Below are 72,089 nucleotides of genomic sequence, written 5' to 3'. Positions count from 1 at the left end.
GGGACCACCATTGGAAAAAGGAGCTAGCGATGAAAAGTTAGCACTTAGTGTGACTGCAGGAAGTGACACAGTTGGTGTCTTGTTTGGAGCTGACACTTGAAAAGTTTCAGGAACTAGTGTAGCCGGAGGTGCTGAAGGTAAAATTGTTGTTGAAAGATTCAATGGAGGTGCAGAAGTAGATGTTATATTAGGGGAACTAGTGCCCACAGGGAGGAAAGCTGACGGGAATTCTGGAAAATTTGAAGGCCCGGTTGGTAAAGAGGGACTAAAATTGGGAAAATGCAACGGCTGCTGCATAGATGAATGCATCGGCTGCTGCACAGATGAATGCATCGGCTGCTGCACAGATGAATGCATTGGCTGCTGCACAGATGAAGGCATCGGCTGCTGCACAGATGAATGCATCGGCTGCTGAACAGATGAATTCATCGGCTGCTGCACAGATGAATGCATTGGCTGCTGTACAGATGAATGCATCGGCTGCTGCACAGATGAATGCATCGGCTGCTGCATAGATGAAGGCATCGGCTGCTGCATAGAAGAAGGCATTGGTTGCTGCATAGATGAAGGCATGGATAAGCCAGGTGGAGGTCGAAGCAAAGATTGCTGATGTAACTGAGGAAGCCCATTTGGGGCACCATAATATCCTTGCCAGTACATTGGCATAGCAAGCCCACCGCCATTTGCATTTGGAGCAGGTGAAGAAGCTCCCCATGACACTACATTTCCCCCAGGTTGATACAAAGGCCCTTGAAAATTTGACCCTGGGTGTCCAAGCTGTGTTGTAGGAGGACTAGCATCAGTCAAAGATCCACTTGCAGCAGGTAAACTTGTAGAGGGTGTGACTAAGCGAGGATACTGAGACTGCAAGGCAATTCCATAAATTAGGATATTAATATAATTAAATGCAAATTTTGTACTCAAAAGGGCATTCATCAACCTGAATAATAGCTGGATCGGTACTTGTTGGTGCAGTAGGCTGGACAGGTGGGGAAGATTTCACCTGTAAATCCTGCAGAAAGAATTATAAAAGATGTTTCAGTGTGACAAATCCGTATGATTGTGTCATATAATGACAATATCCATATATAAAAGCTGGATCCGCTTCCTTCTGCCTGTTATTATATATCTACTAATATTATATACGATTTGCAAGCAAGTACTAAACGTTCTACAAAAGGATTAAGATAAAATAAATGCCATAAAACCTGCAAATATGACCAAATATTACAATGCTACAAAGGATGAAGCAATCCCCAAAAAAGATATGTTAAAGAAATTAATGCCATTCTTTCCGAAGTGATCAGTAACTATTTTGAAAAGGTACTTGTATAAGTTCTGATCTGATACCTTGATGTCCGTCCCACGGAACAGTATATACTCATAGATCTTTTCACCGGGAGGAAGTTGTGGACCTTCCTTTTTCCTTCCTTCAGTTCCAAAAGAGATCACTGCAACACAAAAAGAGTCACTCTATTAAGCCATCTTGCGATCAAAAAAGCACAGTAACAAGTTGCATAGCAAAACAAAATTATGGAAATAATATAATTACAAAAAGTAGAGGTGTTCGTCGAATGGACTAGTTTTGATTTGACAGAAAAGTCGACGAATCAAACAGGTCATCAAAGAACTGAACCGATATTGATAGATTTGGTTCGAATTGATCGACTTTTCACCAAGCCCCATTCTTCGATAAAAACCTAACTTCATAGTTTCTATTGCCCAGTTAACAAAAACTAGCCTAGAAATCCTGACAGAAACAATAAATTGGCCTGAACGATTCCATATGAAGAACAACAAGCATAGATCTTCATCAAAAAATGAGTGTGATTTGGCATCGGATTGATAAATGAAAACTAGAAACCAAACTGAAGGCGCCGAATTTCATGCCAAGAAAACCAGACAGAATGATTTGGTTTCTAAGCATTAGGTCAGTTTTATTCAATTACAAAACCCTACTTACAACCTGGTTGTCACGTGCTCTAATCATGAATATAGTCTTTCAGCTAATAGGGAAAATGTGGTGTACATCTTATGACCCGGTTGCCACGTGCTCTAATCATGAATATATATTAAAGCTCTTTCCTTTTGTGTTCTAGAATATGCGCATGCCACGTTTTTATAGAAATAAGTACGATAATCCATATCCCTTCCCAAATTAATTATCCATGATGGAAAACAAATCTGTGTCGTTACTTGTTATCATTCTTTAATAATTAATTAAATCACTTCCATAATATCGTTATGTAACTTCCATAAAAAATAACTGTTTAGTTGAAAAAAATTGGACAATTACAGCAATTCTTTTGGACTAATCGGACACGACAAAAAGACATTTAAGATGGTGTGTAATGGAACACAAGGGGAACACTGTTATATTTTACAGTATTTACCCACGAGCGAAATTTGAGAGACTATTACCATGACTGAACCTGTAACAGCTAGGTCATGAAGCAGCAATCGTAAATGTTACAACAAGGATCATCATTCAAAATGAACAAACAAATCTTAACAGACACGCAACAATAAAATAATGACCCGCACTCAGAAACCATCGACCAGTAAGAATGGCACACAACAACGAAGGAATAAAAACTCAAAACCTAAGACACAAGCAAAGTATCGAAGTGCTTCCAAAGCACCTAAAACACTCCAAAGATTGCAGGTAACATACTTTAAGAACTCACAATCATATTCACATTCAAGACAACACATACGCAGGAAGACAAAACCTCATTGCTAGTGAAAAACCTACGAACCCTATACGCGTTTATAACATGAAATCCGAGAACAATCAAAAGTTTCCATCCAAACAACAATTCTTCACCACCACCACCACCTCTCCAGATAGACATATAAACAATCAACAAAATTCAAAAACATAGCAAAAAAACAATCTCATAAGTCATAACCAAATAAAACCCTAGTTAATTTAAATATTAGCCAATGAAAATCACATTGACATGCAACAATTCAGAAACAAACACATCAATCAGAAGCAAATATCATTCATCGATATTACAAATTAAAACAAAACTTCAAGCCAAATACAAACAGACCCATTTGAACTAATCAACATAAAATCCATAACAACAAGAAACCCAGATCAAATTCAATCCAAAATCAAAATAATAACAAAGAAAATCGAATAAAAAACAAGTTTTTATATTGATACGAAAGATCTAAGAAAAAGAAAAGATAGGGCATTGAAGAGAATACCGTTTCTGAGACCAATACTAGACTCATCGGTGTTGATGTTATAGAGAACACCTTCGTATCTGATCTCACTTTTTGACGTTAAACTAATCAAGCAACCAATGTAGGAATCGGCCGCGGAACTGGAACGAGATGCAGTGTCCGAAGCGGCCATCATAACCTATGAAGAATTGAAAACCATACACTGTGTGTGTGTATCTGAGTTTCAAAAACGTATAGAGACACACGTTAGGGTTCAAGCGGTTCTCAGAGAGAGAGAGAGAGAGAGAGAGAGAGAGAGAGAGAGACTCAGAGAGATGAGTGAGGAAGTGTCTGACTGTCTGAGGGAGTGAGGGATAAAATAAAAACAAAATAAATATTTATATACTATAGTAGTAATATAAATTTATTTTTTTTTTAGAAAATATAATTTAATTTGTGTATATCATAAATTATTTTGCAGATACACTCAATTATTAAATCAAATCACGTCACATATTAGTGGTTATCCAAAAAAACAACATACAAAGTATTTATCAATAAAAAGATATTTGTAAAAATATTTTAGGAAATAATATATATATACACACACTAAAAAATTCACTTATATATCTAAAGGAGTGGGAGTCAGTTGTGCTTTTGTGGCGGAGCTGTGGGAAGTGCTTGAACGGTTCGGTATGCAAGGAGATTGAGATTTACGGTTGTAGAGCTTAATATAGATTCTATAACAGGGGTCCAGCCGTCCAGGTAATCAAAATTGGAAGGTTAAGTAGCCCGGCTGGGCTTCCGTTGGTGAAATAAATGCGGTGGTATTTGGAGTTGGATTGGGAAATTATGATTGCTCATCCTTATAGATAATCAAACAAATGTGTGGATGCCTTGGCGAGTATTAAGTGTATTTTAAATCGTGAAATTATTTTTTATAATTCTTGTCTATCTCATATTAGGGATTTATTGTCAGCCGATGAATTGAAGATTACTACCCCTAAAATGATTTGTGTAATTTTTCTTTTTCGGGCTTAGGCCCTCATTATTATATTATCAACAAAAAAAATTACATTTTATATGATTTAAGTTGATATATGTGAAAAAAATGTTATACCAATATTTTTTACAAATGGGAGCAAAGAATGGATTAACATGTGTTTAGAGGAGCAATCCAACCGTTGGATTAGCCTCAACACGGATGGAGGGCGAAAATCTCAATAAATGCAGCGGAATGTTGTTAGATTGTTGTGTGACGAGAAAGGTTTATGGTTAGGAGGATTTGAAAAAAGAAAAAAAGGGGGTATTACAACAGCATATGTGGTTGAATTATGGGAACTATATGAAGGTTTATGCTTGGCTAAACATATAGGAATTTTGAAGCTTGATATTCCATTTAGTCCTATATTTAAGAAAGAGTTTAATTGATATACACTGATGGTGTAAAATAGTTTTACATGATCGTCCAATAAATAATCATCATTTTGTCATGTCATGTCAAGAAAGTGGGGTGATGTGGCGGAAAACATGATTGGTATTGGTTGAAAGTGTAAATTATTTTACACCGTCGGTGCATATCAACTAAATCCTTTAAGAAAGTTTTTATTTTTTATATTCATTATAGAAATTTCGTATCTAGACTATAATATTGTTTAAAGACATTAATTCTACAATCAACCTACAAACTAAAATTTTCTTATATATAGAATCGAAGAGAGTATTAAATTGGATTTCACGATACAAGGTTTGAAAGGAGATGCAATAGTACTTATGGCCGGAATAATGAAGATAATAAAGGCTCTCCTCCATTCATAATGGGAGGTAAACATATGCGTAAACTGTTAGTTTTGTGTAATCTCATAACTAGAATATTAGTTTGTTAGTTTGAATAAGTTGGTTACAACTAACTAAGCGAATTAGTTACAAACCAAGTTGGTTAGTTTGTCAGGTTATGCAATAGTGTGTGTGTGTGTGTGTGTGTTAATTTCTTAAAGAATCAAGATGAATATTCATGGTTTTGGAACCAATATTTTGGTTCTTGGTGGAAAGAACTATGATAGGTATCAATGGTGATGGAGGAAGATCAAAAAGTAAGTGATTACTTCTCAAAACTTCTTGCACTTGTAAATCAAATGCAAAACTGTGGAGAGAACATCACTGATGAAATGGTAGTAGAGAAAGTTTTAAGGTCTTTAACTCCAAGCTTTGACTATGTAGTGGTGGCCATAGAGTATTCAAAAGATACAGCCACTATGAAGATTGAGGAATTGCAAAGTGCTTAGTAGAGGTTCAGAAAGATTGAATCAACAAGCCCTACAGGCTCAAACCAACAAGAAAGATGATAGTAGCAAGAACTACAAAAAGAAAGGAAAAGATAAGGCAAAATGGTTCAAAGATCAAAATTCAAAGACTGATGACAAAGTTGAGTCTTCTAAAGGAGGAGGTTTTGTTAAAGGCAAAAACAAGAAGAATTTTTTTGATAAAAAAGCAAGGTGAAATGCCATAATTGTGAGAAACATGGACACTTTGCTGATGAGTGTTGGTACAAGAAGGACCAACAAGAAGCCAATGTAGTAGAAGAAAGTGATGCTAAGATTGATGATGGCTACTATAGGTGATGAAAGTGAGAAAACTGAAGAATTGTTTCTTGACTCAGGGTGCTCAAATCATATGACATCACATAGAGAATGGTTGACTAGCTTTGATGCAAGCAAGAAAACTAGCATTAAACTATCTGACAGTAGAAAACTTACAACAGAGGGCACATGCAACATAGTAATTAAAGGCAAAACTGGAAATAAAGTGATAATTGAAGATGTATTTTATGTTCCTAAGATGAATTACAATCTTATGAGTATAGGTCAATTGGTGGAGAAGGGTTTCTCACTGACTATTGAAGGCAATTCACTAAATTTGTTTGATGCAAAGAAGAATCTTGTGTTGAAGTCTACTTTGTCAAAGAACATGACATATAAATGCAACATTTCTAGTGAGAAATTGATGTGCTTATCTGCAACTAAAAGTGAACAAGTTGAAGAACTATGGCACAAAAGGTATGGACACTTGAACTATAGGAGCCTCAGTGATTTAAATTCTAAAGAATTGGTGAGATATGTGTAAAGAGTAAACACAGTAGAAAATCTTTTGTGTCTAAAATGCCTAAAAGAGCTAATGCAATGCTGCAAGTTATTCATAGTGATATTTGTGGTCCATTTGAAGTTGCTTCATTAGGTGGAAGCAAAGTGAAGCTTTAGAAGTGTGTGTGCGCATTGATGCTTCTTGCTGCGCCAACATAAACATCGTTTGTGATATGGAGTGGAAACTGTTTTCTTTACTTAACCACCTAGTCAAGTGGCTCAAGTTTTTTTTTTTTGATAATTTTATGGGAGTATCTAAATATTTAATTGTGATCGATTAAACTTTAGTGTGGACAATTATTTTGTTATCTAAATATGTGTCGGTATCACTCTACTTTTTGAATATATTAAAATTACAAACCCCGGACATCGCACTATATGTGCATTATCCGGAATTCGAACTTCAGACACTCACTTATTCACCTTTAAAGTGGAACTTTTAGTCATTAGACTACTCGACAAAAAAAAATTACAAACATCCACAAGTTATGTATATGAGTTGTTATTTTGGTCTTTAAATATTTTTTTAGATAATCAATTTGATCATCAAATATATTTTTTATTAAAAAGTTTATTTCATAAAATTATTAACAAAAGAGACGATATGAGTATGTTGACAATTTTAATAGATTTAAGGACTATGTCTAAAGTTTCTATTTGTTCTTTAACATATATTGCACTGTTTATTATTGAAAAAAATTATAATCCCGTTAGATAAATTCTTGATCCGTCCCTAAGGACAACTCCTCTATTAATTTATGGTTGCTAAAAAATTACATTATTATATACTATAGTGCCTTAAAAATAAAACCATTATTATATAATGTAGACCATAAAAAAATATTGAAAATTGCTTTTTCCCCCCCATTGTTTCCTCCAAGGCCCCTCAAAGTGACCATTTTGACCCTATAAATGCGTTTGGACTCTAGAATCCGAAATTTATTTGTTATGGTCCATACAATCCGAAATCAGTTTAAACAAGCAATTGGCTGGTTATGTCTGCCTTGTACGTGATGTTTTGCCCTGGAAAACCTGAGTTTGGACCGTACAATCCGAACGTCCTTATTTTTAACGGTTTTGGAGTATGGAAGCCGAAACTTGTTTGATATGGACCATAAAATCCGAAACCAGTTTAAACAAGCCATTGACTGACTATGCCTGACTTGTACATTGTTGATGATTTGCCCAGGAAAACTTGATTTTGGACTGTACAATCCGAAATGCTTTGATTTTTAAAATTTTGCATCATTTCGGATTCTACCAACCGGAAACGCTCATATTCGGTGTGTAGGATCCGAATAGAGTCTATATAGCCTATATTTCAGAAGTTGCACTTTCATAACCACTTGGACACTCAATTGGGAGCTTTGGAGCTAGGGTGATTTTTTTGGCGTATCAGAGACTTGAAAGCAACGTTTATTCACTCAAAGAGGGGCGCAATACTCAATCGGAGTCATACAAGCGGTAATAAGCACTTTAAACCGTTAATTTTTTCAATTTTCATGGTTTTATGATCGCAATCGCGTTTGGCTCATACAATCCGAACCCATTTCGGATCCCACATGCCAAACTGGACAGCTTTTTAAAATTTTGAAATTTATTGTGATAGGTAGGGTTTGTGATGGCCGAACCTCCGTTTGAAATGAAACCGAACATCGATGAACCCGACATTGCACAACCTAATGTAGTTGAACCCGCAAATATTTTGGTTAACACTGCCAATTATTTTTTTAAGTGTGAAAAGTATAAGGTCCGAGATGAGATGATCGAATGGTGCAAAAAAGAGGCTATAAAAGCTGGATTTACTATGGTGATTGTGAAATCAGATATGGGGCATATCCTTGCAACGGCCTACAACCGCGTTGTAGTTTTATTAACTAAACACGAGATTGGTTATTGTGAAACCTATTTTCCACTGCGCGGTCGTCCACCGTTGGATCCATCTGCACGCATTATGTGTGTTGGTATGGTTCCAAACCATTTTGTGTATGTTAAATTGAAGGTTGGGTGTCCACTGCCTCCAACTTGTAAGGAATGGAAAAATCATAGGGTGCCAGAGGCTGAGACTTGGGAGGATACATTTATGGACCGGATGGTTGAGTTTGACGAACTCATGAAGAATGAAAAAGGTGACATGAAGATGGAAACAAATGAAGATGATCCTGTAGTTGTGAGAGACAAATGAAGATGGAGCCAAATGAAGACAAACTCATTTTGCTTGAATTGTTTTTAAGTTTGAAGTTGTAATTTACGTTTTAGAGTTTGAAGTTGTGATTTATTTGATTATGTTTGAAGTTATCGTATGTAATGACAATGGTTATTTTTAACTTTTAATTTAGTGCAAAAGAGCAAATTCCGAACATGCATAATGTCGGCCTGTAAAACTGTAAAAAATTTCTGCAGAAAACTTGATTTTGGACTGTACACTCCAAACCTGTAATTTTAGTGACCATTTCGGTTCGCAGGATCCAAACTTGTGATTTTCGTGACCATTTCGGTTCGCAGGATCCAAACCTGTGATTTTCGTGACCATTTCGGTTCGCAGAATCCAAACATAATTGGTTTTGGATTGTAGACTCCAAACCAACGTATAAGCACAATTTTCGCTCCCCCCCCCCCCCCCCCAAAACGTGTTCCCATCTATAATTGGCTTGTTTCGGATCCCACGAACCACACATAATATATTTCGGATCCTAGGATCCATAGCTTCCTAAACCCCCCAAATTCAAGGTTATTTTGGGATTTTTGGGGGGTTTAAGAGGAACATGGGGGCGAAAAAAGCAATTTTCAAAAATATTAAACAAGCAAAATGGGTCATCGGGGCTGTTAAAGCCCATAGAAAGGTAGGATTTGGACAACAGAAAGATTAGCATGTTAATTGGGTTGAGAAACTCTCCATTTTATAAAATAAAAAAACTTTCTTTTAGTACCCCATAAGTATTCTTACGCGCCTTGCTAAATTTTTAAAATATCTTTGTTCGCTATTCAAGTAACGAACATATCCTTTTTATATATAAATATAGAATGTGTAAAAAATATTCAAATTCACTAACATTTTAAGATTTCGAGCCCCCTAGAGACCCCGGTCAAAATTTTGGAATTTTTTCCATTCATTACTTAAGTAGCGGACTATTCCAACATTTATAAGGAAACACACCATATTATTTTATTGTTAATACTAGCTTATGTGTTAATACAAGTCAGTTATGAAGTTTTGTTCTATCTTTTTGTTCTGGTGCAATCCACTAGTTAAGTAGCGGATTGTGTTTTTAATTTTTTTTTCCGATAGACACTCATACCACTACTTAAGTAGCGGAGTGACAAAATTAAAAACCAGTAGGACGTGCGAGAAACACATAAAACTCCAGAAGAAATTCTCCAAAATAAATGGAAGTTTCTATATATTTCTAAAGTTTGTGACATTAATTAGACATTTATATACTAAAATTTTAGTATTCTATTTATTTTAAGAAACAGGAAAAATCATAATTTCTGTCTATCAAAGAAAAATTTATGAAAATAAGTTGAAAAAAACTTATGAAAAATGTAATAAGCCATTTTTATAAATTCTCTCAAACAGCCTCACAAAAATTATATCGATAGATGAACTCAACAAATCAATTCTATATTTCTAAGTCAAATGATTTTTTTTTTGTTTGAATGGTCAAATTAATGTTGGAAGAAGATATAATTCTAAAACTTGCAAGGGACATAAAGAAATTGCTGTGTGAAATAGACTCCAAATGTGTGTGGCATATAGTTATAGGGTAAATTCTAATATGGACCACTTCATCAAGTGGTTCATGGTGGATCAGTCGTGAGTACTATTATAACGAATACGAATTTACAAAATTTATCGTTGGATTCAAAGTTTATATCATATAGATCATCCATGGAAAAATTTAGAAAAATTGAAAATAATTTGATATGTTATTGAGACACATCAAGATTAACGGTTTATTAAATAACGTAAATCTTGATGGGTCTCAATAACATATCAAGATGATAGTAGCAAGAACTACAAAAAGAAAGGAAAAGATAAGGCAAAGTGGTTCAAAGATCAAAATTCAAAGACTGATGACAAAGTTGAGTCTTCTAAAGGAGGAGGTTTTGTTAAATGCAAAAACAAGAAGAAATTTTTTGATAAAAGCAAGGTGAAATGCTATAATTGTGAGAAACATGGACACTTTGTTGATGAGTGTTGGTACAAGAAGGACCAACAAGAAGCCAATGTAGCAGAAGAAAGTGATGGTAAGATTGATGATGGCTACTATAGGTGATGAAAGTGAGAAAAGTGAAGAATTGTTTCTTGACTCAGGGTGCTCAAATCATATGACACCACACAGAGAATGGTTGACTAGCTTTGATGCAAGCAAGAAAACTAGCATTAAACTAGCTGACAGTAGAAAACTTGCAGCATAGGGCACATGCAACATAGTAATCAGAGGCAAAACTAGAAATAAAGTGATCATTGAAGATGTATTTTATGTTCCTAAGATGAATTGCAATCTTATGAGTATAGGTCAATTGGTGGAGAAGGGTTTCTCAGTGACTATTGAAGGCAATTCACTGAATTTGTTTGATGCAAAGAAGAATCTTGTGTTGAAGTCTACTTTGTCAAACAACAGGACATATAAATGCAACATTTCTAGTGAGAAATTGATGTGCTTATCTGCAACTAAAAGTGAACAAGTTGAAGAACTATGACACAAAAGGTATGGACACTTGAACTATAGGCAGGGGAGGAGCCCTTCATGGGCTGGACAGGGCCATGGCCCGCCCCAGAATTTTTAATTTTTTTTCATAGGTATACTATTTAGCGGCGGATATAAACCCACGCTAAATAGTCTGTGTAGTTTGTTATATTTTGTTTTGCGGGGGTTTCAAACCATAAAATCAAGTATTCTTTAACAGGTTTGCATTTTGCGGGGGTTTCAAACCCCCGCTATATTTACGTCCCAGAATTCAAATATACTTTTTAATTTATTTTTTTAAGCATCCCTTCTAATGTTTTATTGTTTAATAATTTATAGATGTCTTAAAATGTGTAATTTATTTTGTCGAATTATTCAAGTATATTTTTTTGGAGAAAAAAGTACTCAAATTTTTATTTAAAATAGAGTTTGTGCATAAAAATTCATGTTTGATAAATCTTTTGTTAAAAAAATTTAAATTTTTGTTAGAGAGATGCATATAATATTATAAACATAAATACAAAAACTAATTAAAAAGTATGAAGTTTACACATTTGACATAATATATTTTTAAAATTTATTTAATAAACATGTCAATGGTCCACCTTTTGACTATTTTTGAGATATCCATACTAGACAGACTTTCAATATGATATGTCTTTTTTTTAGTAATTTCTTTTGCATATTCGATTTATATTTGTAGCGGCCCGCCCCAATTTTTCGGGATAGCTCCGCCACTGACTATAGGAGCCTCAGTGATTTAAATTCTAAGGAATTGGTGTATGGTTTGCCTAAGTTCAATGCTAGAAAATCCATATGTGAGATATGTGTAAAGAGTAAACACAGTAGAAAATCTTTTGTGTCTGAAATGCCTAAAAGAGCTAATGCAATGCTGCAAGTTATTCATAGTGATATTTGTGGACCATTTGAAGTTGTTTCATTTGGTGGAAGCAAGTACCTCATCACATTTGTTGATGAATATAGCAGAATGATTTGGTTATACACTTTGAAGTTGAAAAATGAAGCTTTAGAAGTGTGTGTGTGTATTGATGCTTCTTGCTACGCCAACATAAACATCGATTGTGATATGGAGTGGAAACTGTTTTCTTTACTTAACCACCTAGTCAAGTGGCTCAATTTGTTTTTTATAATTTTTTGGGAGTATCTAAATATTTAATTGTAATCGATTAAACTTTAGTGTGGACAATTATTTTGTTATCTAAATATGTGGCGGTATCACTCTACTTTTTGAATATATTAAAATTACAAACCCTGGACAACACACTATATGTGCATGATCCGGGATTCGAACTCCAGACACTCGCTTATTCACCTTTAAAGTGGAACTTTTAGTCACCAAGCTAATTGACAAAAAAAAAATTACAAACATCCACAAGTTATGTATCTGAGTTGTTATTTTGGTCTTTATTAAAAAGTTTATTTCATAAAATTATTAACAAAAGGGACAATATGAGTATGTTTACAATTTTACTAGATTTTAGGACTATGTCTAAAGTTTTTATTTGTTCTTTAACATATATTGCACTGTTTATTATTGAAAAAAAATTATAATCCCGTTAGATAAATTCTTGATCCGTCCCTAAGGACAAGTCCTCTATTAATTTATGGTTGCTAAAAAATTACATTATTATATACTATAGTGCCTTAAAAATAAAACCATTATTATATAATGTAGACCATAAAAAAAATATTAAACAAGCAAAATGGGTCATCGGGGCTGTTAAAGCCCATAGAAAGGTAGGATTTGGACAACAGAAAGATTAGCATGTTCATTGGGTTGAGAAACTCTCCATTTTATAAAATAAAAAAACTTTCTTTTAATACCCCATAAGTATTTTTACGCGCCCAGCTAAATTTTTAAAATATCTTTGTTCGCTATTTAAGTAACGAACATAACCTTTTATATATAAATATAGAATGTGTAAAAAATATTCAAATTCACTAACATTTTAAGATTTCGAGCCCCCTAGAGACCCCGGTCAAAATTTTGGAATTTTTTCCATTCATTACTTAAGTAGCGGACTGTTCCAACGTTTATAAGGAAACACACCATCTTATTTTATTGTTAATACTAGCTTATGTGTTAATACAAGTCAGTTATGAAGTTTTGTTCTATCTTTTTGTTCTGGTGCAATCCGCTAGTTAAGTAGCGGATTGTGTTTTTAATTTTTTTTTTCGATAGACACTCATACCACTACTTAAGTAGCGGAGTGACAAAGTTAAAAACCAGTAGGACGTGCGAGAAACACATAAAACTCCAGAAGAAATTCTCCAAAATAAATGGAAGTGTCTATATATTTCTAAAGTTTGTGACATTAATTAGACATTTATATACTAAAATTTTAGTATTCTATTTATTTTAAGAAACAGGAAAAATCTTAATTTCTGTCTATCAAAGAAAAATTTATGAAAATAAGTTGAAAAAAACTTATGAAAAATGTAATAAGTCATTTTTATAAATTTTCTCAAACAGCCTCACAAAATTTATATCGATAGATGAACTCAAAAAATCAATTCTATATTTCTAAGTCAAATGATTTTTTTTTTTGTTTGAATGGTCAAATTAATGTTGGAAGAAGAAATAATTCTAATGAAGTTGGGCCTGCCTCGCGCGTGGAACTTGACAGAAATGTGGCATTTTTCATTAGAGTTTAATTGCTGTGCACCGTCAGTGTAACATTTTTTAACACATGCATCCAATAACACGTTGCCACATCATTTAATGAATGTGACACATCATGTGTTTTTAATTACCATACATGATGTGTCGGTATATTATTGGATGCATGTGCAAAATAACTTTACACCGACGGTGCATATAAATTAAATTCTTTTCATTATCTATAAATCTATAACAATAATAAAGGGAAAACATTGTTTTGGTGTAGCCTTTTTTTCTTCCAAATATACCCTTTTTCAGTTTTTTTTTTTTTAAAAAAAATTTAACTTCCCTTCAACTTACTATTTCATTGGTAGTTTTTTTTTTCATATCTCTTTCTCTCTATTATCTTTAACCCATTGTATATCTTCAACACAAACTTCAATATAACTGATACATTATCAATTATGTTTTTCTTCCTCTCTTTTTCATGTTTCTCTAATATCTATTTTGCTTCACGACAAAGGTATATGCGCTGCAATGTATAAGCAATTGGTATGTGCTCTTTTTTTTCCCCTTTCTTTTCATTGATAAATGGTAGATTTCCACTGCAATGCACTCACAATATAGGAAAAGAGACAAAATTTGAGAAGTGTCAATTTTTTAAGTGTATGATTGATTGGACCAAATTGAATATTTATGCGTCGATCAATTATGAACTAGCACAACATGATAATATTAAACCAAAGCAAATGGAAATCGAATATTTGTTTTCTTACTGTTTGTGAAAATGGAAATCAATTATATTGCACATTTTGTACTCTCATTTTGATTTTTCTTCACTGTTTCTTCATATGTTTCATTTTATTTTTCATTTGTGCAAATTCTTTCATGCACTTTGGTTTTTATTGTTCTTGCTTTTAATTTAATCATCTTCTTTTATTATTCCATGACACAGAGTAATCATAGAAAGGGTGAAAGGCACATAGCACATTGTTGATGGTGACTAACATTGTAGCGTGACTATGACTATGACTATGAATAAGTTCCATTCGTAATTATTTAATTGTCATGTTAGTTGAGTCTTCAATATTATGGTACATTTGATATTGAATCATATTCTTTTTTATATATTATTTGTAATCATTTAATATTTTGATAAAGGAATGATGTGAGCATGGTTCCATATAGATATGAGTGCTTTGTTTTGCACAAGAAAGAAAACGAGATATGTAATGAAAAAATTGGAGTTGAAAGTAGAATTTGTGGCATTATCTAAATTTTTCTATTATCCTGTTTCTTTGAGGGAATATTATATATATACTGAATTTACAATGGTATATATTGTTGAGAGATTTTTTTTGAGTTGAATGTTTACAATTTTACAATTATTTGCCGGTGTTTTATACTTTGTTATTAAAGGTGTCATTTTCTTCCATGCATCTTATCATGCATATGTACTTAATTTTGTTTGAAGGTTACATACAACATCTTTAACATTTGTCAATGAAATATGAATTTGCCTTTGTTCCCACCATAGGTTTGTGCAATGTTTTGTACAAAGAAAGGAAGTTGAGTGGTTTTCAAAAGAAAGGAGGTGTGTCCATAGTCCATAAACTTCCATCATCTTCATACCTTCTATTTTACTCAAAAGATCGCTATTTGATTAAAAGTCCTTTTAATTTTTTTCTCTCATGGTTCCAATCATATATATTATTATTTACAAATTTAGGTGCAATTTTTCTATTTTATGTGTAATTCTTTATATTTTTATTTTTTGCGTAATTCTTTTTATTTTTCTATTTTATGTGTAATTTTTTTATTTTTTATGTGCATACATAGATGTTAGTTTTTTATTTTTATTTTATGTGGAATTCTTTTTATTTTTCTATTTTATGTGTAATTCTTTACCTAAGGTGGACTAATGCACGTAAATTACAATTTTTATTTTGTCGGAAACTAAAAATACACAAATTAATATAAATAAAAATCAAATTTATAATAAACCACTATTTGCAATTTATATACGTTAACGAAATAGAAATTGTGGATCACACAAACGGGCACGGAACGTGCCCGTTTGGCCACTAGTCAGATTAATTAAAACTTGCAAGGGACATAAAGAAATTGCTGTGTGAAATAGACTCCAAATGTGTGTGGCATATAGTTATAGGATAAATTCTAATATGGACCACTTCATATTAACCTGTTTTCCTCCTTATGTACTTCTTGTACCTAAGGTGGTTTTATGAATATGCTATTTCAAAAAAAAAAAAAATGGACCACTTCATCAAGTGGTGGTCCATGGTGGATCAGTCGTGAGTAACATTATAACGAATACGAATTTTACAAAATCTACCGTTGGATTCAAAGTTTATATCATATAGATCATCCATAGAAAAATTTAGAAAAATTGAAAATCATTTGATATGTTATTGAGACACATCAAGATTAACGGTTTATTAAATAACGTAAATCTTGATGGGTCTCAATAACATATCAAATGATTTTCAAAAAAATTTTAAAAATTTATGCATGATCTATACGATATAAACTTTCAATCCAATAGTAAATTTCGTAAAATTCATATTTGGTAGATCATTTATTCACGGTGTACCACTTGTGAAGGTGGTCCACCATAGCCTAAGCCTAGTTTGCCTTTTCTTATTCCCATTGGCCTAGTCACCAAAATAAGTTAAGCTATTAAAATGTTAAAGTTTTCACTATTATTTAGCATTGATTAATCTTTGGTGAATTGTGAATTCTTCTTTTCTAATTGAATTTTTTTTCAGCTGCAAGAATTAAAACTCGAATTTATGACTATTTATTTAAGGAGTCTAATTTCTCTTTTAACACTAAATTGATGTTATAACATTTGTGTTATATGTATATAACAAATTAAATTATTTTGTTTTCAATTAGTAATAATTATTCATGTTGTCTAGGTCTTGCAGCTTCTGGAGAAATTTTCAAAATAATAATGCTAATTTTTTAGTTGGTTTTGTTGTCAACCTGCATATCACTACTACTTTTTAAGCCGAGCTCTATGGTTTGTTGAATGCAATTGAGACACCTTGTAAGTATGTGTTTGGTTTAGCGTTAGAAAGAATTGATTATGACAGAATTGAGTTTGATAGAATTGATTTTAGTTAAAAGTGAGTTGAACAGAATTGATTTATGTTTGGATACATTAATTTAAAAGTAATTCTCAACATTTCATGTTGTTTGGATGGTTTGAATCAAAATTGATTTTGGATGTATAATTACTAAAATGGGTTTTAGTTTATTTGTGTTAAACTAATTTAAATTTTTTTAAGAATTTTTTTCTTTCTAATTTTTTTTATAGAAAATTACATCATAATTTTTTTAAAAAATAAATACAAACATGTAAAGCAAAAATATAACGTCAATTCATAAAAACAAAATTCCTTTAATTTTTTACACTAAAGTATTGAATAAAAGTTATAATGCCATATGTACCAAAAAATTGAAAATAAATTGAATATATAGTGATAGGCAATAAAAGTCCATTAGAAGCCATCTGTATAAACCGACAAAGCTCATGCGGTCATGCCTATCCTCATTCCCCAACCTGAAGATAAGAGAACTTTAACATGAACAGTGAAAACGCAGCAGGAAGGTGAAGGGTAAAGCTGGAAATTATTATGTGACTTCCACAGAATTGATTTTAGTGGACGCAGAAGCTACACATTTCAGCTTCGACTGAAATTGATTCTAAAACGAAGAATCACGTTCCTAGCTTTGTGCCAAACATCCACCCAATAACTTAAAATCACGTTTGAAACTGTAAACGTGCGTTTGTGGATTCTCAACGCAGATCCAAACAAGCACTAAGAAGAGTTAGAGTAGGCTTTGGTTAGAGTGCGACTCTAAGTTGGTTATTTTGGCTTTCAGGAACTCTAGTATTATTCCTTGGCACCTAAGAAATAGATGGATGAATTTCACGAGGATTACTAAAGTCTAAAGCTATGCAATTTTACATTTCTCATATTTTTATAGAAGATAATTATTGTGCAGACAAGATTGTCTCTATCGGCTTGCAACAAAATGAGATGTTTTGGGTGGATTATGCCTCAATTTGCATCTTAGATTGTTTGAATTAGAAAAGATTAGGACACTGTTTGGTAAGTCCAATAAGCTAGCTTATAGCTTATTGAACTAGCTTATAAGTTTGTTTGAAAAAAATGTGAAGTGTTTGATAACGAGCTTCTCTAACTAGCTTATAGCGTTTTTTGAGATGCTATTTCAAGTAGCGTATGAGCTTATAGCTTTTTTCATTTTATTCCATATTTACCCTCATTAATTTTATTTATTTATTGTTTAAAAATTATAATAACTACCCACTAACACTTACCAAAAAAAAAAACTACTCACTAACCATGTATTTTTATGTCATTTTGTACTTACAACAGCTAAATTTGCCAAACACTTTAATTTTATTCTACTAGCTTTTCAACTATAAGCTACCAGCCATCAGCTATCAGCTATAAGCTAGCTTATCAGCTATCAGCTAGCTTATAGCTTATTTTTACCAAACAGAGCTTAGGTTTTTTTGAATTCAAATTTTGTTGATGTTGCTCTTTGTCAAGGGTCCTCGCTTGTTTATTATTGTTGTTGGTTGTTCTGCACTCTTTTTTCCTTATCAAACTTTATCCCTCTGAATTTTCTTGACAATGTTGTTAATGAGGCAGACACTAATTCTCTTGGTTTTTTGACTTGAGTTTTAGTCTAGTCCCCCCAAGTGCTTCGGAAATTTTTCTTTTTTAATAATATTTCGAGAGTGCTGCAAATGATAAGTGACAATCAAGGAGTGTAAACCTAATTGAGATGTCTTAGTCCGTCATATGACGCTCTTGCACTCTTTTTGGTTTAAAAATAAATTTTTTTCTATTATTTTTTATTTTGTCGGACTCTATTATCTTTTTTAATAGACAATATTTTTAGATTTAAAAATGAGGGACTAAATTTGTGAATCAGTGAAATAGTAACCAAAAATATATTTAAATCAAAAATCAAAAATCAAAAATTGAATTATTGAATTCTCACAAAACATTATTTGAAAAAATAAATCAAACCACACATTAATTGTGTGCAATTAAATACAAAGTACTGTGTTATGTCTTCAATGAACTGAAACAGTACCTCGACAACACTTAATATCCAGCAGAAATAATGGTCGTACCTAGCTCACAGTCTGTAGATCATATCATATCATATGAAAACCGATATTTATTTATTTTATTTATATAAAAGAAAAGGTAACCAACTTTGTACGGTGAGATCTTGTCAAACACCAGTCATTTCTCAACTTCTTTCGAATGCATGTAAGTGAAAGATTTAATTTTCTATCACAAAGTTTAACAATTTATTTATTATATAACAATAAAGAAAATTAAAAGCGTGCTGGAAAATCATCATAGTTGTTAGTCAATAATGGAGTACAGTAAGTGTTTATTAAAAAAAAAAGTTGGTCAGTGTAATTTGAAAATTTGAGTTAGTAAAGCTGGCATTTACAAATCTAAATTTTTAATTCGATTATGTGACTTGTCGTAAACTTTTGTAGTCTATTTTAGCATACCTTGTGCTGAGAAGGTTGTTTGTTAATATGTCTCATTTTAACTTCTTAATTTTTTTTTAATTCAATTGATTACGATGATATTGTTAGGTTAACAACTTCACTCTTATTCAAAGTTCAAACATATAATCTCATAGTTTTGTGTGAATTTTAGTGATACTTGTTACCGTCTATGTAAACATAAAATAAGTAGCCGAGCAAACTACACATATTTTATTTGTTTGGCATAACTTTGGTATTCTTTGCGCGCAACTGTAGTGATTAATCTCTCGAGTCTTGTGAGACTCAAATAAGCGACAAATTTTTCCTAGGAGTTGTAACTTGTAATGTTGTTGCATGCTCAAATCAGATATTGAACTTTAAATTTAGTTAAACTAGAGGAAACCCGCGTAGAGTTATTGAGTCACTGCACTTATTTTTAATCAATGAGAAAAAGAAAAGAAAAACATATTTGGACTAAGAAACAAAGCTAGTTATTGCATACTAAAAAAATGTACATTAATTGTACTTGGAGTACTTATAACCCATTTATGCTAATAATTTCTAGATTAAATTAAATAAGCAACATTTATAGGTGAGGTAAGTTAAGGAGGCTAAATATATCCGTTTGTATTTTACTGATTACTACACATTTAAGCTTATAATATAACTATTGTATATGTGACATTTGTTTGGCCTTTTGCATATCTTTGTGATCCTAAGTAGTATCTCATTACTAGGTAGCTTATCATCAATAGAAAAGGGTAGCCAAAGAAATTGTAGAGAAAAGAATAGAGTAGAAAAAGACTTATCAAGCTATGTTAGGCCCTCAATGAAAAGCACCAAAGCTATGTTCATTTTGGCTATAATTGCTTAGCCTTTTATGATTTCATTATCCTTCCCATCCACTTCAATTAATTGTGGTCCTATTCCTCCTAAATTTCCTACTAGTTCTTTTTCGTTTGGGATCTTCTCTTCTCTTTTCCTCAATAGATTGTACTTGTTGTAGTTTTTCTTTTAGTAGGGGATTCACTTCTCCTATATGGCTCAAATGCACTAATAATAAGATTTTTATAATGAAAAATATATACATGTAAAATAGTTTTGTAAAGAAAAATATTGATTATTCTTCATTAATATATAATTATAGTGATCATAATTTACAAAAAAAATACATGTGAATATGATTTTTGTTTATCGAAACACATTATAGATTTTTTAGTTAATAATTCAGTTGGTAGCTATTAAAAATATTATTTAAATCCCTAGATTTTTTTATTTTTTTGTGAGTCTAATCACTTGACAAAAACTCAAAATAATTCTTGTCCACTGCTAACTAATTCAATTTATGATCTTTCATGTAACCTAGATACGTATTCGGCAAAAAAAGTTAAAGTAAAATAAATAATTTTGATACTTTTGAGATACATATTCGCGAATATCCATCAAATACTCCTTAGTTTGTTTACAAAACATCTAAAGTTCTTCTTTGTAAGGGATTGAGTACATCATGTACTCCCTTATAATACAATTATCTTTAATTATAAAAAAAATAAAATAAAATATCAGTATCTAATGCAAATACATCTTTATTTGTCATTTCCTTTTAAGCGTTATTAAATTAATAAGACTAAAGATTAAATATGGTATATAAAATAATTAAAATAATAATATTTTAAGGTCTTATTAATATATGTCGAAAAAGTTGTTTGGAACATGCAACATGTTCCAAAACTTAGGGAATAAAATTTGAAGAAATTTTTTAGAGGAACAAAAAGTGAAAGTTGACATTTGTTAAATAAATTAATATGTTCTTCGTGTGCAACCGCATAAATTGATATCTATTTAAAGAGTTGATCTCTCGCAATGTATATTTTTTCATATACAATACCGGCTACAGATTGAACTTTGAACTCAATAATTTAAGAAACTCAAGTATCTATAATTTAAGAGAACCCTTGTTTCTTTTTTTGACTAAAAAATTACAAGGATAATCTGTTTAGAAAGTCTGAGTATAATCTAAAAAACACCACGAAGGACTGAGTAGAAAGTCTGTTAAGAAAAAAACGTCAAGGAAAAGAAAAACTTTTCAAAGGAGCAAACTTATTCAATGCGATCGCCTTAAGTAATGAATCAAATATAGTAAAATGTTTTGAATATATACACCGGATCGAATATAATATGTGAATCTGAATCGCCTTGTTTTATTATTGTTGCCTACAATATAATGTATCAAATTTAACATTTGATTATTTTTAGTGGGGATGGACTTTTAATTTATTTATTTATTTATTTATTTCTGGACAAATTTAGTGGGGACCTTTAATTAATACCGTATGCAATGCAATGTAACAGTGCTATAGACACAAGTTGTGTACACCGGCCAGTTTCCTTGAAAAATAAAAGTTGTGTACAATAGTACAACTCACACACGATTGCTGTTTCATGCCAAATGAATGGTGGAAGGAAACACTGTGGTAAGTTTGTGACAAAGAAATTTGTTCTTGGCCAAACGCCATTGTTTGGACCATTTTGGCATAACTAAATTCTACCCAAAATAATATGTTATATTATCTACATTTTTTTTATACTCAAACTAAGTTAAAGAAAATTTACTAAAATAAAGAAAAACATTGAAAAGAAAATTTGAGTTAAGAGACTAGAAAGTTTTGGTTACTAATTCTTTTGACTCTATATTATCAAACACGGAACATCATAAAATCTATGAATATTTTCTTAAGTATCTTTTTTACAGATATCATATATGTTGTCCAATACATGATAAATAACAACCCATTAATATTACCAGAAGTTCTGGTTCTGACAGTTTATGCGCCTTACAGGCAAAACATGACTTATTTCATTTACATAAGTCTTACTACATAATTTTTTTATAAAATATAAAAAAAAAATGTCTTCTTATTTGGAAATTTATAAGAAGTGGTTCTTCAAACATTTGGAGATGTAAAATCATATATAATCTCATTAACTTTAATGTTCTCCAAGATTTCATTCTCAATTGATAAAATTGCAATTGCCAAATCGTTCAGTTGATATATTCTTTCTTGAGGCCTGCATTATTATTTTTTATAACACTATTATAAAAATAGGTGAATATAAAAAAAAAAAAAAAAAATTGGCCCTTAAAATCTTGAGCCATAGGCAGTGACACTCCTAGCCTTAGCCCAAGGCTGACCTTTAATACTTTTGATCAATAATTTAATTTTGAATTTGTGATTTAAATTTTTATTTTAGTTTTAATTAAAGAAATGGTAAAAAAAACACACAATTAATATATCATTAAGTTTAAATTAAAAAAATCAATTTCAAATATTAATAAATTATACACAATATATTAAATCAACTTTATTCTCATATATTAAGTATGACTCTTGTCATTCATGCATGTCAATCACCAATAATACTATCAAGTGCATGCGCAACATCACCAATATTGCTTGTTAAAAATACATTTTCACACATTTATTATGAATTTATTTATTTTTTGAAATGTTAGTAGTTAGTTGTTAGTTTTGCAATAAGGAGAGTTGAATTCATGACCTCTTTATCTTGTCAATTTCTATGTTCCACACCTTAAAATCATTTTATTTATCATGTATTGAAGATGAATATTGAGATATGAGAATGTGTATATATGTGTGCAAGGACGGAGCCAACAATTAAATTTAAGGGGGACGGAATTTAAAAATATAATTTAGTAAAAAAAAAAATTAAGTTTTCAAAACATTACATATAGAAGCAATTGTAAGATAAATCTAAATTTAATATTGTGATTCTATATTTTTATGGGCCATTTTTTTAAGTCGGATTTTTAGCCACTCTATTTTCATATTTATTGTAATTTTGATTTAAATTCATGCTTTTTTGTCATAAAAATTGCCACTTTTTGCATAAAATAAAGTGAATTTTACTAGTCTTGAAAAAGATATTTTGCCAATAAATTCAATATTGTAACAATATTAGTCACTTTTTACGGTACAAAAAATACCATTTTTAGGAGGGAAACATTTATTGAGATCAAATTTACAAAGTATAAATAGAGCTTAATAAGTTGAATTATAGAATGATAGAACATTTTCACAAGTTTAATAAAATTGAAGGATAAAAAATGAAACTAAACTAATAATATAATGACATACTAGTATAAAAAATATATAAAAAAAAGTTAGGGGGACCGTGGCCTTTGCCTGTCCCCACTACTAGCTCCGTCCCTATATGTGTTATATATAAATATAAAGTGACTATAAATTTTAACCCTTATTTAATTTACGTGTCATGGTTAAATATATTTCTAGTTCTATAAAATTATTATCAATTTTTGTTTTTTTGTTCCCATATAAAAAAAATCACAGTTTTCATACAAAATTATTATGTAAGTAGTTTTAGGCCTAATTGTTAATTATAAGAAGTCACACATCGGATGTGAAATGACATGAGTATGTGTTTATAAAGTAGAGGTAATTATGGTATTACAAACCATATAGCCTTTAGATTAGCCAAATCAATTCACAGCTACCTTGCAAAAAAGAATATTCTCGAATGAAGAAAATGTATCGTGCAATGCCTTATGGTAGCGTGATGTGAATACATGATACAAATGAACCTGTTGTTCGCAACATGACTACCATTATTAGGACCAGACCTCGCAATCTGTTGTCTGCAACACCACCACCAGGGACGGATCCAGGAATCTATAAAATGGGGGGCCGAAATAATTAAATAATAAAAATTAAATAAATTATAATAGTACTTAGATATGCTTAATAAAAAATAAAAAATGCATTACATTGTTTAGCTAAATTGTACACGACATTGCTTTATATCATAAAATTCATCAAAAACTGAACCGTATTAATCAGTTTGAAATTCATTTTCTATCTTATTCCTCAACCTATTTTTCACAATCTTCATTTAGCAAGAAAATAATCTTTCACTTATAGCAAACAATCAGAATTAACTTAATTGAATTTGGACTTTTTGTGAAGAATTGAATTTAGAGTTTAGTGTATAATATATATTATACACTATTAAAGTTCAAATTTAATGTATTATACACTATATACATTGAATTTGGACTTTAATAGTGTATAGTATATATTATCAAAATATTTTAAAGTAAATTGTTACAATTACTATATTGTGGGTGCATGTTTTGCACCAAACAGTCGTTAGTAATCTTTTAACACATCTCTCAAATATCAATTTATGTAGTATGTATCAACAACAAGTATATTATGAAGGAAAAAATATGACAAGAGGGGGGCCTCAGTCCATACTTGCCCCCCCTTATGTCCGTCCCTGACCACCACCATCATTAAGATCATACCTCGCATTATGAGGCTGAACCCGAGCCATATCAATTTCTCAACCAAAAAAATAATAAAAGAAAATCAAAAGCATTCTTCTAATTTCTCCTTTTTCGATTTGTTTTCTTCATTTTTTCCCTCTTCCCTCTCTCTCTTGTTATTGAGAACAATGAAACCAATGGAAGAACATAAAAAACCTAGATAAATTCAACAAATAGTAGATTCGTGACATTCATGAAATTAATTAAACAATAAATACTATAAAAAACCTAGATAAATTCAATGAATAGTAGATTCATGAGATTCATGAAATTAATTAAACAATAAATACCACAATATTTGCGAAAATTGTACGCTAATGTTTTGGTTTTTGATTTGGGGAAGTGAATGGAAAAAACGGTGATAAATACTAAGAAGATAAAAAATGAAATAAAAAGTGAAGGAGACTATCCACTGGGCACCAAACTCAATAATGTTGGGTGTGGGGGCCGGGTGTGTGTTAAGAAGTCTCGCATTATATGTGAGACTTCTTAACAATTGAGTCGACACATATTCTTAAATATTTTTTTTACAAGTATGTTGCTTTTATCTCAAGGTCAAAAGTTTTAAAAATGAACCCAATAGTTCGACTTCTTTGCACTTAACACGACCAATTTTAAAAGTTTGTTGCAACTTGTAAGTATTCATTTTTCTTAATGTGTAGCATATTTTTCTCTTTGAATTTCTTGTTGATTGTTCTTTCTTCACTCCCTATTGTCATTGTAGCTCGGTTAGATATTGGGTGATCCTGTGCTACTTGAGAATGGTGTATGAATAATTTCTTTGCAGTTGCTTCTACATCTTGTTCTAAATATAGAAATGTAAATCATCATTAATTCATAAGTTTAAATTCTATAGATCTAAATGCAAATTAACTACCGGACACAAGTGATAGATACTTGAGCCCCTTAACTATTTGGTCATGAGTTCGATCCCTGATCGGTGCATATGGAGAAACATTTATTGGGAGAGGTCAACTCCTTAAATTAATCTCAGTTACCTCGAGGAGATTAGTCTTTGAAGTTGCGCGGAGGATATACTCCTATTTAGTTTTTAAAAAAAACAACACATTAACTTCAAGTGTGTTTCCCAAAACAAAAAACTTCAAGTGGAATATATATAGATAGGATATAGATTTGATGGAGAATTAACACATAACTATAGTAGATCCGTAGTGGAAATAAAAAATTTCAAATTTCTAAAAATCTATAAGGATCGAGATCACATAAAAGACAACCAACAAAACAAAATAAAGCAACAAGAGAATACTGTACCAAAATTTTAACGTAGAAAGATGTGAGAGTAAAAAATCATAGGTCATTCGGATCAAAAAAATAAATCAAGTATAATCAAATAAGGGTATAAGAAAGTGATGCACAAACTAGTACTAACAACTAATAAAACAACAAAGCAAACCAACTTACAAAACAAGAACAAGCTGAAAAATCTCCAAAAACCTAAAAAAATACTCAACCATCTGAAAGTATACCCTTTTTGATTATCTATATATATAGCCAAACACCAATTTTTTTTCCTCACCAAACACCTGAGTTAGTCCACACTAAAAACTACGTATCTGTTTGATAACACAAATAAAATACCTTATAATGTACTAGTATTAAATTAGTTTATAAGCTTTTACAAAAAAAATATTAATTTATAACCGTGATACAACAAAACATGTTGGGTAAGAAGTTTATTTTTCCAGTGGCTTACGACTTTTATCGATCGAGATGCTATTTCCATCATTTCTTTTTTTTTCGGTGAATGATGCTATTTCCATCATTAACCTTATCATTTTATACTTGTTACTTTACCCTTTTGTAAAACAACGTAACCATTCACAAGTAGTTTTGTTTCCAACAAAAAACCAATTGCAACTTGTTAGAATAAAATATTTTCTTTAAATCTTAAAGTCAATCATGTTAATTATCAAGAAATAATGTATAACCATAAGTAGAAGCGTACCTGAGTTTACCCGTTAATGGATTGAAGGTTACCGGACACCGGATATGTGATATTTCAACTGTAGAATTTCTTATGGGCTCATTGAATCTCCTCTGATGAAGATGAAGAAAAAAATCTGATGAGCCGCCGTTTTCACGTTATGTATACAATTGGGGACCATAACCTCTATAAACAACCTTAGAGTTATTTCGTAGTTTTCAATATTCTAATTTGGCCCCCCATCAAGTTAGATATTGACTTATGACATCTACACAGTAAATTTTAGCCATAAACTTATTAATTCGACCACTACAACTTTGGCTAATTACATAATGGCCCTAACAAATGTAATATTATTATTGTGACCCAAAAAATAAAAAATCCTAACACAACTATCCCACTATTACGTAATTGTAATCCATGTTCACTATAACCCTGCTTGATAAAAATAAGTTATAAGCTAGTTAATAATCGATTTTTTTTTTTGGTTCATTCATTATTCATCATAAACTGATTTTTCATGAACTACCATAATAAACTTAGCAACACCATATATATATATATAAAACTTATTTTTTTTAATAAACTATTTTGTATAAACATAAAAATAGTGAATTTATTTTTTTGGTATTTAAAAATAGTGAATTTAAACATACTCATGATCATGGAGTGGAATTGATATTCATATTGGTGTGGCTACAAATTTTGAGAACAAAAAATAGACCAAACGGGTTTTATTATTGGGGTACAAAGTATGGTCCAAAATTCTGAACCTAAACTTACAGTCTGTAAACATAGCAATGTGATTCACTTACTGCATTGTCCTTTCTTTTTCTCTTATAGCTTAAACGACGGTGCTGTCAAAAAAAACCACTATACCTAAAACACAAAGACAACGAGGCACAATAACGGATAAAAGCTTCATTTGTCTTGCATTGCATGGATAATGGTCCCCTCTTTCTACCATACTCAACCTAACCTAATTCACTCACCTCCATACACTTTTATTCAACTAATTCTTTTCATTTAACTTTAATCTTTGTATCCATTATTATTCTCTTCAACTACCTATTATATCACTTTAATAGTACCCTAAAGTTGTGACTAATGCTTCTAGATACATAATTCCAACTATATATTAATGATCACTTGGTACCACTTGTATAAATGATCTAGCAATCTAGGCTCTATATATTTCATATTTTTATACCTCATTATTTCTCTCAATTTTATTTTTTCAAGTATATCTAATTCACTTCAATAATGCTGCTACATATTGTTACTCATCTAAATAATTAATCTAGCAATATATAATAAAAATTTAGTTATTCCCTTTAATAGCCTTCTAAAGTTGTGACTTGTGAAGTTGTGAGTAATGCTACATACATAATTCCATCTATGTGTATGTATATGTATGGTTTCATTTTTAGAAAAGATAAAATTGATTAGATATAATTTTTTTTAACATGTTTGGTTTCTTTAGAGTTGATTAGATCGAACATACGACTTCTGATATACTACCCAAATCCCACATTATCAAATCAAACCTAATAACTTTTTTAGAGTTGATGCTATTTGAAGTTAAAAATTGCAGTTTCTAATTTTAGAATTAATTTGCACATTCAAATTTATTATTCAACACTCACTTTTATATGAATGTACCTAAATATATATTCAACTCAATTTTCATATAAATTCAATTATAGTAACACTCTTGCTCATACAGTATAAATCATCTAGCAACCTAGTAGTATCTAATAAAATTCAATTATTCCCTTCAACTGCCTAAAATACTTTAATAGCCTCCTAAAATAATGACTAATACTACTACATAATTTACTAGCTTATATAAATAAATCTAGTAATCTACTAGTATCTCTAATAAAAATCAATTATTTCCATCAACTACTATTTAATAGCCTCCTAAAGTTGTGACTAATGCTACTACATTATTCCAACTATACATTTTATTTTACTCCATAATTCCAACTATACATTAAACACTAGTTACTAATATTTCATATAGTAACAATAATCTCACTAATCTATAGTACAGTATTAGTAATAAAATTCAATAGTAAGACAAATACATATAGGGTGTGCAAATTGCATAGAATAGGTACAGAAAAAGGAAAGCCTATTTTTGCCATTCATATTATAGACCTCACAGAACTCTCTGATCATATATTAAATTAAAGCCATTGTTATTAATTATTATGACTTTATTATATCTTCGAGAACTGTGATAACAAGATTTTATGTTCTTCCTTTTTTTATTCTTATATTTACATATTTATATACATATATTCTTATATATATATAAATACAAGTTCATTCTTCCTTAGTTTTTTCCCTAAACACAAGGAAGAAAACACAGGTTATCAGGCTTTGTTGTTCAGCTTTTTTGTTTCCTTCATTCTCATTTTTTCCTATTTTTCCTGTTCAGTTAAGGCATATTTTCAGGATCTTGTTTTTTCTTTCTCTTTTCTTCTTCTCTGCTATTATATCTTAGCTTTTTCACTAAGAGAGAAATGTTCATATAATCTTGTTTTTGACTCATTTTTGACTCAAAAACAACATGATGAAGTGCATTAAAGCTATGATTAGTAGTTTCATTTTGGTTATGATTATTTTCTCTATGAATGAAAAATGCTATGGACAAGAAGAAGATTCTTATGGTGTTACTCCAATGGAGAAAACAGAGTTGAATGCTCTGTATTCTGCAATTCAAGGTTTTGTTGGTAATTCATGGAATGGCTCAGATCTCTATCCAGATCCTTGTGGTTGGACTCCTATTCAGGTACATTTATTTTTCACCCATATGTACCTTAATACTGTAAATAGTCTAATCAAAAACACCTTTATACTGTGCTACAATATCATGTTTTTTTTTTTGGGTGCCCGTCTCCTCGGGGAGGTCACTTGGTTGAGGAGTGAATTCTCAACCTCGAGAAACTCGGTTCAAGACCCGGCACCGAGAAAGAGAATATCATGTTTTTGGTAACAGTTCAAGTTTATGTTACCATTGTTTTTTATGAGTTTCTAAGTTAATTGTCTTTCTAGTAAGATATACTTTCCTCCTATCTTAATTATAAATTATAAACAAAAGTTTATTTTTCAAATTTATGGAACAATTAATCTATTTAATCTACAATATAGATAAAATACATCAATTATTCAATAAACATCAATAAATCTCGGAGTAGTAGTAGTTTTTTTTGGTAACTATTATTAGTATTATTTATTTACTTCATAAATGAGGCTTTGGACTTAATTTTGTGAATGAATTATGAGGTGAACTTTTCTTTACATTATGCTTAATTACAAATTAAAGTGGATTTTTTTTTTTTAGTAAATCAGCATTTTAGTCTTTGAAATTATACCGAGTTAACAATTTAGTCATTTTTCTAAATTTAGGATGACAATTATAAAAGTTTTATAGAGTTTTTTTTTTTTGACAAGAAAAGTCTTGTAGACTATTCAAGACAATAAGAATGATTTTATTGATTTTGATGGAAGCTAATAAGATTTTTTGCGGGAGATTGGAGAGACCGATTAATTGATGTTCTTTAATTTAACGGACTAATTTGTTATTTCGTAAATTAAAAAGGCTATACAGCTCGATTATTACACTTTCAAGAACCAAAATGTTGATTTACTAAAATAAAAAAAAATTAATTGCAAGTTTAATTGTAGTAGTACTGTTTAACTGTTGCATGTCAATTGTTTTACAGCAATTGTCTTATCCTTATCTCCCCTTTTCTAAAATTTTATTGGCTACACAGTAAATGATTACATGATGACATTTAAACCATGTAACAGAAATTTCAGAACTTATTCAATTCAATATCTGAAATTATAATTATTATTTTTCAGAACATAATGTTCAATTATTTATTTATTTATGTAATTTTCTTCTGCAGGGAGTTTCTTGTGATATATTCAATGGACTTTGGTATGTAACAGTAATCAACATTGGACCTATTCATGATAATTCACTAGTTTGTGTTAATGATAATTTGGAATTTAAGCCAGAATTATTTCAGCTTAAGCACCTTAAAGTTCTATCATTCTTCAACTGTTTTCAATCACCAAATAGTCTTCCGGTCTCAATTCCGACTGAAAATTGGGAGAATCTTGCTGAAAACGTAGAATCCATAGAGTTTAGATCAAATCCTGGTCTCATTGGTAACATTCCTTCAAGTTTTGGTTTACTCAAGAATCTTCAATCATTGGTATTACTAGAAAATGGTTTATCAGGTAAAATACCTCAAGAAATTGGAAATCTTGTGAAATTGAAGAGATTAGTTCTTTCTGGAAACAATTTTAGTGGCAATATTCCAGATGTTTTTGGAGGGTTAAGTGATTTGTTAATCCTTGATTTAAGCAGAAATTCATTATCTGGAAATTTGCCTATAACAATTGGAAGATTAAGTTCAGCATTGAAGATTGATTTAAGTCATAATTTTCTTGAAGGGAAGTTGCTTAATGAATTTGGTAATCTTAAGAATTTGACACTTATGGATTTAAGGAATAATAGATTATGTTGTGGATTGGTTTCATCTTTACAAGAAATGAATTCATTGGAAGAAATGGTTTTATCAAATAATCCATTAGGTGGTGATATAAGGAACTTAAATTGGAAAAATCTTCAAAATTTGGTGATTTTGGAACTCTCTAACATGAATTTGACAGGTGAAATTCCTGAGTCATTATCAGAATTAAAGAAATTGAGATTTTTGGGACTTAATGATAACAACCTTACAGGTAAGCTATTACCAAAGCTAGAATCACTTCCTTCTCTTAATGCACTTTACTTAAGTGGAAATAATTTCAAAGGAGAAATTCAATTTTCAAAAGGGTTTTTTGGGAAATTGGGAAGACGTTTTGGTGCTTGGAGTAATCCTAAACTTTGCTATCAAGTTGGAGTAATGTCAACAAAAAATGTTCCTTATGGAGTAAAGCCATGCCATGACCAAGAAGAGGTTCATTTGGTAAAATCAAATGCCAAAAATGAGATCATCAATGGTGATATCAACAATAATTCCAATTCCATAGTCTCTATGGGATTTTCTTGTTCTACTACTAGTGGAAATTTCTGGTGGGCTTTTATGATTTTGGGTTTAGTACATAGTTTTTTAATTTAGTAATGAAAAATTGTAAGTTGGGTTCTTAACCTTTAATTTAGGTGTTACATTACAACAAGTTGTATGTCTTTTTTTTTTATATATTTTATTCTAACATAATCTAATAGTCTTGTCAAATTGTTAATTGTCTAATTTTCTTTAATATTTGGTTTTTAGATTTTTTTTTCATTTTGTTCAAAAATTTTGTTTTTTTTTAAGAAACTAAAACATAATTAATGATATTTTATCATTTGTACTTTTACAAAAACTAAAATATTTAACCAATCGTTAGTTGGTTTAGTGGTGATTGATGCTGAACTTGATAAGGATGATCACGATTCGATTCTCCTCAACTGCGATCGAGAGAGACTGAAACTATTTGATATCAGAACTGACTCCCGAACTAGATAGACGGTGGACCAGATACTAATGGTGAAAACAAAAAACTTAAGTTATCAATATTTATTATTTATTAATCATATATAAAACTATAAAAGACCAAAAATTATGTACGGATGGAATAATGTTATTTCCAATTGCATGAAAGATTTTTCATTCTCAATTTTTCACATAGTACTATTGCCTTTGCTATGGTCAACAAGAAAGTTTGAGGGACCGTTTCTCTAATGGAATGTGTATGAGAGTAACGCCAAAGGCAATTACGTAATTTTTGCAGACAATTCTGCACTGGTAGCTGGTTGAAAATCATATACACATGGGACTATAATGTATAATCTGTGTAACTATTGTACTATAACAATATATGGTCTTAGTAGTGTTTTGTTTCCTATGCTTTTGTTCATGTTAATTGAGACACTATACTATTATATTACTACACCTTGTTTTAATTCATTTGTGTTTTGTATAAAATACAACAACATAATAATAGGCCAAAATTGAGTAGTTTTTTTGTGGTTAGAATTGAGCATCTTCAAGTACAATGTAATGGCAAGTTGAGCTTTCAATTGCATATAGACAAGAAGAATCATCTGCAACATTATCAATTTTTACCCTTACTGGATTTTATTTTATTGTTTGATATAGTAGGAAGGAATAGTATTAGTAGTACATTACACTTTATTTTTCTGTGAATATTTTAGTATTTTTTGCCATGTACAAAATGATAATTTTTTTAATATGGATCACCTGAAGCCAATCGATGTTCTAGTGTACGAGTAGTAGAAGGGAAATATGCATACGTGGACTTGATTGGAGTTTCTCCATTTGTGGGATTGACGACTCGAGATTTTACTGTTGGACAGATGATCCTCAAAGTTACTTCAAGTAAAATGGTCAAACATGAGAGGACATGTTCTGACAATCAACATGCATTTATACCTTGTACATTTGACACTTTTGATTTCCTAAACCAGATGCTATAAATATTTTAAAAAGAGTTCAAAGAGTCATAATTTTTTACTTCTAGCAAGGATTATACATGGTGGTTAGGATTTTTAAAATTTATGATAATTTTAATCAATGATCAATGGTTGACTATTTATGAAGATGGTCAACTCTAAAGAGTCACATGTAAAAAAAGTTACTATGAGGAAATAGAGAAATTGGAATGAGACTATATAGTATTTTTATGTTTTTACTTTGAATGCAAGACGGTTATGAATTTAATGTGAAAGTGAAATGTGGAGGATTAAGTATGTATGTATAGATAGAGTGTGTGGTACATAGAGTAGCTTTTAATGGACCTTAGGATTAAAGAAATGTATTATGAGTTTGGGTTTAAGTCTGGCATATGGCAGATCTGTGGTCTATTTGTTCAAACTTGGTTTTCAAAATTGTTTTCAAGGTATTAAACAATGTACAATAAGAGAGCAAAATTGAATGTTCCTCATCTTTATTTGTTGGAATTTCTTTATATTCTGTTTCCCTCAAGGAAACTTTGGTCTCAATCTTACCACGTTTGTGGTTGCACACTTGGACTTGGTTTGTCCTTTTTATTTGGTGGCTCTAGAATTTACTACAAAGGAAAGAGAATAGTGGCGAAGCTAGCTCAAAAAATGGAGACGGGTTGCTATAAATATAAATCGAATACAAAAAAAAATTACTAAAAAAAATAATCATATTGAGGGTGCATCTAACTTGAATATCTAAAAATAGTCAAAAGATGGACCATTACAATTTTTAATAAATACATTTTTAAAATATATTATGAAATATATTTTATGTCAATTCATGCGTAAACTTGATTCTTTTTAATTAGTTCTTGTATTTATGTTTATAGTATTATATGAATCTCTTTAAAAAAAAAATTAATGTTTTTTTAATAAAAGATTGATCAAACATGAATTTTTATACACTAAAACTCTATTTTAAATAAAAATTTGAGTACTTTATTACAAAATAAATTACACATTTTAAAAACATATATAAATTATCAAACAATAAAACATTTGAAGAGATCCTTCAAAAAGAAAATTAGAAAGGATATTTGATAATAGAGAATTTTATTTTCAGAACTATTAAAGGGAGGTCAATAACCCTTTAAATTAGAATGTCAACTTCCAAAATAGAGGGGGTTTATAATCCCCGCACACTGAATGCAGATTTTGGCTCAAAAAATGGGGTTAGAGACTCCCGTAAAACTGGAAGCAGACAGAATATTTAGCGGGGGTTTTAAACCGCAGCTAAATAGTATCAAAACCGCCGCTATACTACATGTATATGAAAAAAAAAAGTTGGGGCGGGTCATGGCCCTGCCCGAGGGCTCCGCCCGTGAAAGAGAATACATGGAATGAAGCAATAATAGGGAAATGGATTAGTTTTCCTCGAGATGTAATGTAATCTAAATTAGTCGTATCTTTAATCATGTTTGATAAAGTTAAAACACAAATTATACATTCTCCTCTACAAGATTTGATCAAAAGCAAACAAGATTTTACTACATTACAACCGTTGTTAGATTTTTATGTAATTAGTATACGGAAATTCCGACCGTTATTAGATTTTTATATTGTCTTTAACTCATTCATATAAAACTATTTTTTTAATACACATCTTCATACTCAACATTAATGAGTTTGTCTATGTCCATATAGAATTTCTATCCACATGGTGTATAAGTATAACTATGAAGCACATACATTTCTTAAGCGTGTCTGGTGTCAGACACATGTCGATGTCGGACACCGACATAACACCAATATTTATAATTATATTGAATTATGTCATTTTCTTAAATTATCATCTGTATTGACATATACTCATATTATGTCTGATATATATATCCGTAGTTCATAGTATTCTAACTTATAAGTATAAATCAACTCCAAATCCAAAAGACTGTTTTAATATGAGATATTAGTACATATATATAGTTAAAAAAATAGTAACACTTCCATCGAAGATTATTTTGTTTCTCAATAGCCACAACAACCAAACCACTGCCAACCAAACATTGTATGTATGGGGTATGTCTCATGTACTCACAAATGGTATGGACAAGGTTGCACGAGCAAAGTGACTATTTCACATTGTTGCAATATGAACTAACCTAACTCAACTCTATAAAATCAGAATTGAGTATTATTAACCTAACTCAACCCTGTAAAATCAGTTTGTAAGGTGATGATTGCTCTCACTTATAGAAATTGATAGCAGGCAGTCCAGCGGATCATGAAGGAGACTCTGATACCATTAGAGAATTGAGTATTGAGCTTAAGTCAACCATACAAAACCGACTTGTATGGTGAGATTACCCTTACTTATAGAAATTGATAGCACGCAGTCCAGCGGATCATGGAGGAGGCTCTGATACCATCAGAGAATTGAGTATTGAGCCTAAGTCAGCCATACAAAATCGGTTTGTAAGGTGATGATTGCCCTCACTTATAAACTGTTTTGTAGTCGAAAACTTCGACACATTCGAACAAACTTCATTAACTACAAAGAGCCGGTCGAACCCTTCGTCAGCTCAAGAACAACTATACAGGTGAGTTGGGCACCACACTTTAACCCAAAACCTTAAGGCGTTAGGTTTATGGATCATCTCACTTATAAAGTGTTCAACCTCTACTTTTGTAAACAATGTGAGACTTAAACTCACACTTACCACAACAATGTTATACTCCATCAAAATGAAATGCTCCAACGAAACCAGCCTCAAATATAATGAACACCAAACTCTATAGCCAAAACCTGAGTTTTCACATGATTGGAACAACAAATTGACTTTTACAATTTAATAAATATAATAGATCGTTTAATTTGTACAAACAACAAAAGAAATATGGCTTAACTACACATTTGGTCCCTTACGTTTATTTTAGGTTTCAATTTGGTCCCTTACGTTTAAAAAGTATCAATTTGGTCCCTTACGTTTATTTTAAGTTTCAAGTTAGTCCTTTCCGTTAGTTTTGTCACTAACACCGTTTGAATAGTACACGTGTCAGCGTGTCCAAGTGCCACGTGTCAGTCCACGTATGCAAATTGATGCCACATGTGACAAAATTGACGGAAAGGACCAACTTGAAACCTAAAATAAACGTAAGGGACCAAATTGAAACCTAAAATAAACGTAAGGGACCAAATGTATAGTTAAGCAAAAAAACTAATGAGTCGTATTCATGTTTAAAACTGTTAAGATTTGTTGTCTTTTATTGTATCATTGTTATGTTAGGTATATATGTAGGCATCCAAAGGCCATGAATTGGGTCCATGTGTTGGGTCATGCTCAAAGATGAGTAGTTATCAATTGTTGTTGCCAGAGCCAATATTAAATGCCACCATTCTCTTTGAGTTCATCATATGATCTTTTGTAAGTTTCTCAGTATGTAACAAACAGAAAGCAAAATGATATGTCACATGCTGCTTGCAGAATTACCTATCAAAATTAAGGACAAAGACATGTTATAGTTCAAGTTTGGTTACAAACATCAACATTTGGTTTTCTATGTAACATTTTTTTTTTCATGTAACAAACATTTCAGAAACGGTTTTTCATCTAACAAATTTGTGACAAAAACGTGTCACTCTTTATGTGAGTTTATTTATTTACATCTCTCAACTCTTTTTAAAGAAAAAAAAATATTATCTCTCACCTCTATTTAATTTTTTATTTTTATCAAGTAGTTTAGTGGTTAAAATTTCACATTTTAAAATGAATAAATGAAGTGTACAGAGTTCGAATCCCGACACATTTTTATTTTATATTACGTGGTTAAGATTTTACTTGCCAATAATGTGACTTGACGAGATTCATTTCTTCATGGAGATCTATATTATAACCAAGTGGTTATTCGAAGTCTTGGAAAAGAAAAAACAAGAAATAGTTTTTAAAATGCCTAGAGGCCAACCTTACCGGCCCCATTTTATAAGCGAGGTAAACGGGACGAGTCAACTTAAACCACTGAATTTAAAACATCAGTTCAAACTAAGACATTACACTTAAATGGTTATTGAACTTTTCTTAGGACGAATCGTCTGAGAAAACCCACGTTTGATTTCTAATTGAATCAGATACTATTTACCTAGCGGAATTATCCGACTCTTCTCTTAAAGAACAAATGGTTAATAAAAAAAAACCAATTCAGCCCATAAAAAATTATTAGAATATAAAACATGGGTCCCATTTCAGTTACAACATCCATTAAAGAAATTCCACTAAGCAACCTCCAACAGGAAAAAAGGTTAGCATAAATCCCATAAAGAAATATCTATATTCTATATATATATAAAGGATGATAAACTTTGAAACCCTAATTGTAAACCCTAATTCATTGGCCAATCAATGCTTAACACATTTGTCTCATGTCTAATTGTATCTTGCCAACATAGGTTTGTTTTCATCCAATTATATCTTGCCACTACTTGCTTCACAAAGTGCTTCACTAAGTCAACTATCACATGCAACCTTCCTTCTATTACTTGCTTCATGTGACATGTGTATAGAAGTGAAAAAACAAGTGGCATCATGCATGTATGCCTTCACAAAGTGCTTCACAAAGTCAACTATCATATGCAACCTTCCTTCTATTACTTGCTTCATGTGACATGTGTATAGAAATGAAAAAACAAGTGGCATCATGCATGTATGCCAATGAACAAGTGTTTTCCATAGATGAATCCATCAACCCTATATAAACCAACTCCTCCTAAAATTTCAAACCCACAATTTTCACTTTATCTCCTTCAACTCACACACTCCCTCTTCTTTTTTCATTGAATTCTACTTTTTCTCTCCTCTCTATTCATTCACCTTCTTTCTCTTATCTCTCTCACACCTCTCCATCTCTCCACCTCACTCACATTTCTAATCTCACTCTTACTCACACACACCACACACATCAATTTCTTCCCTCTTTACTAGCCTACATAACATTAACAATATAATTATGGTTATTATTGACACTCATACCTATATTCTTCTATATCTATTTATAAATACTTAAAACAAGCAACTAACATGAGAATTTCAAAATAAATGATTAGACTTTGCATCTACTATGTCAAGAATTAAGAGTATATCAACTCTAAGGACTATGATTATTATTGACAATCATACATAGATTTTTCTATATCTATTTCTAAATTCCTAAAACAATCAACTAACATGAGAATTTCGAAAGAAATGATTAGACTTTGCATCAACTATGTAGAGAATTAAGAGTATATCAACTCTAAGGACTATAATAGAAGTGTAGCAACAAATACATCCCAAAAAATGTAAGAATATTGATTTACTCATAGACCTCCATATTGATTTACTCATAGACCTCCAAATTTTGAGTTACAATACATGAAAGCATGGATAAAGAATAGAACAGAGAAAAACAACCACAGATTCATTCATTCATCACCATCTCCTCATACTATTTTTTTTTTCTTCTCAACACAAATTGATGAGATTAAAAACAATAAAAATTGTAAATCTGAAGATTTTTTACATTAAACAAATTCATTCACTTGGTCTATTAATTGAGACACAATCAAAGCAAAAAATGGATTTTTTTTTTTACACACACAGAAGAGAAATTACACAAAAAAAAAAAAACTAATTTAACAGTGCACCTTGCATCTGCCTCCACCAACACCCTTAACCTGAAATTCAAAATAGAAAAAGAATTAGAAGAGGGATAGATCTAAAAAGAAACAAAAAAAAGGAAGATAATTACCCTTTCTTTAACACTGTTTGTTGTGTTTTTTGCACCTTTATTGTTGATTTGTGTTTAAATCGCAAAAAATAAGGTTTCTACGTAAATTTTTGGGATTTTTTTGGGTGGTTATGATTCCGGCGCGGTGGTTTCGGTCGGAAGGTGGCGGCGGCTCGCCGGCGACTAGCCGGAATCTGAGAATCACGGCGGTCGGTCGCCGGAAAATGAAGAACATGAAGAACTCCGGTTGGAGTTCATTCTTGAGAGAAAGAAGAGAGCAGGAGAGAAGAGAAGAGAGAGAAATTTTTTTCCCAAATGATTTTTTTATGAAGGGTGGGGGTATTTGTACTCATGCAGATCCACTACACGCTCATGCATGATAATATCACCATCATCACCCCCGATCTTCCATCAAACGACCCAAATCTTTCACCCTTTGATCAAATCAGGAACGTCTGATTGATCAGACGGTCCTGATCAAATCCCCTGGTTTTTTGTTTGTGGGCGCACTTTCTGTTGTTGCCTGCTACCTGCACCCTGTTATTCCAGTTTGCACCCCCTTTACGTTTTAATTTAATTGGTTAAATTAATTCATTTAATTTGTTTATTTTGTGTATATATTTTTATTTAAAACCCAAAGATATGAAAATGCCAAAAAACATAAAAAATATAAAAATATCAATTTTCTTTTCTTTACATCAATTTGTATCAAATAATTTTTTTCGTTATGCTCTATGATTTGAACCCTTTAAGTAGTGCACATAAATTATAACTCTCTCTATGATTTGAGCCTAAAACTTATGAATCTCTTTGTACTTCTTGATCATATTATCAATGATTATATGAATGATTTTTAATTTCATCATCTTAACGTACTACTCATGGGAAAATTAAATTACTGATGCTCTTCGGCAAAAAATAAATTTTATACATGTCACGGGTCTTGAAAGCTCCACTATAAAATTTGGTGTGAAGCTTTGATTAATTTGTTTTATTATGGCGCTCCCCAATTAGCCTCCAATCAAATATTCAGAGCATCCTAACCTAATATGCTTTAACAAATGAGTGAAATGTGATAGTTAAAATTAGGAATTTATAGTGTAAAAAAAAAAAATTAGGAATTGAACTTTTGTCAAAAAAAATTGAAATAGGAATTGAACTCTCACACTTACAAGAATTTGTAAAATCATGCTATATTAATTCTCTCTTGATGAACCCATACCAATTACTCAAATATTGCTGATAAAAATTTATAATTCATGATATTGAAAATATTATAAAGCACACCATTCATAGTCATTTTATAATCACAATTACAAATTATTACTGATAAAAAAATTATAATTGACTGGAGATGATAATTTTTATCACTAACAAAAAACATTTAAATTACTATTACAAGTTTTTTTTAATAATACTATTACAAGTCATTACTGCTAAAAATTTATAATTTATCGAGGAGATGACAATTTTGATCGCTGATAAAACTTTGAAGATCACTATTACAAGTTATTGCTGATTAAAAATTATCATTCACGGGAAAATGACAATTTTGATACCTGATAAAAGTTTTAAAATAACTATTATAAATTAGAAGTAACTTATGCTTTAATAATAGGTTATGCCTTTTGAAGGTAATCGTTAAAGCTACGGGTTTAATAGAGATACTTGAAGTATATATGGGGTGGGGAGATTAAATATCATATCTCTAATCCTCTTGATTGTGGCGCACGATTGTTGCGACATGATACTATTTCAATTGCGACGTAAATGATGTCCCCCTTTGATAATTCCCGCATGTTCATGACTAACTTTTTCGGCTAATAGCATCCATGATTGGTATATAAATGATGTCCCCCTAAGAAATTTCCATATGCTTATGACTAATTACCTCGGCGCATAACAACCATGATTGGTATAGAAATCACGTTCCGGCGAACCCGTGCAACGCACGGGCAGCCGACTAGTTCAAATAATAATTGGTATAGTTAGCTTAAAACTAAGACATTTCTTTTTGGCATCCCCACAATGTTTAACATCTACTAAACTACGTTTCAAAAAAAAAAAATCTACTAAACTAAGCAAGCTCATGACTCATGGCCTTGGACAAATTGTGCCAAATTGTTTGGATTCGGCCCAACTAACTTGCTATTTGTATCCACCCTGACACTTTTTGCATCATCCATTCCAAAATAAGCCACACCAACTAATTTAAAAACCAAACCGAAGGTTAAACCATTGTGTGACTTAGGGTTATGGTTAACCGACGGCCAATTCTAACATGCACAAGTGCATCATGTCTTTCATGGTGCATAAGTTCACGAATTGTTATATCGAATACGAATTTTACAAAATTCACCATTGAATTGATAGTTTATATCATATTAATCATCCATGTCAAATTTTAAAGAAATTGAAAATAATATTGATAGTTTATACCAAACCGAAGGTTAAACCATTGTGCACTTGTAGCTTTGGATACTAAAAAAATATAGCTTTGGATAAAAAAATATAGATTACCTTCCATTGCCTCTCGACTGGTTTGTATGAACTTTGAAAATCAAGGTGTGCAAATGCACTCCCTCAATAAGGAGGAGGTAGCTTTGGCTACTAAAAAAATATAGATTTTTTTTTTACTCTATTAGTTTTTTTTTTTTACTCTATTAAAAAATATAGATTTTTTTTTTACTCTTTAACTATTACAAAAAATGTTTTGTTATTAGAAATAAAATTATCAAACCAAGATTTAATTGTTTGCGGTCGCCAAATTGGCCGCTAAATTAAGTTTGCGATTGATTTATAGACCAACTTATATTTGTTTGATAAGTATAAGAAGTCGGTCTCTTTTTTTTATGAAGAACGAGTAGGCTAAAACCCCGACAAACAGAACAAAAAAAAAAGAACTAAACATCAACGACACCCTATCAACTACATTGTTGGCTTCACGAAGCACATGCATATACTTAATTCTTTGAACTTTTAAAGACATGTCTTCAATATTAGTTAATCAAACGGTAGCAAGGATGAGTTTTGGAACAACCACCGTCAATAAGTCTTACCGGAAAACTTACTTATAAGGTGAAATTTTACTCATTTATAAATTTGTTTTTGTTATCTCTTATATAACGTGAGATTTTAGATCTCATAACAATAAGTTTCAACGATATCGAATCCGGCTCAAAATTTAAAACCTCTAACCGTAGCAATTTTAAAGCCCAAAATTCGGTTTCTCACTCTCTAATATAATAAAATATTTTCAGTCTTTAAATTGATCATGACTATTTTCTAGTAATTGGTTTTAAACATGCAAAAAAAATCTCAAAGTTACCCTATCCTTGTCAAATATTGCCCAACTTATTTTCAACCATATTAGTCACCAGCATCCAAAAGATAACCTTGTAAATAGAGAACGGAACAGGATTTCCTGCAGTAAATTTTTCACGCAGTTTCACGCTGTGTTAAATAAGGACCGTCCGATCTAATCTGAATGGTTCAGATTGATTTGGACTGATTTTGTATAGATTCAATATGAACCGACCGATCTGAAATGGACGGATGAGATCTAAAACAGCGTGTAACTTTGTGATTTACAACTGCAGAGAATCTTGATCCATAGAGAAGCATCCAAGACATAAGCGATTAATATATTTAAGACACGGAGTTAACACTATCGGACAAGAAAAAATGATTTAAAATTTGTATTAATAGCGTTTTCGTATATGGTATAGTATCATAGTAGCTACTGAGATTATTAGTTTGGACAAGTTAGTGGGTCCAAAAAATGCTTGTTTTCTTATCACACGCAAAAGATACATATCAAAATAATTATTTTTTTTACAATGTGCCGAGATTAAACCTAGGATCTATAACGTATTACCTAAATCTCTTATTACTAGACCAAACCCAGTGACTTGATTAATTAATTTACCAACTTTCGTTCTTGATTAATCCAAACCCAGTGACTTAAATAATTAGTTTTTATTTATATACAATAAATATGAAACCAATACCAACCATATTTTCGCTTTCCAAATAAACACCATGAAAATGATGTCATGAGTATATACTATATAAAAACAAAAATTGCACAATTAATCTTGAATAGAGCTGGCAACTGGACAAATGTAATTGTGAATTGGTTTCTCAACAATAATGCAATATGACTTAATACACTTATGTTGTTCTATGGTGATCTGCAAAAAATGTCCTTCATTGCATAAAAAATGTAGAAGTGACATTGGTTTCTCTACACACACTCTAGACCAGAAGGTGTAGACATTTTTTTATTATGCTATAACTATGAAGTTTTTAATGTTGTTTAGCGGCGACTAATCTCGAATATATCGGTATACAAATTTTATTTTTTTTTTGAATGTAAAGTATCTACTTCATTTCATTCATAATAATATCACGAATACAAAGGAGAAAAATTCTTATCTCTTTAGAAAGAATTAATAAATCGGCTTTAATTAATTTATTTATTTGTCAAAATAATAATAATAATTTTATCAATGAACTTGCTTTAATTAATTACTTGTTCTAACAAAAGTTGTCAAATGCGTAAAAAGAAAAATTGTCAAAATGGTATTGGCAAATATCTTTTTCTCCTCAAAATGGTCATCAAGATCTCAACATTATCTCATGTACGATGACTCAAATTATTGCATGAAAACCGATTAATCATAATCTCACTCTCATTTTTCTACAATGCTTGCCGTGCTTAAATTCTACACTTCTTGTACATTATCAAGGTTTCAGCAGTGTTTGTATATGTGTACAAAGAATAATGGAAGAAAACAACTTATTTTATTGCATTCTATTTGCTTTCACCTTTTTTAAAATAAATAAATTAGTACATCACTTTTTAAGACTCTCTCTATAGTATTTTTTTTAAACTCTCATTCGAGTTTGAGCTTATCCCCATATTATTCTATTTTTGATACACACGAAATATTTATGGAGTTTTTATGTTGGGTCATTTTTCTTTAGCATGGATTCACCCATGTGCTTCATTTTTATCTTAATTTATTTGTGGTATCCACATAGGTCTCATTTTTATTTCGTGTTTTCCATGATTTTGTGTTTGAGTGACATTGTATTGTCAACCATCTTGATGCGGTATTGTTTGACTTTTCTACGTTGTTGTTAGGTTCAGTTTGACGGATCATATTCGATTTATAACAGATTTAACCAATAACTTTAATGTTAACAGATCCGTCCAAAAGACATTGATATTTTGACCCCTTTAATTTTAAATGTTTTGGTTATTCTCAAATTCATTTCTTTGCATTTATCTTGTTTTAGGTGTATATACTACCTATTCCAACCTCAAGTCCGCATCTTTGAGAGATTGTCTGTTTTGGGATTAACCCATCACAATTTTGTCCTTTGTAGAAAAGGCGCATCCGTGGTTTGAAATGTGTGTGTTGTATATAAACTACGTACCCTTAACCTCAATTATTAAGCGATGTAGGACTATTTTGATATATCCAGAACACTACCAATTTTAACTTAATGAATATATTTTTGTAGTAAAAAAACTATGTTAACTTTACTATTTCTTTAAAAAGTTTTCTTAGGAAATTAAAGCCCACCAAGCTGCATATTTCATACACACCATGTGCTTAAGTTATTGTTCTAATTATAGACGCCATTAATTTCCCAAATCGGTTTATAAATAGAAGTAAAAGTGAAAACTATCCTTCACCATATAGTGACGGTGACAACCTTTATCGATTTGTTAGGCTCTCAAACATGTGCTCAACTTTCCAAATTTCAATGTTTCACAATCACACGCTTTGCTTTGGCAAGTTTTATTGTGAAAATCATTCTCATTGAACAATGAATAAGACATTTTTATATTCTCCTAAAGCTAATAAATTTGGTGTCCCAAGTCCAAGCATAGCCATCATTAAATACTTCTATTCAACCTAATAGTTAGTTGGTTTAGTGGTAATTGACATTGAACTTAATTGAGAGGATCACAGTTCAATCCCCGCAACTGCAATCGAAAGAGAGCTGAAATCACTTGATGTCAAACTGACCCCCAAACCAGATTAGTCGGTCCGGTGGCCGGATACTAGTAGTGAAAAAAATACTTCTACTCCAATAATATTAAATATTTTTTAAATTGAATTTTAATTTTAATTTTCAAACGTTGACATTGAAATTTCAATAGTCTCTTTTGCGTGTACCTCAATTTTCTTCTTTAAATTTCAATGGCCTTACATTTATTCATTATTTTCCATGCAAAAAATCACATATGATATGAAACCAACATCTTCCTTAGTTTCTTAGTTTCTTCAAATTGAGAAATTTTCCTCAAAAAGAAAAAAGAAAAGTAAAAACTCCAACATCTCCCTTAAACCTTTTCCTACATATAACAATCAAACATATCCTTATTCTTTCCCTATGGCCAATTCTCAATATTCTAAATCAATGCATCTTTCAACTAAACCATTTTCTCTTACTCTTCTCTTTGTTTACTTGCTTTTTGTTGGTTCTTGCACTTCTACCAGACTAGGAATTACAACTATGACGCTGAAGATGAATAATAACACGGAACATCTAAGGCGAAAGCACCCTGATTTGGTTTTCAACTTCTTCCCGAAAGGAAGGCGGGTACCGCCTTCAGGTCCTTCGATGCGGCATAACTCAGAGGTGGATTCAACACCTCATAATTGAGTTGAATAATGTATGATCTTTTTGCATTTTTAATTTAGGTTCTTCATATATTTTTCACCCTTTTCATCAATTTTTTGGGTTTTCAATGTATGCAATTTGATGATACCAACGTCTAAGGAGATTTAGATCCTTTAAATCTCCAAAAAGGGTCTGAATTTTTTTGGCTCTATGATTACTTCTATTTTATATATTGTACATAAAATCATATATTAATTAATAAGATATTTATTGCATTTTTCTTTATGAGAGAGTTCTATTAGTATCTTATTATCTATGATTAGTTTGTCTAGTTGTTGATTTTTTGCATTTTGAATTTGATTATGATCAATTAATCCAAATGGTTTCTCTACAATCTCAATTTGTTTACTATTTCGTTAATCATACTCTACCACTAGTGATTGTGAGGTCATTTGCAACCCTTCATAAAAGGTGATAGGGTGTCTTTACTTTGATGTTGAGTCCGGATCTTTCTTTAATAAAGATCTACTTATCGAAAAAGAAAAAGAAAACTCTACCACTAGTATATCACAAACATCAAATGTCAATTTTTCATTCAAATTGAGCATGCCCCTCACTTATTTTTCCACTCTTATGTCTATTGTGATGTAACATTGACTTGTAGGTGAGTTTACACAAATAAAAAAGTAATTTTTTGGATCATATCTTAGAATTATAGCATAAAAAGGCAATAATAGAGTGCTCAATCACAATCACAAAGTCTTCTAAGTAGTTACCTCACTTTGTGATTTGAGAATCTTTCATTCAATGAAAGCTTTTTGTTTTCTTCAAAACTATGTATGTTGTTGTCACACTTGGAATTAGTCCAATGAGACAAGCTATGGCTATGGCTGAAATCTTAATGTTGGGTCCATATTAAATAAAATAAATAAATTTATTTTGAGGCTGCTTCTTGCATATTCATTATTGCCAACTTGCTTGGAATTATATATCAATTTCAATGATGTAAATCCCTCAAAGTAGGGGAATTATTAGAATAAGTTATTGAAATTGTATGTCAATGTAAATCCCTCAAAGCAAGGGAATTATTAGATTAAAGTTCATACTCTTAACAGTAGCACAAAGTTTATTCTAAAAAATAATCAAATTTCAAACTTGTCACCGTGACTACTATATATGCTAAGGGAAACTTAGGTCCCTACTAGCTGCATTTATTAATGAAAAATAAGTTGAATTAAATATTGCATGGAATATTTCTTCCTAAACCTCTAAATACAGTAATTTTTTTAAAGAAGTGGTTAATATGCCTTTCATTACAAAAGATTTGTTACTTTCTTACAATTAAAAGTACAAATTTGGATTATCTAGATTGTAGGTTTTCTGCCTTTATGCATTCAACCACAACGGTGACTGTTGCATTGAAATTAAAATGCAGATTTTTTACATTTGTTTGATCTCGATCCAACAACTACATCAGCCGAGTGCTTGAATTTGGAAACTTATCCAACGGGAATTAGGGAATCCAAATTCCTCCTTAACCATGCCAAAACGAAAATAATTAAATTATATAGAGTTGATAAAGTGATTTGTGTTTAGATTCATTTTGTGAGTGTTAAAAATGATTTTATCTGTATTAGAATGATTTTATCCTCAACCAAGATAAAAAAAAAAGTCCATGAACATAACTCAGTTGACAGGGACTAAGGGACATCACATATATTATGCAGGAGTTAAGACTTGAATCTCGACCTACTTATTTACCTTTAAGGTGAAATTTCTAAGTACTAGATAAAAAAATGTTTACATCAAAATCCAAATGGACTTAACTTTAACCAAATTCATTGACCGTTTTAAAAAAAAAAATTAAAAATTCATTTAACACGTACAGAGACAACGCAGGTTTTCCATTTTGGCTTATTTTATCTTCTTTGCAACAGTTGGGGTGGGTGGGGTAGCTCAGTTGGCACTTGCTGACTGAGCGGGTGTAGGCTGTTGGTCAGGGGTTCGATCCTTGGCAGCAGCAATTGTAGTATTTTCTTTGTAAATAAGTTGGTGGTACTTATAAACCATCAACTTTTAAAAAAAAAAAAAAAAAAAAAAAAAAAAAAAAAAAAAAATCTTCTTTGCAACAGAAGTCATTAAATTTGATGAAATAAAAATAAAAAGGACACAATCTATTTTCAGGCAAATATACCCTTGACTTCATTAGGTGTAGCCGTGTAGCACAATGGTATATTATAGCATATCTTAAGCTAAAAGATAATGTTTGCAAAATTTGTGCTATGACTTTAAGTGCATATAGACAGCATGCAAATATTGCAAAACAATGTATCATTCGTCAATGCTTGACAATATACGTTTTCAACTACTCAGGTCACTGTTTAAGACCTATTTGTACGGTCATCATTGAAAAGTTTGATTAATATATAATAACATTATATTTTAGCAACAAAAGAAAAACATTATATTTTACGATTACCAATTACTGTAATTTTAGCAAAAATTATTTTTTAGATTTTCAAGAAAATAACAATGTTTATATAATTTTGTTAAATTAACCGTCAATTCAAATATTCATTAAAAACAATAAGATTGATCGTGAAAGATCAAACTCTCTTAATTTTGTTAAAATTATTATGATACAAAGCTATTAAGTTTGATGCAGTAGTAAGAGATTTGATTAGTATGTTAGACATCATAAGTTCTAACTTCATCTTCATTGTAGATTAATTTTTTTGCTATGATACAATTAAATAAAAGTCAACTATGTCATGCATATATTATCAAAATTATTGGACATAACCAGGTTAAAAGAATTGTTGTTGTTTTTATCTTAGACATGTGAAAATGAAGATTCGTTATTTAGCATGTTATGTGTTTGGTTTTGCGGTGAACAAAATTGATTTTGACAGAATTGAGTTTGACATAATTGATTTTAATAGAATTGAGTTTGATAGAATTGATTTATGTTTGGATATATTCATACAAAAGTGAGTTGAACAAATAATTTGAGTGTAAAAATCAATTCTAGAATGAGAAGCTACAATTTCTAGCTTCAAGTAGAATCCATTCTGGAGGCAGAATCAATTCTACTTTTGAGGAACCAAACAAGTCAGAATCCATTCTACATGTCCAGAATCAATTCTGGCTACTCCAGAATTGAAACCAAACATACACTACGACTTTTTGTGGGATTAGGTGGCTATAAATTATTTCAAAAGATCATTGTTAAAGTGGTCCAACAAAGAGTTGCCATAACATATATAAGAGTGCTTTTTTGTTCTGAATAAATATATCAAGTCTTAATTTTAGAAGTATTTCTATGACAAAGATGAGATAAATTTAGATAGTTTCCAAAAAGAGTTAAAGGAAAGAAAGGAGAAAATCTCAAATCCTGTTAAGACTAGTAGTTTAAAGATAACCAGATGAGATTTACTTTTGTCATTCTATCTCTTTTTTCGCGCATTTTATAAAATTACCAAAATACTTTTGTCCGCTATTTAAGTAGTGAATTTTACGTTTAAAATCTTGAAAACTTCATGTTAGAAGGGTGTTTTTCTGAAAATTCTTATTTTTATAACGGACATAAAAAACTACTTAAGTAGCAGACATTATAAAAACGAGAATTTTTCATGTTAGGGGGGGTGTTTTTTCCCTCAAATTTCACATTTTATAACATCCGCTACTTAAATAGAAAACATTATAAATCTCAAATTTTCATGTATGTATTTTTCCACAAATTTCTCATTTCTATAACGTCTGCTATTTAAGTAGAGAAAGGATAAAAATAAAAACTCGTAGAGCGGGCGAGAAAAGATTGTAAAAGAAAATCTCTACATAGATAGGTGCTTCAAGTGGGGTAATATTGTAAATTGGACCATACCATTTTAAACACAAATGATCCTTTTGGGCTCCCTAAGACATTGGGCCCAGCCTGCTCTTATGGTCACTGCAGCTCTCCTATCCTCTTTAAAAGAATTTCTTACGGCGCCTTATGGATTTTTCACGAGTCTTTCTTGTTTTTATTTTTATGATTTCGCTACTTAAGTAACAGATGTTATAAAAATGAGAAATTTAACAAAAACACATTCTAACATGAAATTTTCAAGATTTTAGACCATCCGCTATTTAAGTAGCGGGCGGTGCAAAATCTTTAAAAAAAAATTATATGTAGGGGGATCAGCTAGCTAAGTAGTGAACTCAATTCGCTACTTCAGTAACGGAAAGTGTATTTTAATAATTTCATGACTGGAACTTTGTAAAGAAGATTTCTGAGATTGATTACATGGAGCATTAGCATATGATAGTTCTGTAGTTCATCAGTAGGCAAGGTTATTTGATCTAGAAGAGCATTAGTATTTTTTTTTTTATCTTTATTTCACAATTTTTTTTATTATATCATCCATCAGATATCTAACAAAGTGTGCATATAATTGAGAGACTAATGAGGAAGGTATAAAAGTGTAAGAAAATTTATGATAAATTAATTCTAATTTATTGTTCAAACCAAAACTAGAAAGGGAATGAATTTTCTCCACAGCAGCAAGAATCCCTCATGTTTCCTCATGTGGAACAATAACTTTTTTTAATGGCAAAGTTATATTATACAAATTAAGGTAAATGCTAAATAGTGCCCCCGAGACACTCTTTAAGCTCTTAAATAGTAAGTTTTTTTATAGAATTTTTATTAGAATGCGTAAAGTCAACACATTGAAAATTGTAGTGTTTAACTTTTTGAATAATTTTTTTTTTTAAAAATAGAATGCTTAAAGAGTGCCCCAGAGACACTCATCAGCAACACCCTTATTCATATGAACGATGGATAACATTATGTAATATACTCACAGGGGCTACAAACAAGTATAGTACCAAAGATAAAATACTCAAATCATATGATATTATTCATATAAAATTATGTCGCTGAAAATACAAAAGTAGCAACTTCAAAAAGTAGGAAATAAAATAAAAGTTTCCTACTAAAACCCAAATGACTAATCTACTACTACTATTAGTCAAAAAATGAGTAATGGCTACTACTAATTAACCCAGATTAAGCCTATAAACTAGAAACCCCATTAAAAAAAGGAGTACCAAATTCCTAATAATTTGTTTCTCAAAAAAAAAAAAAAAGAGTAACAAATACTTTTTATTCAAAAAAAAAAACTTAATAATTTTTATAGGTATTTATTATTTCCAAATTCCCACCTCCTTGAGCCCATCCTGAGTAGCAACACCCCTAAACATCCCATTACAATTATAACCATAAGCCACTTCACCCTTGCTAGACACGGCAATAAGACCAGCCTGCCCTTCATCAAGACGATGTTTGATAACGAAATCCACGGCCTCTTGAAGGCCAAAACCTTTGTACTCCATAACTGCTGCCACCTCACGCGCAAGAGTGCCACTAATGATAGCTTCCCCTTCTCCGGTGCAAGAAACTCCACACACTTCACATGCATATGTTCCCGCGCCTATGATTAATTGGCGAGTCACCAATTCGACCACTCATTTTGTTCATTAGTCCCCCGGTTGATGTGGCAGCAGCACACCTTCCTTCACTGTCTACCACCACACATCCAACAGTCTCCGGAGCATAAGCGCTCATTGGTAGACCATTCACTTTCAATGGACTCTTTTCATTTTCAGCCGTTGGAATTCGATAATCAAACTGCGCACCTCCATCCATCAAACACATTCGTTAATTAAAATAACTTAATCAGTATTTAAATTACAATAATAAAAAACACTTAAAATTGTGTTGTATCGATGTAAAAATCGTACCATGATCGTATTTGATTCCTTTGCAAGTTTCAGCATACCAACATTATCAGGAGTGATGAAGTATTCATTTTCCTCAATCTCCACACCCTAGCAAACACAACCATTAATCTTCATGTTGAGTGTTAAACATATTAGCCATTCATGTTTAATTAAAATAATGTGCACATGATAGTGTTTAATTTATGTGATTATGCTACTGTTTGAACTTTTTCATTATATTACATAACTTTGTAAAATAGTTAGCAGACTCTAACGTCAATTTGAGTCATACGAGACTTGAGGAATTAATCTTGCATTTACACATAAAATATACCCGGTTTTATTTTTATTTTTTTACAATTTATGCATTTATACATCTAATTGTTAACATGATATATTGTGAAAGAAAAAAGATATATGGAAATTACAAATAGGAACCTGTTCCCTGGCGAATTCTTCTGTGCCAGAGAAGCCAAGGTACGAATGAGGGGACTTTTCCATGACAAGACGAGCAAGTGAGATCGGATTTTTCACGGTGCTAACACCAGATACAACACCACATCTTCTCTTGGTACCATCCATGATGCTAGCCTCCATTTCAACTGTTCCTTTTGCTGTCAAAGCAGATCCACGCCCAGAATTGAACAGAGGATTTGTTTCTAGTTCTCTCACCTGTCAAAAAGGACACCCCAAAATCATCAAATACATTCGATTAATAAATTTTTATCTTACGAACTAATTTTGTAAAAATGGTTAGGTTCAATTTAAAAGATAGGTTACACTCAATATAAAACCCTAATATATAAGACCGTCCACCAATTATACTCAGGCGCAGTCTCGTGAGGGACAGGTTCCAATGAGTGACACGGACACATACCTTACATATCGATTTCTGTAAGGATGACTCAAACTCAATATAAAAACCCTTATTTTTAGCCATGCATGTAAAATTATTTTGATCAATTTTAAAAAGGCTAACACCGATAAATTTAGGTGGATACTTCGTGTATATATAACATGATTATAAAAAAAAAAAATCTACGATTGTATATAAGTTCGGTAAATGAGAGAGATGAAAGGAAAACGTACAACAAGTTCAACAACATCAACGGCGGAACTATTGGAACGGAGAGCAGATATGCCAACATTGAGACAATGAGTAAGAAGTTGTTTTGCTTCTTCCTGGCGCTGTGGTGGGAGATTAGGATCCACACCGGCTCCGCCATGCACAGCAATAGCCCAACCAATTACCATATTGTCTCTGCTTTAAGTTTTCTTTTGGTGTCTTTGTTTGTAAAAGAGTGAGTGTGATGAGACCACAAAGAACTTGGTCGGTGCTTTGATAGATAGTTTTGGACTTGAAAATGGAATGTAATCATTATTATTCAAATAATAAAATGCCATATCCAAAAGATTTTATTATTTTTTTGTTTATTGAAGATTTTATTTTTGGAAAAAGTTTTTAGAAAATAAATCAAATCGGATTATCAATATTTTTATTACAATAATTGCATAGTTATTTATTGCAATAATAATTATTCCCTCAAAATTTATTTTTTAGGTTTATTAAAAAATTAATGTATTTAGTAAAAAAAAGTTAATGTATTTGGTCTATATTATAGACCAAATACATCAGTTTTTTTTTTTATTTTTTTTTATGATAAATACATCAGTTTTTTAATGAAACTATAACGTGAATTGGAGGGAGTATTAATTATAATTAGGATTTTTCTAAATTAGGATATTATCACGTTTTTTTTTGTTACATATTATAATACAGAGTATTGTTTTAAGAAATTTTTTTCTTAATTTACTTTCGTCTTTTATTTCAATTTTTGTATACCTTTTAGCTTTATTTCGTTAGCAAACTTTTTAAGACTGTCAAAAAGAATCCACACTTTTTTATAGACATGATCGTAAATCTTTTGTTTCATATTTTCTAATTTGATGTCGCTTAATAACGCTTTAACAATCATTTTTTTTATAAAATTATCGTTGGATTGAAAGTTTATAAAAAATCGTTCGATATGTTATTGAGAGATATCAATGAGATGTGAGACATATCTCCCTCCCTCCCAAATTGAGTGACACAGTTGACTGTTGTGCATTATTCATACATATTGTTTTGACTATATTTTTCTACTAATAAACAAAAATAAATATTAGCATATAAGATTTTGTTAGATTCGTTTCGACGAGCATTTTCAAAATATCAAATTTTTACAATTTTAACTATTATACAATTACAAATATTAATCATCAAAGTTATCCATCGGCATGCGTGAAATAGTCAACTGTGTCACTCAGTTTGGGACAGAGGAGTACTTTGAAAGAGTTGAGAGTTACAACCTTCTCTATGCAGGCTGACAAGTGCCCCTACCCAACGAGTTTAATTCGTGATTCTACCAACACTTTTGGGATCTTTGTGGACAAAGAAATCTTTGTTTCCCGGTGTACTTTGCTTAATATAGGTGTATTTCCTCCTAATATCAATTCAACTAATATTACTCTAATTCCGAAATTTGATACGCAAACGTCGATGAAAGATTGGAGACCTATTGCACTGTGTAATGTTTTATATAAAATTGTGGCAGAAATACTCCTCGCTAACAGGCTTAAGAGAGTTCTAGGGAAGTGTATTTCGAAGAATCAGTCAGCCTTTGTCCCTCAGCGATCCATCCTATATAATGCTATGGCAGCAATTGAGTCTCCAATTTTTTGAAATCTAAATATTTTCCAAATGAAGACTTTCTAGAGTCACAAATTGGTCATAATCCAAGTTATGTATGACGTAACATTTAGAGCTCTACGTGATTAAAGGCGGGCATAATGATAGAGGTGTTAATTGTCCTAATGAATGTGAACTCTGTGATTCAAGTGCTGAGGATAGCACTTATTTTTTTTCTTGTAACAATAGTATACACTGTTGGCAAAAAATTGGATTGTGGAACTCTTGTGCAGGTTGTGAATGTTAATAGGCCCATGGCAGAAAGTGTCTTTACATTGCTGCAAGTCCTTAGCAGAGATCAACAAGCAACTTTTGCTTGTATGTAATGCGGATGTCTCATTCTCAAGAGACCGAAAAAAGATGGGCATTGGTGTTTGTATTCGAGACTAAGAAATTGAACTCAATTAGTTAACGAGATCCTTTAAAAAGATTGTTCGGACAATCTGAATTCGACTCATAATAAACAGATTTTTTAATCATATTTTACTTACCTCGCGGCCGAACTCTAGATTACTGAATTCATTTTCTTAAAAACAAGAAGTTTTTTTTGTTGTTTTCACTACCGGTATCCGACCAATTGGACCGACTAATCTGGTTCGGAGGTCAATTCTAACATCAATAGTTTCAGCTCCTCCCGATCACAGTTGTAGGAAATCGAACAATAATACTCTCTATTAAATTCATCGTCAATCATCATTAGTCCGACCAATGACCGGTTAAAAACAAAAAAAACTCTAGATACTAAACTATGGATTGTTTACCTGATAAAAATATTGTAAAAAAAGAGCAACCACTAAAATTAAGTACAGTATCTAGATGGATCACCCAGAAATGGAATATCCATAGAATCAAAGTTACTATTTGGAATCACATGAGGAGTGTGATAGATAGTTACGAGGTCATAAATAATCGTTGGACTAAACACTACCTATACAACACAGAGTGATGATTCACATACAGAAAAAACCACTACTTTTCCTGAAAATGATACAAACTACACTATCCACGTGTTACTTTTTTACTTGATAATAACACCACTCTCTCTTTCTCCTCCGAAAAATATCATCATCGTTTCATTCATTCATTCTCAGTGTGTTGTTGTTTGTTTGTGTTCTTGCTTGGTTGTTCAGTGTTGTTCTTTTGTTCACACAATGACAGACACTACAGATGATATTGCTGAAGAAATCTCCTTTCAAAGCTTTGATGATGATTGCAGATTACTTGGTAATCTTCTCAATGACATTCTTCATCGTGAAGTTGGTACCACCTTTGTTGACAAACTTGAAAGAATTCGAGTCCTTGCTCAGGTTTTTTTTTTTAAGAAAAAGATTCAATTTTTTCTCTTTTTATTCATACCCCACTTGTTTTCTTTTCATGGGGTTTTCTTATTTTGCTTCTACTTTTATGGGTTTTTTTTTCCCTTTTTGAAAAATTGTTACTTTTTTGTTTTGGCAGAGTGCTTGTAATATGAGGCAAGCTGGGATTGTGAACATGGCTGAGTTACTTGAGAAGCAATTGGCTTCAGAGTTGTCAAAGATGACACTTCAAGAAGCTTTTACTCTTGCTCGTGCTTTCAGTCATTATCTTACTATGATGGGTATAGCTGAAACTCACCATAGGTAATAATCCATCACTTTAGGGTCTAGGGACTGTTTGGATGGACTTGTTTGAGCTTATGTACTACCATATGTTTTGTGACACTCTTTGGGAGAACTTATGAAAACAACATATGACAATTTTCATAAGTTTTTTTTCAACTTATTTACATAAGTTGTCTAATATAAGCCTATAAAAATAGTATTTAGCATATATAGGGTGCATTTGATCTGCTAAGACATAAGAGTCTGGACATGACAACTTCAGCTATACTGTGTTTAATTTTAAAACTGTTCCTGAGTTTTAAAAACTCAAATTCTTGTCGCTCACTAAACCACGAGACAACTTTTTATCCTTTGTGCAAATTGTCTAAAATACCAAAATAAAATTTGTTCAATACATTAAACTTTGTCCTATGTTGTTTTGTTATGTAATTGTCTGTCCAGTACTTGGATTTTTCAGATCAAACAGACTCATAGAAACAATTTGACTTTATTGTATATTTTTCTATAAGAATAGCTTATGTGAGCTTATACATAAGCGCTTTTCGTGATAAGTGCTTGTGCTATAAGCTGTTTATCCAAACAGGATTCATTTAACTCTCTTAATATAAGTTGAATTATTAGGGTACTCCCTTACATAAATTGTGTTTTTGCAGGGTTCGTAAAGGAGGGAATATGGCACAAATTTCTAAATCTTGTGATGATGTATTTAACCAGCTTGTGCAGGGTGGAGTTTCCCCTGATGATCTTTACAACACCGTGTGCAAGCAGGTTCATCTTTTGTTCTTTTCATGTCTATCTGCTTAGACTGAGATGTATTGTAGAAAGTGATCTTCTATTATCACTATAATGCTTCCTGGATTTTTGGAAATTGTAGAATGCTAAGTTTTGAATCCTTAGTTGATGATTTTATTGTTAGTTTGGAATGTAATGTCTATAATATATTGCTGGTGTTTCAGTTAGTAATGCAGTTCTATACTTGTTTGTTTTACATTTTGAATTTGAAATTTTAATTTCTGTTGCTTCAGGAGGTTGAGATTGTTCTTACAGCTCATCCCACACAAATTAACCGCCGTACGCTACAGTACAAACATATTCGGATTGCTGTGAGTTTTATACTTCATTTGGCTATTAGAAAACTTCCAATGGATTGAAGTTTTCAATTTCAAATATCATATGTATTTGCCTAACTACTTTCTCTCCTGACCATGTAGCATCTTCTGGATTATAATGATCGACCTGATCTTAGCCCTGAAGATAGAGAAATGCTGATTGAAGATCTGGTACTTCTGCTGTCCTGTATTTTCACTCGAGGACTATCTGTTTAACTATAAGTGAAAATATTTCTTATATTCTCATGCATCATATTAATTTGGTAGGTGAGAGAGATAACTTCAATATGGCAGACAGATGAGCTTAGGCGCCAAAAGCCCACTCCAGTTGATGAAGCTAGAGCTGGTAAGTTGCTTGAGTATCAAGTATTATGTATCTCAGCTCTTGTAAGAAAATAATAACAATTTGGCGTACAAGATTAAGAACTGTTTGTTTTGTTTTTACTTCTCACAGGTTTGAATATAGTGGAGCAGTCACTCTGGAAAGCTGTTCCTCATTATTTGCGTCGAGTCAGCAATGCTTTAAAGAAGGTCTGTCATCATGAGGAATTGGTCAATTGGTTGTATTTTATTTCTTTAAAAGATTTTTTATACAATCTATCATCCCTTGCAGCATACAGGAAAGCCACTTCCACTGACTTGCACTCCCATAAAGTTTGGAACTTGGATGGGAGGTGATAGAGATGGAAATCCAAATGTGACGGCAAAGGTAAGCTTTTTTAACATCCATCCAAGTGCACACTGTCTGTATTTACCAAGTGCATAATTTGTTTTTGGATTAAATTTTTTTTCTTTTTGTTCCTCAGGTTACAAAAGATGTTTCACTTCTATCTAGATGGATGGCAATTGATCTCTATATTCGCGAAGTGGATAGCCTTAGATTTGAACTATCTATGAATCGGTGCAGTGATACGTTGTCAAGACTAGCACATGAAATCCTAGAAGGTTTGTCTGTTGAATTTTATTTTTGTCGAGATCCCTCCTAATTGCCAATCGACTTAGCAGTCACCTTTGTTTTCTATCATATGACTACCAAACGCTGCTCGTCTTAAGTAACATAGACTCCTTGTGCACGTGCAGATTTGATTGCTTCAATATTAGTCAGTTGAATCTTGTTACTTTGAGTTGTTAGATATCATATGAGCGGCAACCATAAATGTTCGCTTCAGAGCCTAACTTTGAGTTGTTAACTATAGTATTTGGTGATGCCATGGGATCTGTTATATTATCAAAATTTTGTCCGATACTCCTATTATCTCCACTTCTAAGAGTTGATGTTCACTTCTTCCTTTACAGAAGTTAAAGATGAGAATCCTCGCGAGAGTTGGAATCAATCAATGAATAGAAGTCAGTCACTTCCAACACAACTTCCAGCTAGAGCTCATTTACCCTCTTTTGCTGGTACATCTAAAAGTCTTAATTATTTGAGCGTAACATATGATTTCAATATTTTGTTATGCATAGGGAATGAGGGGATATTTAATTCATTATATTCTTTGATGTAGCAAATGGTGAATCTCAGCATCCTAGACTAGACATTCCGGGACCTGATCACAAGGTAGATCAATTTCGCGATTGTGGCAGTTCTGAATTTTCCTAGCATGCTAGATAACTTTTTTTTTTAATTGATAGGATGGTGGAACTTCGAGTTCAACTACAGTCGGAAATGGCAATCCAACTTCTCCTTCTTTCAACTCCAGTCAACCATTTTCTCAGAGGAAATTGTTGACAGAAACTCAGACAGGAAAGTCCAGTTTTCAGAAGCTTTTAGAGCCACAGCTCCCTCAACTTCCTGGAATTGCTCCTTATAGAGTTGTCCTGGGAAATGTTAAGGACAAGGTATCGCTTCAGATTTATTCCGGTGATGAGTACTTATAATGCATGTCATTGGTTTCTTTAGCATTTTTGGCTGCACACCCTTGCACATTATATTGACTGAAATAACAGACTGCATAATTTTCTGATTGAGCCTAGATGTGAAAACATATATAAATAAGTAAAGGGAAATGATTTTTACTACGAATGAGTGTAACAATGAAAAACTAAAAAAAAAAATTAAAAAATTATGGAATTTTTTAGTGACAGCTGTGGGATTTGAACCCACGCCCTTTCGGACCAGAGCCTAAATCTGGCGCCTTAGACCACTCGGCCAAACTGTCTTGATATTATCACTTATTATATTAATTATATGTATCATTAGAGTATCGATTGAATACAGAATCACATACTTTCTATTTTAAGATAGCAACTAGCAATTTTAGATTAACATAATCATTCTAATAAATGCATTTTTTTATGTTCAGCTTGAGAGAAGCCGTAGACGGTTAGAACTTCTTCTTGAGGATGTTGCATGTGATTATCATCCTTTGGATTATTATGAAACAGCTGACCAGCTTTTGGAACCTCTACTTCTTTGTTATGAATCTCTGGTACTCTTTCGCGTTTCCCTCTTATTCCTGAAGGGTTTGTCGACACTCCACAATTTCTATTTAACTCTCCATATCTTCAGCAATCATGTGGTTCTGGGGTGCTAGCTGATGGTCGACTTGCTGATCTCATTCGTAGAGTTGCTACCTTTGGAATGGTTTTAATGAAGCTTGACTTGCGCCAGGTTCGAATTATATATCATGTTCATGTTTATCATTGTTTGTGTAATTGGCTATGTCCTGAAACTTGTCGTTTTACAGGAATCAGGGAGACATGCTGAAACGCTTGATGCGATTACAATGTATTTGGATATGGGTACTTACAGTGAATGGGATGAAGAAAAGAAACTGGATTTCTTAACAAGAGAGCTCAAAGGGAAGAGGCCCCTAGTTCCTGTTAATATGGAGGTGAGACACTCGAGGTTTTACTATACTTAACTCAACACATGTTTAACAAGCTGGTAGCTTTATATCTTGTGCGATGGGAAAGCTTTTTGATGTTCAGTTATATTGTAGCCTGAGTGAATGAATCAATTTCTGTTGTTGCTTATGCTTTTCATTCCTTTCTTAATTGTCTCGTGACATTGAGACGACTGACTGCTTGCTAGATAAAAATCAACTGTATTTTTTTGAACTAGTGGTGATCCAACGTAATCAAGATCTCAACTACTTATGATAATTTCAATGATTCTTGCTATTTCTGATTGGTATCGTATCTTGAATTTTTTAGGTTGCTTCTGATGTTAAAGAAGTCTTGGATACATTCAAAATTGCTGCTGAACTAGGGAGTGATTCCCTTGGAGCCTATGTGATCTCTATGGCCTCAAGTGTAAGACTAATTGCTACCATTCTTAACTTATGAGTACAATTTGTTTTATATCAATTATTGATTCCAGTTATGGTATTGAAACTGTGTTTTGACAACCCTCAAGTCCTTCTCTATAATCTGTCAAGAGTGTTTGGATAGAATTTATTGTCTAATTATTATTGGTATTGAAAACATAGTATTACCTTAAAGAATTGGTGTTGGTATTCACACTGATAATATGAACTGTTGCTTGATTATCAGGCAAGTGATGTCCTTGCAGTAGAGCTTTTTCAGAAGGATGCACGACTTGCTGCTATTGGAGAGTTGGGAAGAGCATGTCCTGGTGGAACGTGAGTAGAAAACCTCAAGTGGAAGTTGTCAATGTTTCTATTAGATAAAACAATTACCTGTCTATTATGTACTGTAAATATTTGAATCTTTTGATATGCTCACAATAGGTTGCGGGTTGTCCCTCTATTTGAAACCGTGAAGGACTTGAGAGGAGCTGGTGCAGTTATCCGGAAACTTTTATCAATAGACTGGTACCGCGAACACATCATTAAGAATCACAATGGTCATCAAGAGGTGCATTTAATGAGAGATTCATTTGATTTTATGTTATGTTATGGCTGTTATGTGAAATTCATATACTATTATAAATTTGTATATGCAGGTTATGGTTGGATATTCTGATTCTGGTAAAGATGCTGGCCGCTTCACTGCTGCTTGGGAACTTTACAAAGCTCAGGAGGATGTTGTAGCTGCTTGCAATGATTACGGTATTAAAGTTACACTGTTTCATGGCCGTGGAGGCAGTATTGGCCGAGGTGGTGGCCCTACATATCTGGCTATTCAGTCTCAACCACCCGGGTCTGTGATGGTAGGTTATACATTTAACTTTGTTATTATTTTTTTCAATATATTTTTTCTTCTTGAAACTAATTGTATGAGGTGATGGTGGTTGTATGGTTTCAACTTCAAGGACTTGATTCCTTGGATCGTAAGGAAGTAACATTTGGACTGGTAGTGTAGTGATTTATGTAGTCCTCAAGTATCTAAATATAACATTTGAAAACACAAATTTATTTTTCCGATGGTGCATCGCAGGGAACACTTCGGTCTACCGAGCAGGGAGAAATGGTAGAGGCCAAGTTTGGGTTACCACAAATAGCTGTTCGACAACTTGAAATATACACAACCGCAGTACTACTTGCAACTCTTCGTCCACCACTCCCACCTCGAGATGAAAATTGGCGTAATCTCATGGAAGAAATCTCAGAGATAAGTTGCCAGTGTTACCGCAACGTAGTCTACGAAAATCCAGAATTCCTTACCTACTTCGCCGAAGCCACGCCTGAAGCAGAACTCGGCTTCCTCAACATAGGTAGCCGTCCTGCAAGGAGGAAGAACACGAGAGGAATTGGACACCTACGTGCTATTCCCTGGGTGTTTGCATGGACTCAAACTAGATTTGTTCTTCCAGCTTGGCTCGGAGTCGGAGCAGGTTTGAAAGGTGCCTGTGAGAAAGGTCACAGTGAAGAACTAAAAGCAATGTACAAAGAATGGCCTTTCTTTCAAAGCACAATAGACCTTATTGAGATGGTTTTAGGGAAAGCAGACACTACTATAGCAAAGTACTATGATGAAGCCCTTGTGTCAGAGGAGAGGCAAGAACTCGGCCGCGAGCTAAGGAACGAGCTCTTGACAGCTGAAAAGTTTGTGCTGGTGATTAGTGGCCATGAGAAACTTCAGCAGAATAATAGGAGCTTGAGGAGGTTGGTTGAGAACAGACTTCCATTTCTCAATCCAATGAACCTGTTACAAGTGGAGATTCTCAAGAGGTTAAGGCGCGATGATGACAACCTTAAACTCAGAGATGCTTTGCTTATCACTGTAAATGGGATCGCTGCTGGTATGAGGAATACCGGTTAACCTTGCTTCTCAATAACTATAACAATGTACTCAACTTTCAGCACTAATGAAGGATGAATAGTTTGTTTTATGTTAGGTTTGTTTAGTAAAGATTGGTATAAGTGTATAACCATAATGGTGAATGGTTTGTTATGTAAACAGAAGATGCATTATAATGTTAGAATGTGATGTATGATTAAGCTTTTCCTGCATTATGGTACCTACTAAGTTCTTAATTAATATCTCATGAACTTTTTCTTCATTTGGGTGGACATATGATATATTGTGTGGACAACAAAATTCAAATGGAAATTGTGCCAGCATCAGTTACTACAGTTAGTAATTAAGTAGCTATTTCAACTCTTAAGTAATTAAATAGCTATTTCAACTCTTGAGACTTGAGACAATAACTTTTACTCGGTAAACTTTTTTCTGGTATGATTTATTTATTTTTTTTTTATAATGTTTTCTGGTATGATTTTGCTTTTGTAGAGTTTATCCATTTTCTGCAATCTTCTTTTGGTCCACCGTAAATGACTTGTCACATTAATGTCGCACTTTTGCATATATATTTCCAAAATTATATAGTAGTGGAGGGAATGAAAAAAAATACAAAATAGAGAGGATCTCAACTCCACATTAATGTGTTTTTTTAGATTTATTATTATTATTATTATTGGCGACCTATATTATGAACACATGCACGCCCACTACACTCAAGGCCGGTCTAATAGTTTTCAATAGTGAGTCTTAAAGCAAATTTTATTAGGGTCATGCTAAATAGTGTCCCTGAGGCACTAGTTAAGCATACTAAAAAAGGAAACAAATGATAAAATTAATGATGAGAGAGAATAACTTTTCACATCATTAAAACATTAAATGCACAATTTACGAGATAAAACTTCTATATTTGTATCCTTAACTAGTGTCCCCTAGTGCCCCGGGGGCACTGTTTAGCATTTTCCATTTTATTATATGGGATCTTTTTGTATGTATACAAGGTCTTTTTGTTTAATAAAATATTTTTTGTTGGAAGCCTAAACCGAGAACTTTAGCTGCCTTATCTTTGGACAGACCCTAACTACGTAGTACCTGAATAACGTAGTGTCCAAGATATATAAATATAAAATCTATATAAAAGATGATAATACTACATGAGATGTACTGATCTATGAAACACGAACTCCAACACGGACACCACGACACGACATTGATATGGATACGACGACATCGCTTATGTAAAAAAATAGGATACTGACACCGCTACATATTTATAAAAGTTATATATTGAGAATCAAAATATATACATGTAAATCTAAGTTGAGCAAGTTATTTCTTAAAAAAAATTTAAAACAAGGTATAATAATATTTTACCTTTATTTATCCATCTACTATAAAAAAAAACTAAAAATATTGTAATCAAAATGTAATGTCTTCAATCTCTTATTGATCAATATTATTGTTTCGACACATATTTAACTCTTTTAGATATGTCTGATATGTGCGAAGAAGAGTAAAAAAAACAATTTTTTTGGGACACTTGTCCGACACGTGTCGTGTGAGTGTCTTACAGGTGTCGGACACCGATCAAAGAGTGTCAAAATAAGGGGAAAATTGACTTTTTTTGGACACCGGTCTGACCTATCCGACACGTGTCGTACGAGTGTCATACGAGTGCCAGACACCGACACGTGTCGTACATCGCGACACGTCTAATCATAGAGGTGTTTGTGCTTCATAGGTACAGATACATAAACTTCGTAACATAAATAATACTACCTCCGATCCTTAATATAAAAAAATGTTTACTTTTTAAATCATTGAGTTTTTAATGTATCTAATCCTAATATAAACCAAATACATTAAAAATTTAATGAATCTAAGTTTCGCAATAAAATAAATTCATGTCATCGCAATTGTGGGCGACATTTTTGTATCTGGTAAATGAAATGACATACATCTCTGACTGCAATGTAGGACATCTAAATTCTGCCACATTCGAATACCAAAAAAAAAATTCTGCCACATTTGTATTGTATAGTAGACTGTTTTCTAAATGTATGTCAAAGTGTCGAACCATAAAAGAATTGTTTCATTGTGTAATAATGTTATGTGTTATAATTGAAAGGTCTAACTTAAACCTACAAAATCAGTTTATAAGGTGAAAATTATCTCTTACTTATAAACTTTCTTCTTAACACATCCGTTCACGACCAATACTATTGGGTTTGGTGCGTGAATATAAATGGTGGGTGACCCAATAATTTTAATGGCTCAACGGATCTTGAAGAGTATCTGGTACCATTTTAGAATTGGATATTGTGTCTAACTCAACCCCATAAAACCGGTTTGTAAGGTAAGAATTTCTTATAAACCCTCTTCTTAACACTATATTAATAAAAAAAATTGTTATCATGCATCAAAATCTTGTAATAAGTTGTAATATAAGTATAATTGGGCCATAGAAGTTAGATATGAAGTAATTTGGAAGATGGAACAAAACCAAGTTGATTCTTAGTCCTCAAGTCATATCTTATTTCTATGTACCCTTCATTGGATTCGGTTCAAGTCTTCAACTAGGCCCAAATAGATACTCATCAGAGATTCAGGGTCCAATAGTTGTACTAATATCTTAATCTTATAGTGCACTACTAATATAATTATCATCACAAACTTGATGGTAATGGGATCCTGTCAATTTGTCATCTCAAAATGATGACAATCTCTAATCTCAGTTCTTAGCTCATCAACACTAAAATCAGATTGTGCCCCATTTGAATCCACTACACTACATGGTTCAGAATGCATACGTGTGAGATAAAAAGAAAGGTGTTCTTGTATTTTGAAAGCTGAACAAACTTACTCTCAACATACAAACTTTAATTGTCCAAATTTTACTTTAAATATAGTAACAATAAGGTAATGGGTTGGCATTTTTTGTCACAAACCTACTACATTCACCTTTATTAATTAGTCAAATTCTAATATGGACCACTTCATCAAGTAGTCCATGGTGGACCAGTTATGAATAACATTATAACGAATACGAATTTTACAAAATCTACCGTTAAATTGAAAGTTTATATCATATAGATTATTCATAAAAATATTGAAAATCAGTTGATATATTATTGAGACACATCAAGATTAACGGTTTATTAAATAACGTAAATCTTGATGGGTCTCAATAACATATCAAATGATTTTCAAAAAAATTTAAAAAATTTATGGATGATCTATACGATATAAACTTTCAATCCAACAGTGAATTTCGTAAAATTTATATTCGGTAGATCATTTGTCCACGGTGGACCACTTGTGAAGGTGGTCCACCATAGCATTAACCTTATTAATTATTGTTATTCTTTCTAAATTTTATTTATTCACCAGGTGTCGATTCAACGGTAAGAGTCTCATCTTATAATCTCAATAAAATAAAATTCAAATTCTCTTAGAAAGAGTTGTAATATGATAATTTACTTTACTTTAATTAATAATAATTTTCTAATTCCTATTTTTTTACATAAAAAAATATATTACTTTTTACTTCATCTCATCTCATTCTTATTAAAGAAGGAATTAGTGTCCCCCACAGAAATGGAATCTGGTCACAAAATATTACAAGCCTCTATCTTCAACTTTTTTCATTTCAGTATGTTCCTTTCAACAAAAACCTGAAGATGCCATATGTTGTTTAAAGAAGATACTATGCCAGCATTTAAGAGAGTGAGGTTCAATCAAGGTGACTCTGCAAGGACTAATATCCCTTAAATTTGTCATAGTGATAGTGGTTTCCAACCTATATTTTGAATCTTTAGTACAAAATCTTATGCCAATTTAACACTTGGTAAGACTAATACCAGCATTGTACTACGTACTAGGACTTCTTTTTAATGTACTCTAGCTATTGGTGAAGTCATTTCATTTTTTTCCCCTTCAATTATCTATTGTTTTCTCTAGATTCCGACTTCCATTATTTTAATTTTTGGGTCTTTGACGAAGTGGTAAATATTATTGAAATTCACACATTGTGAATCCGAGTAAGAATTTCAGTTTAATAATATCAGTATTGTTAGTTGAGCTAAAATTTATGATATTGATCTTAATATTTTTTTACGTAAACCAAGTATTCTCTGTGTGCAACTGCATATATTAATCCTTCAAGCTTTGTGGGACTTAAATGAGCGGCAAATTCACACTAAAAGTTTTAACACCGTTGCATGTCTAAACCAGATATCGAACATAAGATCTTGGTTAACTAGAAGTGACCCGCATCATTTCATCTAAATACTCTTAAATTGATTTCATTTTTTTAAGTCTCGATATCCGAAATACTATCTCCATTATTAATGGTAAAGAATTTATGTAAAATGTAGTGTTTGAAACTATATTCTATATTCTATTTTTCAGGTGCTAACCGGCCTAACTATGATATATAAAAGGGAATGACACGTTGCTTAGGTGGAACATGGCATAATCTATAATCTTACTTTAAATGACCTTTTTAAAAAATATATATTATGAGTTGTGAGGGCATCATTTTCTTTTCTTATAATTAAACTTTAAGGTAGAAAATGAAGAATATATTCAATAACAATTGATATACTTTTTAAAATTTTAAGCCAAAGGAGTCCACTAATAATAGCATAATCAAGAAAATTATCATTGTGAGCCTATGTTGTCATAGCCTTAATTTTGTTAAACACCGAAAGAAATGACACTTAGTTGGGTCAATTTCTTTTAAACTAAAGAGTAATGTACACTTACATGTGGGATTGACCCAAAATTCCCACATGCTATAATATCTAGACAATTTTAAAAAAGTTGCAATAGAAGTAAGCTATTATTCTATGTTTGAATGAAATATTTTTAAGTAGTTAATTTGTGGAGATAATAAATTATGATCAAGTATCATAATAAGATCAACTAATTTAAAGTTCAACTAGTTGAACTATCCATTCTACCCTGAATTCACCTCAATATATAAAGTCTAACTATTCACATTAATCGATTTTGGTCATCGATTTGTGATTGATCAATTTTCATTACACTTTTACTAAATATTTTTCGCTATTAATTTAAAATCAGACGGTCAAAATCAATCATTTCAACACACAATTAGTGTGTGTAATCAAAATCCCTTTATTGTCTGCCATCCACCACAATGTTGAAGTTGAAATGCCAAGGTAAGAACAGTAGATTACATGAATGGAAGAGTCCAAGAATAAGGGGTGAAAAGTGGATTTTGAATGAATTTTTGTCTCCCCATTGAATTGAATATAATGGTGCAAAAATGACTCAAAATAACCACATACATACTATGACCAAACCCACTACAAGTGTTCAATTTGCATACCCTACTCAACATATATCATAGAACAAATTTAAGTGCTTCTAAATTACAATTATTCTAAGCACTGAAGCTATGGTAATTTGATCTATTACTTACAATGCAAGTTGACGAAAAATGAAAAATCACAATGTACCTAGACAATAGTACTTCTTTGTCTTTTGTCCACTTTCAAGACATGAAAGATTTCCATTAACTATGATGGGACAAACATTTTTGATAGGGGTTCTGAGTTTGTCTCAAAAATCATAAAAGAGATATCAGTTCAGAGACATTGTATTTTTTGAGCTCAGTACTTTGTCTTGTATATATCTATCTTTTTATATTTTTTCTTTGTAACATTTTTATCATAAAGTCACACGAGAAGATACTCAGATAAGTTGTATACTTTTATATATATATATATATATATATATATATATATATATTTTGATTCACCGTGATTTTTTAAAAGTTACACTTTGTAGTTTCTACAAATTACGGTGGATCACCGTAAATCTAACATATTTACTGTAATATTAAAAATACACTAAGTTAATTAATCAACGAGTTCAGTTAAAATTGTTATGAAATTGACAAAATACACACACAGTAGTCAAACTAAGTCTAGAATTACTAATCTCCTCTGTTTCTTTCTCAAAAAAGTGATCAATATTTAACTATATACCATGTAAATAGGGATGGAACCATGAAATTTTTTCTAAGGGAGCATAATTTAATAGTACATTATAAAGATGGAATGAATATTATTAAAAATATTATATATAAGATTGCATATAGTTATTGGTTAATATTTGTCAACATATATAATTATTTCATGGCTGATTATCAATGTTTAACTAATTAAGATGGACCCATAAACATAAGCACCTTAATTATTTATATCACACAATAAGTGTGGGGGCAAAGAGAGAAAGAAAAAAAGTAAAAAGAGGACTTGCATAAGGAATTCAGTTACTTTTGTCCATACAAGTGGTTTAAGTTTAAATCACTTGACTAGCTAATGCAAGATGGTATTATTTTTATTGCTAATGATGATCATGCAAAATGCTTTGCTTTTGTGCTTTATACATCTCATTTGTTTAGGACATAAAATCATGATTACCTGACCTCCAAAAAATCTTTATTAATCAAAAGAAGTCAACAATTAATAAATAAGAATATGCTTCCGTATTATTTGTTTATTGGTCATACAATAATCATTAAATCTATGCTTCCAAATGGGCTTGACTAAGAACTTAATTTATTATTTTTTTTTGTTGGTTAAGAAAACATTGCAAATGTTAATAAGTATAATTCAATAGATAAATATCAATAATATTTGGTTGAATATTTTTATTCGGATTCAAATTAGTAATCTTGAATGTGACTTTCTGTGTTATTTATGGCTTCATTAAAAAACATTGCATATAAACATAGTCACTACTCTAGTTTAATATAGTTTTGCTAGTATTGTGGACCGGACTTTAGGTTGAATCAAATTTAGGTCTCATATCATTATCATCTAATAATAGACACATGAATCCTACCTCAAATAATAAAAATGTTAAAACTGTTAGGTCGGACGTCGTGACTCGGGTTTAAATCCCTGGGATCTCACAATTATATGTGAGTTTAATTTTAGTGAATTATCACTTCATCTAATACAAAAAAAATACTTCATTCTAAACTAGAGTAAGATTTGAGCCGTCACGATTATTTAGACATCATATTTGAGAGTACTCACTCACATATTTGGTAAAGAATAGAAAAAATTAAATAATTTACTTTTTAAACAATTAATTAATATATATTTTAATGTGTGTCCAAATAATTGTACAATGTAAGTATTTTCCTCTAAACAAAACCTTTAATCACGGTTATTACTATGGTAAACAGAATAAAAACTAGAGTATTTTCATTAACTTTAACCACGATTTAATTGTGGCTAAAAGAATATAAACTGTAGTTAACAAAATGTAGTCATGACTACGTTAGATGTGTCAAAAACTAAAACAGTCGTGTCTATATATTAGCCCCACGTGACAGAGCTTTTAAACCACGGTTGTTATTATTATATTAAAAAAGAAAATAATCCCGTGCTCGAACGAGCTAACATACCAGTTATTATTATATTATAACAACAAAGTTCACAAAATTTGATCAACAAAAACACCATATCATAATTTAGTGTAATTGATTTAATTATAGTTTGTGGTCGTAAACAAGCTAGCACTTTCTTTTTAACACCCATCCTTTTATTTGATAAGATTCACATAGGTACCACCACTTTATATAAGATTCATTTTCAATCGAACAAACAATACTAGGGTAACAATCTAAGTATCTAACTAGCTAACACAAGAGTAGGCCCAGGTACATTCAGCTTTATGAAGTTGTTGGATCTCTAATTTTTGAGGCCTTAAAACAATAAAATAGGAGACGCATAAGGGTTTTATCCTTAAGTTTCAACTATTATGGTGGTTCTTGTGTTGCACGTTTTTGAAGGACTCGTGTTCAACATTCACAAATGCTGCCCAGAGCCCCAAAATCAAGCAAAGAGGAAAGAGGAAAGAATTGCCGAGTTACATTTTTTTGTATCGAGTATTCAAGGACACTCATTAACATTTTTCTTTAATGAATTATATGATTTTTTATGTTTTCTAATTACGAGAAATATTTTTTCCAACCATGCTCCTACGATTGAGACTACTTGAGTTTAAGTTTATATACTAATTAACTTTTTATCAAATTTTATTTATTTTTCAGTCGAACTCCAAATTATTAAAATATCTTATCATATTTCTTCTGTCTTTAAATTATCTAATTTTATTTTAGTCAAAAAAAAAAAATTATCTAATTTTATATATTCATACTAGACTTCTTACCATCAACTTGCATATCTATTTACTTGCGTCACAATCCACGTTCCACGAAAGGACAAAACATATTGAAATAGATAATATGTAAGATTCAAAATGGGCTAGCTACAATTCACTTGTTGTCAATCGGTTCATTCTTCTGATGAGGTTGCATATATACTCCTCACCAAACCCTTATTTTCTCTCCTACTTTCAATTCATTGGTATCGAAGTTTGGCAATGAGATATAGACAGTTAGTTGCATACTTGTAAAATTTCTTCTTTATGTTAGTTAGCTTTTCTATTCACATAAAAATAGTGTAATTGTATATATAAATTAAGTTTAATTGCAGTTTTCATCTCTCTATTTTTATTATTTGCAGAATTGATCCAATCTATTTTAAAGTTTGTCAATTTTGGTACAAATGTTGCAACGGATATTAATCACCGTAAGAATTTTGTACCTAAAAAAATAATGATCGCATATCCATTTGATTTGAAAGAAGAATGATCATTCCAATTGAGGAAATTAAAAGGACAATGGTTCTCCAAGTGGCATGGTTTCCCACCGTGTATGAAAATACCAAATTAGGGAATAAACTTATTCAAATGACCAATCAAGAATATAAAGCACAATATTATTTTCTGTATCATTTCCTCTTCCCTGATTCCCAGTTATTATGATTTAATTTGGTGAATTCGTAAAAAAAATATTTAATATTTTAGTAATGATGAACCTCACGTATCATCTTTCGGTTTTTTTTTTTTTAAGAAGCCAAATTAGCTCACCTAAAATTTGGAGTCAGAAATAATCGAATTTGAGACTTTAAAGAGGAGCACACTCTCAGATCCCAAACCAATACTACCAGACCAACCCAAATGGGTTTCGTCATCTTTCGGTTTTACTTTCAACAATATTTTCCAAATCATACATAGTAGTGAACTTGTCATATTCATAGACTAAATTAGACAGCATCTTCTAATATTTATATGGTCACTGTCAATTTTTATAAATATAAATTATTTATTATTTATATCCATACTACTAATCAAGGTTGTCAGAACCGGACCGATCATTGAACCGGCGAGCTCACTGGTTCAAGGTTCAATTGGTCGGACCGGATTCAATCGTGGTCGAACCGTTTTTAATTAAATATATATTTTAATTAATATATAAATAAATATATATGAATAATTGCTCAATATTTCATAATTTCACACATTAAAAAGATAAAATATCATAAGTCAAAATAAAATAAAATTTATAATTCAAACCAAATGAAAAATAGATGAAAAACAAAAATCTTTCCTATTTCTACGACGTCGTTATTTTGTTTCAGATTTTTTTTTAAAAAAAAATTAAAACGACGTCGTTTTGCCTTTTTTTTAAAAAAAAAAAAACTGCAAAACCGCTTGAACCGCCCGGCCGGTTCGCCGGTTCGACCCGGTCCGACCCCGGTTCACGCGTTTTTTTGCCGGTCGGTTTTCTATCCGTTTTTGGCTCAAAACCGAACCATTTTTATGACCGGTTCACGGTCCGACCGGTCCGACCGGCCGGTCCGGTCCGGTTTTGATAACCTTGCTACTAATATTTCTCTCCTCAAGCCTTAAATTTTAAGATAATATTAAAGCATAATTCAATTTTTTTTGTCAAGTAGCCAAATATTTGGAAATTCACTTCTTTAGATATAAATAAGTGGGAATTCCCGGATTCAAACCCCAACACTGAATATAAAATACAATATTTTTATCAATTGAGTTATATTCACAGGACAAACTCAAATTTATTTTGCTGCCCAAAAATATCAACAACGTTCAAATATTTGAACTGGTCCACCAGATTCATGTAATTGTAAATTTCTTGCGGTAACTAATCTTAAACATTGATTTGAGATTGAATGGTGTAAATAACACAATCAGTGTTTACAAAATTAAATTATCTTATTCAACGGACCAAGAGTTGTAACAAGAGAAGTGACACTTGTGCCTACCAAAATTAAACGGCTAAAAGGGCACGAAATATTTCATGTAATTGGCCTAAATTATTAATATAGTGTAGTGTAGCACACGGACACAAGAAGAATAGGATTCAAAACAAGGTGGAGAAGAATAGACAAACCATTTTGGCCTCTAGCATTTGGAGAGTGACATTCATTTTGG

General features: G+C 31.5%; 3 protein-coding genes, 1 non-coding gene and 1 pseudogene across 4 annotated transcripts in view; 2 read left to right on the top strand and 3 right to left on the bottom strand.

Annotated features, from left to right (window-relative positions):
• Window positions 1-3,572, bottom strand: part of LOC123920103 (protein decapping 5-like) — a 5,950-nt gene extending 2,378 nt beyond the window's left edge. The window contains exons 1-4 of the mRNA XM_045972247.1: window positions 3,220-3,572; window positions 1,351-1,451; window positions 941-1,012; window positions 1-864 (exon numbers count right to left, since the gene is read on the bottom strand). The exon at window positions 1-864 is cut by the window's left edge and continues 333 nt beyond it. Coding sequence (XP_045828203.1) covers window positions 1-864; window positions 941-1,012; window positions 1,351-1,451; window positions 3,220-3,373 — 1,191 coding nt within the window. The 5' untranslated portion in view covers window positions 3,374-3,572. The remainder of the gene's footprint in view (window positions 865-940; window positions 1,013-1,350; window positions 1,452-3,219) is intronic.
• A 25,091-nt stretch (window positions 3,573-28,663) lies between these two features.
• LOC123920097 (piriformospora indica-insensitive protein 2-like) lies at window positions 28,664-31,783 on the top strand. The gene is made up of 2 exons (XM_045972234.1): window positions 28,664-29,319; window positions 30,443-31,783. Exons 1-2 carry the CDS (start codon window positions 29,098-29,100, stop codon window positions 31,664-31,666), a joined length of 1,446 nt encoding a protein of 481 aa, XP_045828190.1. The 5' UTR covers window positions 28,664-29,097; the 3' UTR covers window positions 31,667-31,783.
• Window positions 31,784-50,313: 18,530 nt separating this feature from the next.
• On the bottom strand, window positions 50,314-52,410 carry LOC123887966 (annotated as a pseudogene).
• Window positions 52,411-54,650: 2,240 nt separating this feature from the next.
• On the top strand, window positions 54,651-61,951 carry LOC123920091 (phosphoenolpyruvate carboxylase 4-like). The gene is made up of 20 exons (XM_045972224.1): window positions 54,651-55,191; window positions 55,340-55,503; window positions 56,139-56,253; window positions 56,511-56,588; window positions 56,697-56,765; window positions 56,862-56,940; window positions 57,049-57,125; window positions 57,208-57,303; window positions 57,401-57,539; window positions 57,891-57,995; window positions 58,100-58,152; window positions 58,227-58,433; window positions 58,898-59,023; window positions 59,104-59,205; window positions 59,282-59,428; window positions 59,751-59,849; window positions 60,090-60,178; window positions 60,287-60,413; window positions 60,502-60,708; window positions 60,936-61,951. The coding sequence occupies exons 1-20, from the start codon at window positions 55,036-55,038 to the stop codon at window positions 61,758-61,760; spliced, it is 3,060 nt and encodes a 1,019-aa protein (XP_045828180.1). The 5' UTR covers window positions 54,651-55,035; the 3' UTR covers window positions 61,761-61,951.
• TRNAL-UAG lies at window positions 58,674-58,753 on the bottom strand. Its single transcript has one exon. It is a non-coding gene; the product is annotated as a tRNA-Leu (tRNA).
• Window positions 61,952-72,089: the final 10,138 nt, after the last annotated feature.

This window comes from Trifolium pratense, linkage group LG1, assembly GCF_020283565.1.
Source record: "Trifolium pratense cultivar HEN17-A07 linkage group LG1, ARS_RC_1.1, whole genome shotgun sequence".
In the NCBI taxonomy this organism is placed as follows: Eukaryota; Viridiplantae; Streptophyta; class Magnoliopsida; order Fabales; family Fabaceae; genus Trifolium; species Trifolium pratense.
The sequence above is the reverse complement of the archived record's forward strand: the minus strand, read 5'-3'. Positions and strand labels throughout refer to the sequence as shown.

Coding starts and splice junctions, on each gene's coding strand:
- LOC123920097 (XM_045972234.1), top strand. CDS start 29,098: ATGATGAAGTGCATTAAAGCTATGATTAGTAGTTTCATTTTGGTTATG. Junction 29,320..30,442: donor GTGGTTGGACTCCTATTCAG/GTACATTTATTT, acceptor TTTCTTCTGCAG/GGAGTTTCTTGTGATATATT.
- LOC123920091 (XM_045972224.1), top strand. CDS start 55,036: ATGACAGACACTACAGATGATATTGCTGAAGAAATCTCCTTTCAAAGC. Junction 57,996..58,099: donor TCATTTACCCTCTTTTGCTG/GTACATCTAAAA, acceptor TCTTTGATGTAG/CAAATGGTGAATCTCAGCAT. Junction 59,429..59,750: donor TAGTTCCTGTTAATATGGAG/GTGAGACACTCG, acceptor TGAATTTTTTAG/GTTGCTTCTGATGTTAAAGA.